Below are 71010 nucleotides of genomic sequence, written 5' to 3' on the forward strand. Positions count from 1 at the left end.
TGCATTACTCCTGGGTCTCATTTAATTAAAAAAAAGTTCAAGTTTTCATCAAAAAGTTCAAGTTTTCATTCATTGTAGAGAAATAACAAAATTTACTTTTAACTTTTCAGAAAGATTAATATGTGGCTGTGATTTTTATAATATTTAAAAGTACATTTCATATAGTACTCAAAATTAAAATGGTAAACCTTGTAGGATAATCATGGTAAGTATATGTTTACTCTCAAAATATTTGCCGAGTCTAGTCCAGTAAGAGAACACATTTTCCTCTGTTGACCTTATTTACATTAAGTCAACCTCTGGCTTCCCTAGCTGGTGTGACAGGTCAACAAGCATGGCCCTGCCCCAGCAGGAAGTTGGGATGAAGCAGGAAAGAGAAGGTTCCCGCCTTCAAGGAGCCCATAGCTTTGTCACAGAGATGAGACCATCAGAGTCTTATGTCCCTGGGAGCTTTCTAAAGCTCTCAAAGATACGATTGCACCTACAGTCCCAACAAAAGACTTAACGTCATCAAGGTGCAGAATGTCAGCGAGGTTCACATTTAGGTAAAGAAAGGCCAGCCAGGCACTCATTACCTGGCTCACCCATTACCACCCACTCCACAGTCCAGCCCCACACGTCCACTCTTCAAAATCCAGGTGATTAAAACCTGTATTTCAGGGCTTCCCTGGTGGCGCAGTGGTTAAGAATCTGCCTGCCAATGCGGGGGACACGGGTTCGAGCCCTGGTCTGGGAAGATCCCACATGCCACGGAGCGGCTGGGCCCGTGAGCCACAACTACTGAGCCTGCGCGTCTGGAGCCTGTGCTCCGCAACAAGAGAGGCCGCTACAGTGAGAGGCCCGCGCACCGCGATGAAGAGTGGCCCCCGCTCGCCGCAACTGGAGAAAGCCCTCGCACAGAAACGAATACCCAACACAGCCAAAAATAAATAAATTAATTAATTAATTAATTTTTTTAAAAAATTTATTTCAGGGGACTTCCCTGGCAATCTAGTGGTTAGGACTCCACACTTCCACTGCAGGGGGCCCAGGTTCAATCTCTGGTCTGGGAACTAAGATCCCGCCTGCTGCATGGCATGGTCAAAAACCGAAACAAAACAAAACAAAACAACCCAACTTGTATTTCAGAAAAATTTTACATGCCTATGTATCAGACTTCCTTTTAATAACAGAACCAGGAATCTTTCCATCAACAAATGCCAGGAGACTAATAAACGCATGGCACGATTAAAACATAAGATGGTGTGTACATTTCAAATTTCAGTGAACAAAAATCAGGAGACAGAAGGGACCAAGTTACTAAAGGCTGGTGGTACAGAGTTGGGCCGTCTGCTGGTGAGAACAGCTAGGGAAGGTTTCCTGGTAGTGATGGAGGTGGACTGGAGCCAGGAGGATGGGCAGAGTCGGAGAAAGAAGAGAAGGACCACCGGGGCTGGAGAGACACATGGGCAAACAAAGGAGCTTTAATTATTTTGCAGCATTTGAAGGACCCTTTACCTGATCTAACTTTTAAAATAATACGATCTTTACTGCCCACTGATCCACGTGCAAAATAATCAGGTTGCATCCAATAATCTCCCAGGACCCTACTAGGTCTACGCCTCCATAAGCTGATTATCTTCATGCCGATCACACTGTTATGTACTGAACTGTGTCCCCCGAAATTCATATACTGAAGTCCTGACGCCTCCTTCCCCAGAGGGACAACGGCCCTACTGTCACCGTGATCTTGGATTTCTAGCCTCCAGAACTAAGAAACAAGTTTCCCTTTAAGCCACTCAGTCTGTGGTACATAGTAACAAACTACTTGTTAGCAAACTACTAACACACATCAACCAAAATTTACCACCTTCATCTCAATATTTGGTATGTATAAACATACACGGTGAAATCCAACAGAAGTATTCAGATGGAGTCAGCCATTAGAATTACAGATCAGGGGGTAAAAAACTGTTTCCTGCAGAGGCTGGCTAAATTCAAAGAGTCTGGGTGAAGCCTCTTTTGCTGCCTTAAAAATCAAGCATGGCTGCTGGTGGCAGCCAGTGAAATAGCCAAGGGGCCGATGAGGCCACCCTGTGAGCTCCACACCACGTGGAGGGCCGCTCACACCTCTGCTCTGCCCATCATCGGCTTGTTTGGAACATCAGGGTATTCACACTTCTCTCCTTGAGAAGTTCTTCTTGCTCTTGGTCAGCAGGGCATCCACTGGCATAGGGACCACTTCGTGCAGCAGAGCTGGGCTTTCAGCTCCGATGCCAACCTGAAAGATGGCCCAGGATGCCGCGACCCTGTCTCTGACCCTCACACCCTCTGCCCGGTGGCAGTACCATGCCGATTCTGAAAACACTGGCCATGATTCTTTGTGTCTTGGGTGACTTATTAATAGACATCCCTATTTCCAAAAAGGACTTGAGGTAACTTAAAAAAAACACCTGGCCAACATGTACATTATAAACTGTTACACTTTTTATAAGGTCTGCTCTTATGGGGTTGTAAGGTCTTCTCAGATACCTCCTGGAAATGTCTGTCTGTGCTCCTAGATCAACACGTGTTTCAAACTCTGAAATAAGTTTTATCGGCCAGGACATCATCCTCTACACATAGCAGATAATCACAGGTAAACCAATCAGTGTCCATGGCAGAGAAAGGGGGGAGAAGTTCTCACTCATTCTTATGATCTGCTAATCATGTTGCCCTATAACAGGCTCCATAACACAATATAATTCCTTATATTGCAGGAAAACTTACTTCGTGGAAAAAAATTTTTTTTTACGTTTCTAACTTATTCTTGTGTATGCTCAATGGTGATCAAACTTTTTAAAAAAACTAAAGATAGAAAAAACTATAGTAAGAGCCAAATATATAACAGGAAAACAAGGAGTGCAAAAAAAAAAATAGGAAAAATGGAAATGAATGGAGTGAGTCCATTTTTCTAGAGAAATAACCATTCAAGCACTACAATTCCTGACAAGTTTTTTGTACAGAGAAAGGCAATTCAAGAAAAGAGGCAGGAGTGGGGAATAACTTAGAAAAGTTTACATTTTTAACAAATTCATTTTTAAGAAAATTTTCAAAGAAAAAAATCAGAATCCAAGAGTTTCAGCGTGAACACATAAATCATAGGCTTTTTCTGTAGGAGATCTTTTGAATTATCCTAAAGGATCTCAAAACAAGCAAAACCCAGAACCATCTCTTCAAAAGCTGTATCTCTGGCACTTGCACTGGAGTCACAGTCCCATAACCACCACGTACAGACGACCCCACGGCAGTACCGCGTGCTCTACTCCGAAAGCTTCATTCAGTGCATACTCACAAAAAGGAAGCTTCTCTGCCCCCTCCCAGCAGCACCTGCACTCAGCTGACACGAACGCTGCCGCCCCCCCTTAGACGGTCTCCCCATGGCCCTGCTGTCAGCTGATGGCTCCCCTGGGAGACAGGAGTCTGGGAAAGACAAATGTTTTCTGGAAACATACTGTCTTAGTCAGCCCAGGCTGCTGTAACAAAACTCCCCAGGCTGGGGGCTTAAACAGCAGATGTTATTATCGCAGTTTGGAGGCAGGGAGTCCGCAGCCAGGGCCGGCTTCCCGGGAAGCCCCCCTCCGCCTGCGTGGCTGCCTCAGCCGTGTCCCCACGTGGGGGGAGGTCCTCTCCGGCTCTGCGCACAGGGGCACTAGCCCAGCAGGAGGGCTCTCCCTTCACCACCCGATTACCTCCCCGCCATCCTAAGTCCATCCCACTGGGGGTTGGGCTTCCACTTGGGACCTCTGGGCGGACAGGACTCCGTCCACAGCACAGAGAAGGATGGACCCAGCCCGCCCGCCTTTGCGGTCCTGCCCACGGACATCACTCCTTGGCGCACAGTTGGTACAAGCCCAGCAGGACTCACCCGCAGTGGGCTTGGGGTCTGCCCCCTCCCAGGTGCTGGGATGCGGGGACGTCCACGCATAGGGCCCTGCAGGGCACACACTCGCGCACAATGTCACGGCACGTCGGGGAAGCACCAGGTGCCCTGGTAAATGCAGGGCAGCTCAGATGGCAGGAGTGCCCGGGTGGGGGAGAGACGCCCCTCGGCAGGATGGCCAGGGGCCGCCGGCGGGACGCAGAGCCTCTGGCTTCTGAGGAGCTCAGCACGCGGACGTCCAGCCGCTCGGCCACCGAGGGACGCCAGGCCGCCGGGAAGGGGTCGTTGCTGGGAATGTGAAACTTAATTACTATTAAATTATTAAATTAAATATAATTACTATTAATAAAAATTAAATGTTATTAATAAAAATTAAATGTAATTAATAAAAATGAGAAGACACCAAACTCACGGCGCTTATGGAATCCACACGCTCCACACGCAGTTCCTACTCGGCTGCCTGTACCTGGCGCCCTCTGTGGCACTGTCAGTACGCATCTCGCTGGAAGATAAGCCGTTGTGGGCCCTGGTACTTAAGCCGAAACTTAAGCAGCATCCCTGGCACTTAAACCATCAGGTCGTTTGAGAGTAAATCTCGCACTGGCTTTGATCACCCAGGTTCCTGAGCAGGTTACAAACAGGACCCTGATGGCACTTAGATGAGCAAGGTCATCGTTAAAGGAAAGGCCGAGAAACACACAGGGCACTAGTACCAGTGGAGCAGAAATACTGCACCTCCGGTCCAAAGACAGTACTGATGATGAACTTCAGATATAAAATCAGCTTCCAGCTGCCCACCCGATCTTCCCGGTTTTCTAATATCGGTGACAAGTCACACCCATCCGCTCTTGCCTCATATGCAACCTCCCGTGGCCATCTTAAAACCACAACGAAGTGAGGTTAAATGCCAAACATAAGTGACACCCTGGCTTTACTGTCACGCTGATGTGTGCTGTGACCTGAGAGCAGTAACCAACCCAACAGGCCTGTCTTGAATAGTTCAAGCTGGATCAAAACAGCGGCCGTGCACAGCCCAGCTCCAGAAGGGCTGCCTCTCACATAACATAACTCAGTCAAAGAACTGCCACGACTTCCAGGCTCCTTCACATCCCAGAAACCCTACTTTCAGCACAAAAGGCAATGTGGTCTCTGACCCCGCATCCGACCCTTCCCTACGTGGGATGCAGAAAATGCAACTCCTTACGTTTAATCCTCAGAGTGAAATGTACTAAAGAATAAAGGTCTACTATTAGGTCTACTATTAAGACCATGGATCAGACTGCCCGGACATTCGTACAGAGACGCTCCTCTCATTCTCCCATTGGAGAGAGATTATATACTCAAACGGGAAGGTTAAGCTTTATGGTCAAGGCAAGGGCTTTTCTAGAGTAATTTTTACTACATACTAATCTCAGAGATTAGCCATACATGAAAAGCCACCTCCCCAAATACCAACCTGCTTCTGATCAAATCATCATTCAGGTTTTTTAGGTAAACAACTATTCAAAAGGAAGTCACTGCCTTTCTTTCATGTATGTTTCCTCATAAAGACTAGCTCACTTAAAACCATTGTATTTAAAATGGATAACAAATAAGGACCTACTGTATAGCACAGGGAACTCCACTCAACACTGTGTCATGACCTATATATATGGGAAAAGAATCTAAAAAAGAGTGGATATATGTGTATGTCCACTCACCTTGACTCACTTTGCTGCCCACCTGAAACTAACACATCATCGTAAAACAGCTATACTCCAAAAAAAATTAATTAAAAAAAAACCCAAAAACTGTTTAAGTCACTCTTAAGTTCAGGTTTTACCCAGCAGACGCTGAGCCAGTACCAACCATGTGTAGGATAACACCCTGGATGCAGAGGCTGCAACGGACGGGAGACGTGGCCTCCGTCCTCAAGGAGTTTCAACTAGTTTGGGGGGATGGGCAATGTGTGTTCAATGCCGTTTGCGTGATAAAACAATTTTAATGTTGTGCCAGATAAAAATAAGATTCCTTAATTTGCTGTGTAGTAAAATTCTTTAGCCTGATTAAAAATGTGGCATTCGTTATTATTTGTTCTTGCTGTAACCCTGTCACAGCAAATGCATTCATCATGCTTAATGTTATTAATCTTCCTACATAAATAACTTATGGGACAAGAATCACTCTCCAATTTGTTTTATGGCTTAAAAAAAAAGGCACCCTAGTTCTTTTGTAAATGAACTGTCACTATAAGTTATGCAATGTTCCTAAATTGTTAGACAAATCTGGCATATTAATTTCATAATAAATTAAAATGTATGTATGAGACTCAATTTTCCCACTTATGTGCAGTATTAGTCTCACTGGCCCAAAATATTGCACCTAATGCATTCTGAAAGTCACAGATTCTATGGCTAATTTCTTGTGCCGACGTTAAGAGCAAATCGTTGTGATGATTGTACAACACTGCCCCTTTAACACTTCACGTGGGTACCATCACCTTAATGTTTAGGAGGACGCAGCTTGACTGTTAATGCAGCAACTGAAAAATATTCTCACTCTAAAACGATCAGTATGTGTTTATAGATATTAAAGATACTGATTCCATGAAGACATTGCACTCACCTGACAAGAGGATGAAGTGCGGACATACATCCCGTCTTAAGCTCCTGTTTCCTGTCTCTCCATGGTCCACCTCAAGGAACCCACGGCTCTCACTAAGACTCGGGGTTGAGCTGCAGCTCAAAGAGGCTGCTGGCTTTGAGGGGCTCGAGGAAAGCCCAGGGGGACCCACAGGACGCTGGGAATCCTCAGCAGGGCTGGGTCAGGGTACCAGAGTCTAGCCCCAGAAACCAGCAGGTCATCAGCCTGTGCTCGGGGGGAGCAGAGGTGACAGGAGGGCAGCGGGAGGGTCATCCAGCCCCAGTGCCAGGCCTCAACCTCGTGCCGCCACGAGGGGGGGGAGACTGGGGGTGGTTGAAGGCAAAGGACCCGCACCCTCCTCCATCACCCCCGACCCTGAGGACAGGGACGGGAGAGGAAGCGGAACAGGGTAACCGTGAGTCCCCGGAGGGTCCCATCACCCTGCGCTTTCAGCCTTCAGCCTCCTGGCCCCCCAGGCCCTGCCCGCAGAGAGGCCCTGCCCGCAGAGAGGCCCACTCAGACCACGGCCTTCTCCCACAGGAAGTGAGGCCCCGGAGGACCCAGCGACAGGGGGCACTTTCGGAGAAGCTGGGGCGGCCATCCTGCTCTCTTAACTGGTTCCTGACAATCAAATGCAGTAGATCTCACAAACACCAGAAAGGTGTATTTCATGTGAGTCTAAAAGCTAGCGATGCTAGAATGATGTAATTCTATGCTCCTAACTTGCCTATCAGATCATATTTTGAATACCTTAAGTTAATAACAACTACCATTTAAAGGAAACCTGAGCCAGAATCTCGTAAGAAATAAATCAATTCAACCCTCTCCACGTGTGGTCTTGGGAGCCGTCCTGGACGCGAGGTCAGCGGGACCAGCCTGGCTTGACGCCGGCGGTCTCAGCACTGACTTGGTTCCTCCTTTCCCTGGTAGTTTTCTCATGACTCTCCCCATGACACTACGAAAGGAAAGGAAATAACGCTCTCAAGAAGAAGTCGTGTGAGAGTCAAAACGAGCGAAAATAAGGGAGAGACAGAAAACCAGATTCAGCCTTCAGAACCAAAGCCCCCAGGTAGTGGAAGGCGGTCGTGGGAACCTGACAATGCAAACTCCAGGCCGCAGCGGGAACGTGTTCTCCCCGCAGGACTAGCTTGGTGCTCAGCTAGCACTGACACCTTCAGAGCTGTCCCCGGCTCTCCTGCTTCTCTGGTGCCCTCAGGACTCGGGGCCCAGCACCAGGTGAATTATAGGTTGGTGAGTGCCTAACAGATGATGAGGTACGACCTGCTGTGTCTCTTACGGGGCATAAGCAATGGCGGACTCTTAATGTAATTAAATGTAGTATTCATGTACCAGCCAGAGATTCCTGAAGCTGCGCTGGTTAGCTCAGTCCGTTTGCAGTCCTTAGTACTACAGGCCAAAGCACAGACACGCAATTATAAATCACTGAAATCAGCCACGTGGAGACAGCCGGGCAAAGCCCTCTCCTACTCCACTCTGATTGCTGCCGACATCGCCAGCCAATGTCACTGGGCATCTCAGCAATTCCTAGCTGCACTTCTCACCTGACCCTACACCCCACACTGTGGGCAGCAAATCGCAATTTCCATTCAACTTAAGCAAACTGGCTCGTTTAGTTCATACATACGATTACAACATTCCTCAAGTTTTAGGGATGGTTGATTCCAAGACACTTTTAGATTTCCTATTAAAGCAAAAGGAGGGCTTCCCTGGTGGCGCAGTGGTTGAGAATCTGCCTGCCAATGCAGGGGACACGGGTTCGAGCCCTGGTCTGGGAAGATCCCACATGCCGCGGAGCAACTAGGCCCGTGAGCCACAATTACTGAGCCTGCGCGTCTGGAGCCTCTGCTCCGCAACAAGAGAGGCCGCGACAGTGAGAGGCCCGCGCACCGCAATGAAGAGTGGCCCCCGCTTGCCACAACTAGAGAAAGCCCTCGCACAGAAACGAAGACCCACCCAACACAGCCATAAATAAATAAATAAGTACTTTTAAAAAATAAATAAAAATTAAAAAAAAAAAAGCAAAAGGAAAGGCTCATTGAAATTAATAGCAGAAATGCTGACCTATTACAGTAGAGAGCCACTGAACCACGATGCTAAAAAAAACAGCCACTTAGTAACCTTCTCCTGCAAACATTTTCATGAACTCAGCCATACACTCATCCAGGATGTATTTGCAGCTCTGCTTTTTTGCCAGCTGACCCAAATCAGGGAGAAACAGCCTGGTAACCAACCTGAAACACTTCATCAGAAAGAAAAGCCAAATCAAGATGACACAGGCCGAGGCCAGAGTCTGGATGGCGTTTCCCACTAACCAGCTGAATGACAGATTTTGTATTTTTACACGCCTGCCTCCGAGATACTCCGACCTGTAGTTCTAACACCAATTTCAACACGTGATTCAACAAAATCGATGGATATCAATGATGTGCCAGAACCTACACGAGATGAGATTGAAAAGATTACTAAAGAGAAGCTGCAGAGTTTGTGTCCGCCTGACACACAGGCGTGGTCCAGGAGGAGAGCCCCGTGCCCTCAGCCGCACAGTTCGGCTGTACCAACCCCCGCGCGGGCCAGAAGCAAAGAAAAACTATTCACGAGCACACTCGCCACGATGGAGAACACACCACACAGCCGTTCCTGTAGTGACAGGTGGAAACTGTACTTATTATCAGGCAGACGGGGGCAGGGATCTGAGTGAAGGCCGGCACGCTTGGGCTGTGTCTCTGGTGCCGGGAGGGAAGTTCCAGTCTGTTAGGAAACTTCATCCCCAGGCGGGGCTCAAGCCGCAGTTGTAACAGCATCAAAAGTAAGTTTCAGGGCTTCCCTGGTGGCGCAGTGGTTGAGAATCTGCCTGCCAATGCAGGGGACACGGGTTCGAGCCCTGGTCTGGGAAGATCCCACATGCCGCGGAGCAACTGGGCCCGTGAGCCACAATTACTGAGCCTCTGCGTCTGGAGCCTGTGCTCCGCAACAAGAGAGGCCGCGATAGTGAGAGGCCCACGCACCGCGATGAAGAGTGGCCCCCACTCACCGCAACTGGAGAACGCCCTCCACAGAAACGAAGACCCAACACAGCCAAAAATAAAAATAATAAATAAATAATAAATAAAAAATTTAAAATAGAAAAAAAAGTAAGTTTCAGGCCCCGTGTCAGCCCTGGCCCGTGGTGACACATCACGTGTGGATGTCCAGTGCCTCCACGCTGCCCGCTGCGGAGCCCCCTCCCCGGGCAGGTCCTGGGCTTGGGCCGCCGGCTCCCTGGACCTAACCTCGGCCGGCAGACGGGAGGGCTCCAGAGGAAGACGGTACCCACGTAAAAGCAAGGCCTCCCACCTCCCAGTCCTTCAAATCTCCTATGAAAACCAGCTCTTCCCACCTTCTGTGGGGCGAGCATCTCACTCTCCCCATTCCTGCCTCGGGAGGGCCCCTTCCCCCGGCCCCTCCCACCCACCACGTGGCCTCGTACCCCGGTGTCAGCCGCCTTGGCCTCTGCCCGCCCAGCTCGGCTCAGCTCAGCCGCCCCTCGGGGCTCCCCGCCCCCCGCCTTCATCCCGGCTGGAGCCCCTGTGTCCACTTTTTATCACGTGTATCCACGGACGGAATTTCCTTTCCTTCCCTCTTAATTCTAGCAAATGACTGCTGAGAAAAGAGCGAGGCGTGGAATCGCCAGCACAGAAATCACACCTCGACTCTCCGAGCTCACCTTGGAGTCTTCATTGTGCAGGGGTCCCGGTCACTCCTACGCAGGTCAGAGAGGCTGCCGACACTCCCCTGGGCGGAGCCCCGGGCTTCGAGCCGCACCTGACCTGGGCGCGGGGCCTCCCGAGCTGCTGTGCTCCTGGAGAACATCTCGGCATCCCTGGGTGTCTCTCTCCCGTGTGCTGACCAGCGGTGTGTTTGTTCATTTCATTCCACGGGTCACCCAACTTTGACCCGTGCTGGGAAGGTGGATGTTTGGCCTTCCCTCCTTCCCGAGGAAACTATAAACTCAAAGACCAGGACACCAAGCTACGCGCAAGACCTAACTTGCTCAGAATCCGAGGGAAACCGCTGTGAAGTCCGTTTTCACAACGCCCCTGCCCCTGGACCCGCCCCACCTCCGAGGCAGCCTCTCCCGGCTCTTAACGGAGAGGTTCCCGCCTCTGACCTTCCCACCGCCTCTCAGGAAGGCCCTGCACACGGAGGGGACCCCCGGATCCATCCCTTCTCCTGCCAATAACCCGTGTCCCTAGATCCAAGTCACCGTCGGGAGTGAAACCCAAAGGGGGCAGCAGGCTCAGCTGGAAGGTGACCAGGGCCTTGCTGTGGCCTCAGAAAACGATCAGGGAGGGCGGGACCCCCAGCTGGGTCACCGGCCCGACTCGGGCTGCAGGCAGCCCTTTGCTCTGCGGTTCCTGGCTAACTGGTTAGACAGCACACGTGCACACACCTCTCAAAGGACCAACATCAGGGCTCCGTCTACACCCAGACGAGGAAGGGAGCATTTCCCTAACCCTGACTCAGACTTTTCAAGAAGCTTCGCCCTCCTCAGCCAGCAAGTCACAGGGCTGTGGAGAGAAAGGCTTGCTTCCTTCCATTCCTCCCCCGCCCCCTCCTTACTGGCCTGGTCAGGCTCCCAGGAACAAGGACGCTGCCTAATGAGAGTCCCACAGCTCTCCTGGCCTCTTCCAGGAAGGGGTCAGGTCAGAGCCTCCACGGCCCGCTCACCCCCGCCAAGGGGGCTGCCCTGAGGACACAGGTGCTGGGGAATCACACGTGGCCTAAGAGGCCACCAAGTAAGGCCCGAGCGGCTCAACACACCGATAAACAAGCAGCTGCCTTACCTCGTGCTGCTCTAGATCCCCAGCCTCCCCAACACAAGCCCCCGCTGGTTAACACGCACAAACACGGGCAATGCTTCTGAAACGGGCCAACTCTCTTCCCACCCACGTGCATCTCTCCACCAGAGAAAACCAGTACACGGGCTACTTATTTGAAGTTCTGGACTAATACTTTGTTTTTTTCCTTTTATCCACATGACTTACAACTGTGTTTCTCAAATGTATCCAGAATCACCTGGAGGGCTTGTTAAACTCGTCGGCCCCCCCGGTCCACTCTGCTCAGGAGGTCTGGGTGGGTTAAGCCTCCCCAGTGAATCTGAAGCAGGTGGCCAGTCACCCCACAATCAGCTGGAAGTGCTCTTGGAAGGCAATACAAGCTGGCGGAACTGCAAGAAGCGTGTTCCTTCCTAAATGGTTAATCTGCCCTCTCTGTGTGCCACACTCTCATCAGAAAAAAAATCAAGCACAATCTATTCTAAGGAGTAACCTGTAATTAGAAGCTTATGACTACACTGTAGAAGGAAACAAGGAGAGAGAACAATGCAGTCTGTAGATTAATAAGCAATACAACACGGAACTCTGTGCAGCCACAGACTGATAAACAAGGACCTCAGACATGCCCTGATCTCTGAAGCTGAAGAAAATCCACTGGGTTGAAAGTCAAATCTGAGGTCTCACATCACTCAAAGGAGTAGAACCATTTGGCAAACAACATAAGATGTGACTTTGTTCTAGTATTTTTTTCTGTGCACTCCACTTACAATTCTTGGGAAGAATTTTTTAAATTAATGAACTTTAAACATTAGATGGGTACATATACCTATCATTCATTTATTAAGTAAAAATCTTACTGAGGATTGACAGCGAAGACACAGAGAGGGCTGACAGGAGCCCTTGTGGTCACACTGCCTCAGTGCAGCGGAGATGAAGGAAAATAAATCAAGGTCAGGTGTGTCAGATGGAGACAAAGCACCCGGCACAGGCGAGGTACCCAGGAGAAACCCCTGGGGAGGTCAGAGGAGATCCAGCCTGAACTGGGTGTTGAAGATGTAACCGTTTGCCAAGGGGTGAGCAAGGCAAAAGGAGGGACAAGAGAACTACAGGAACACAGAGGTGTGACTTTTGGGGTCAGCTAGGATGGGGGACACGCGGGGACACTGGCTGGAGGCCAATCAGGAGAGGGAGACAGGGGCCAGTTTATGCTTAAAAACTTGGACTTTCTCCCGAAGGCAGTAGGAACCCGTGTGAGGATTTTTTGCAGATATACTGAAATATAATTTGCTGAGAAAGAAAAGTGTGTGGAGGCACAGAGGATGGATCGGAAGCACAGAGGGAGGATCCTTCTGGAAGGTCGTTGCTCTGTGGTTGATGGGGAAGCTGACACGGTCCGAAAAGGGTGGTGCAGGTGGAGGGTCCGCATCCAGCGAGGTCTAAGGGCAGCGTGGACAGGCCAGTGACCAGCTGGATGACGGGGGAAAACAAATGAGCGAATCTGGGATAACAAACATCCAGATGTGTGCTGCACATAGCTAAGAAGAAGGGGGTACCGGTCACCAAACTAGGACATGCAAGGGAGGAGCAACTACAGCTCGTGACTTCTGCTGGCGACACACCGGGTTCAAATTCTCACCCATCCTCTCCCAGGCTAGACGCTTCACGGTGTGGACCTCCAAGGGGCCTGGACAAGCTCAAGGGCAGGGCTCAGGAGGCACGGGCAATGATGGCGCCTCACAGTTCGCGAGAGGGAGGCGGGGGGCCTCAGCACAAGGTAGGGCTCTGGGGAGCACGAGAGTAAGCCCCCCAGGAAACTGTTCCCCAGAGGGGCCTTCACGACAGGTGGTGTCCCCAAACACGCCGGCGCTGAACTGGGGCTGGACTAGGGGAGAGGGAAGCCGCCCTCGGAGGGAATCCCAGTGAAACTGTGTAACTCAGATTGGCACTTGAACCCATGGTGTTTTAACTGAGATCACACACCTGGTCTCAGGACTTAATGAAGCTCAGGTTCTTGACGTCTCAACACAGAAAGAATTCAGTGAGAGAAAAAGTGATAGATAAGAAGTGGATTTATTTAGAGAAGCACTCCACAGACAAGAGTGTGGGCCATCTCAGAAGGCAAGACCGGGACCAGGGTATGGGGGTTGTCAGTTTTTATAGGGGTGGGTAATTTCACAGGCTAATGAGTGGGAGAAGTAGTCCAGCTATTTGGGGGGAGGGTGGGGATTTCCAGGAATTGGGCCACCGCCTACTTTTTGACCTTTAGGGTCAGCCTTGGAACTGTCATGGCACCTGTGGGTGTATCATTTAGCTGATGTGTTACAATGAGCCTATACTGAGGCTCAAGGTCTAGTGGATGCTGGCTAGTCCGCCATCTTGGACCTAGCTGGTTGTAACAAGTTTATGTCATGTCCTCGGGATATGTCTTCTTTTAAAGGTTGTGCCCTGCCCCCTTCCCTCATATTCCACCAACATGGCACCAAGCTTGGTGCGGCAGCGTCCCCCCTCCCCGGACAGGAAACCCGCAAGACCCCACTCACCTGAAAGCATCTGTCTGGGTTCCTGAGTTTACTCCTCTCCTGCCTGTAGCCTCCCTTCCCTGGAAGCTCTGCATTCCCGTCTTCTCCTCCGAAACCGAAGGCTAGCAGCAAGTTCCCACGCCCACCCAAGTGCATCCAAGGCGGCGCGAGCGCGCTCTGCAGGGTCCTGGAGAACGTGGAGTCTCAGAGGAAGGAAGAACTGAAGAAAAAATGGACTCTGACACCGCGCAATGATCTGAGAGTGAGGACAAGGCCTTCATCTTCGAAAAAGCAGGTGAAAACTTCGTGTCCTCATGCAATTGTCAAGGATGCCTATTAAATACGAAAAGAGAATGAAAGATTTGGGTTGCCTGAAAAACAAACCAGCTGAAAGTTCTTGAGGTAATGAAACTAATGTTGAAATAGAATTTCTAATTCAACTCACTTGTGACCCAGACCCACCCCCACCCCCACCCCCCCCAGCAACCCCCCCCCCACTCCGGCCCGCGGCCCGGCCGGGTACCACGCACCTGCTCCCGGACCGCGCACCTGCGCCGCCCCCGCGCGGCCCGACCGGAGGCCCGGCTGGGTCCACCTGGGCGCCCGACGCGGCCGCGAGCCGGTGAGCATGCTCAGTCGGATCCTGACCCATTTTTGCGGCCAGGCCCGCGGCGGGGGTCGCAGCGCTTCCCCGCGAGGCTCGCCGGGGACGGGGAAAGAGGGGGAGAGCGGAGCTGCGTCACCCCACCCCCGGCAGCGCTCCCGCCCGGCGACTACCGGCGACTACCGGCTCCCGGGCGCCGTGGGAAATCTGCCGCTCCGGGTTTACGCCGCAGCCGAGGGGGCGGGGCTCTGGGCGGGGAGGGGCGGGGCCGACAGGGGCGGGGGCAGCCCGAGGAGGAGCCGGGGGCCGGCCTGGCACCAAGTAGTCCCGCCGCATGGAAAAGGGCAGCTTGCACTGCGGGGACGGGCCGCTCAACTTCTGCAGGCGCCTTAGAAAACCCGTCTTTCCTCACTGACAAAACACCACAGTGGTCACTAGAGAAAACTTAGAAACTCCAGATAGTCACAAAGGAGGAGACTAGAATCCCAAGCCCGCCGCTCAGAAGCCGCCGGTGGACGTCCCGCTCCTGCGGCTCCGCGCGCGGCGGGGGCGCTGCCGGGGCGGGCACCGCGGCCGCACGGGGACCCTGCTCGGGGTAGGTCCGGGGTCACGGGCCCAGGGCGGGTCCCGAGCCCCGCGTGCGGGAACCCGGGACCCACGCCGAGACGGCCGAGGCTGCAGCACAGCCGCACGGGGCGGGCGCCGGCCGGAGACAGCTGGGCGCGGGGTCTCATCGCGGGGCCTCGGGGACCGAGGGGCCGCCCCCCGGTCCTGGCCCCTCCCCCGCGGGCCGGCCCGCTGCCCCGCCCCGCCCCGCCGCGCTGCCGCGAAGACCCGGCGGCGCCGCTCGCACTGGGCATGCTCCGACCGGCCGCTCGGCCCCGCTGCGCTCCGGGAGGCTCCGCGCTCCCGCAGACCGCATCCTGCGCCGCCGCCAGCGCGGGGGCAGAGGCGGCTGCCGGGAGGCTGCGGGCGTCGGCGCGGCTCCCGGGCTGGCCATGGCTAGGGGCGCGCGGCGGCCGCTGGGGTGGCGAGGCGGCGTCAGGTTATCCAGGTTAGCCGGGCGCTGGCGGGCGGGGGCGCGGGGCGCGGGCGGCGGGGAGCCCGCACCGCGTGGTGGCCGAGTCGCCGCCGCCGGCAACGCGGCCGCGCAACTTTGGGGCTTTCGGGCTGGAGGGGCCCGCGGCCGGGGCTGCGCGCCGGGAGGCGCCCGGGTCCCCGCGGCGGGCTCCTGGGTCTCAGGATGCTGCGGGATCCGGGAGCGGCGGGTCGGGGACACGGCGTCCCAGGCTCGTGCCATAGCCCTCCCACGGCTATAGGAGCGTGGTGTCCACAGCGCGCTGCCCAGGAGCCTCCCGGCCTCTGGGGAAAGGGGGCGCCAAGCCGCGGCGGGGCCTTCGCCGACTCCAGGTCGCCCGGGTCACCGGGCCTCAGTATCCCCGGGACGGGGGGTGGCGGTGGTGCACTGTCCCGGGCCCGGCAGGCCCTGAGCGCGGGCTGCGCGTCCTGGTGCCGCAGGGGTGCGGGGATCTGTGGGCTCCGCCAGCCGCCGCCTCCACTGGAGCTCTCGGAGTTTGTCGCATTTGACTCCATAGCAAGTTGACATCGAATTGCTTTATGGCGTGGAATGGGTAAACGTGTTTCATCGGCTTAAAGAACGAAGTAATTGCAGAGCCGATTTATTTTAAGCTCGACCATTAACCGGCCTTCCCCTCCAAAAAACTTGAGCTTGCAAGTTGCAAGATTTTTAAAGCAAGCTAGCCAAAAAGAAAAAAATGTTTGCGGGCCCATTACCCGCTCACACTGTAGAAAATAATGTATTGTGGTTGAATGGTCAATGTTTTTAAGCATACTTGTTGCAGAAAAGTTGGGTTACTGTAGCCATCTATATTGTGCGTTATTTTGGCTTTATGTTAAGAACTTGGAAGCGGAGCGTCGCAGAAGCGCAATTTTTTTTTTTTTTTGTAAAGTTTTCTCACTTGTTTCTAAAGGAAACATTTTTTTCTCAGTTGCTACTATGCTGAACATAGTAAAATTGTTCAAGATGAAATGCAAGATGCAAGAAAATTATTTTCGGAAGAGATTAAGTTAGAACAATGTAATTCTACTGGGCGTTTTACTTTTATGGAAAACGAAATGTGTAGGTCCCACCACCGTTTCTGTTGGTTCTTAAAACATTTAGTACCATTATCACCCTTAGAATGACTGGATTTTAGGAGCAAGGCAAACAATCCTTTTCCTAGTGGGAACTAGTTCCACCTCTAACTAAAGCTCTAACTCTGAATCCAGTTTCCGTAAGTACCACTTAGTGGGTTCAGTTGTTTTATATATTAAGGTTATTACAAAACATCTGGTTTGCGTTCTTCATAGACCTAGACTTTTGAGGTGCATTTGCTTTTCACTGGGTTGTGAATAGCTTTTAATGTTTGTTCTTTCTTGAGATGGCTCCAGCTCTCATTCCAGATGCTCCAGACCATTTCCCCAAGTGGGGGCTGTGTCGTGCCTGTAGGTGACCGAGATGTAATAACAGGAGTGAAGTGTCCAGACAGTCAGAGCGGCAACATGATGACACTTTCTTAGGCCTGCAGTCCTCCATTTTAGCCAAAGAGTTTGGTTGGTGGTGTTCATTGCCCTAGATGTTTTTCTTAATATATTTATAGAAGAATTTAGAAGTTTGAAAAAAGCCCAACACAAATACTGAGAAGTTGTGCTTCCCTTTTCTATAAAAATGCATCCAGTTCACAATCTGCCGTGTGTACTACAGGTATGTACAGCTTATCTGTTACGGCAGGGCCCGTGTTCTCAGGCTCCATTCCTCAGTGGGTGTTCGGACCATCTCCCCTCACCCTTGGCTTTTTGCTGACCTGGAGGAAGCAGCTAGGCCTGAGTTTCTGCTTTGTGAATGTGAGGTTTGATACAGATACATAGGCCCCCCCCTTGTGGATCTGAAAATCCTACCTATTTTATCAGTGTTTTATCAGATACATAGGCCCCCCCTTGTGGATCTGAAAATCCTACCTATTTTATCAGTGTTAGGAAAGACAATGAAATTTAACAGAAGGCACATTTAAACACCACTCTTGGCTTTGGGAACTCCACATTCTGCTAACCTGAAACTAACAAAACCAACAGGAGTTAGGTTGAAGAGAGGTTTTATTACTGCTAATGAAGAAAAAATAGCAGAGTAGACTTTGTATTCAAATTCGGAAACAGGTGATAATCTCTCCTCTTTTGTACCTAACTGTTGGGTTCTTGCAGCTCAACTGCTGGGCACATAGATTTTACTTTCAATTCCATGTCTTTAGGTTTCTATAGTGCATAGTCCTATTAGTCACATTGGATATTCCTGGCAAACTATTGCCTTTAAAAGTACAGCTTTGCCCATTCACGAGACCGAAATTTATTCAATTCCTTGTTTGCCTTGCAATTTAAAGATTTGAGGCCATTTAAACTTTGCTTAATTTGAACTTTTTGTTCGATGCAAGAACTTCCAGATACTGAAATATCAAACAAATATTGTGGCAAAGTTGCTTTTAACCCCCAACAAAGTGCAGTCAGATTTGTTAGACGAGAATCATTTTCTTGGAATTCAGAAATAGTGCAAATAAGGTCACTTCCCTAATTCAGCATCTAACCAAACATTTGGGATGTGGCTCGCCCTTTTCTAGCCAAGCCCAGGAGGACACTTGACAACACTGTGATCTATGGCAAATCACTTTAAAGTCAGAAACAGCCTTAGAAGCAAGTGGTTGATTTTAAGTTTGCAGGAAGACCTCCCTGGAATCGTTAAAGGGTTAAGGGGCTTGGTTGATTATGTGATAAGAACCAGTTAAGAGCTGTCAGAACTAGTTTCTAAGTTATACTCAGAAGTCTTGTGTGTTTACTGGTCTTGCCTCTGGCTGAGGCCTTTACTCATTAAAATATTCATTTTTCTTCCCCACAGTCTTTTATAGTTAGGCCCCTAAGGCTGCAAAAATGAGTAAGACACAGTGATTCACCATCTAGTCAGAGAGACAGGCTTGAGCACAAATAAACTGGAGTACAAAGTCAGTGCTGCCAGAGACGTGTCTTGGGTTGGAAGGGGAGGGGCCTCGTGAAAATATTGACATTTCCGTAGGATCTTAAGGAAGCCTAAGGAATTGGATAGGAGTCTTCTACCAGGGACGTCCAGGCAGACACACCACCATGATTGTAGTTAGGGTAATGCCCCCCCAACCCAAGATGTCCACTTCGGGACTGTGCAGATGTGGTTAAATGGAGGATCTGGAGGTGGAGAGATTATTCTGGATTATCCAGTGGGCCCCATGTAATCGCACGAGGGAAGCAGAGGTCAGTGTCAGATGCATGTGAGGAAGACTGGCTGGCCATTGCTAGCCTTGAAGATGAAGGGGCCAAGGAACGGGGGCAGCCTCTGGAAGCTGGTAAAGGCCAGGACACAGATTGCCGCCCCCTGAGCTTCCAGAAGGAGCACAGGCCTGCCACCTCCTTGATTAGCCCATCCTGACCCATGTGGAACTTTTCACCCGCAGAACTGAAAGATAACAAATGTGTGTATAAGTCAATAAACGACTTGGTGCCTTAGAAAGGGGCCATAGAAAGGTCATCCAACCATATACAAAGAAAGATTTGGTGTGATGGAATCAGGGGCCGGGGCAAAGGAGTTTGGATTTCATCCTATTATAGATAAATGATGGGAAATCAACTGAGGATTTTTAAACAGGAGCATGTGATGGACAAACCGCTGCCAGTTTTATCTTCCTGAAAAAGCAGTATACAGCTAAACCCCAGGTTTCACAGGGCAGTTCGACAAAGGGTGTGTAACTAGAGGTGGTCAGTGGCAGATGGGAATCTGGAACCAGCGTGTCATATAATTCAGTTCTCTCCATTGATCTGAAATGACATTAGTATGCATGTGTGGAATTAAGAGCTTAAGAAGACTTGTGTTCACAACTAGTAATGCAGGAAGGACGTAGGAAGTAAGGCAGAAGGGCGAGTCACATTTGGACTACTTTGTTTCTGTTCATTGCCCTCTTAACAGAGGGCAGCTGCTCCGCTGAATACACACCCGTGCAGACCAGATGTGGGCAGGGACCTGCGGGAAAGCCAGGTTTAACATAGTTACCTTGAGAACGATGCCACGCCACCTGGGCCAACTCTGACCAGTTGGTAGGAGCTGCTTGCCATGTCGTGGGCTTGTACAGGCTTGGCTGGGAAATTCCGACAACCCATCAGCAGTGTTTGCTGTGGGCTCCATATTTGCCAGGGGATGGGCAACAGCTACACTACCAGATGCCCTAACCTATGGGTTTAAATATAAGAATTTCAGTCATTCTCTCCAAATATATTATTCAGTCTCTTTTACGTACAAGGGCTTAATAGCGTATAAAAACGTATGGTCTGGTTGAATTGACATCTCTATGTGTCTGGAAAACCTCATCTGAAGAAATCTTCTACCTTAGTGTTACAGGAGTGGCTCCAAGTTGAAACCAAACTATATGTAGAAAAATTAGTAAGAGAGAACAGATTTTTCAGACAACATGGTGCAGGAAGCCCTGTGTTGGCAAAATCCGATCCTGGGAACAATAGTAAGACTTGATGAAAACTTATCTTAATGAAAATGAAACTGTGGATCTATATTGTTTAGCTTCCGTCTGCATAACTTTGTAAGATTTTTACCGATACTTCCTTATATAGTGATGCAGTAATTATTGTTTTCCACTGTACAGGACAAGCTCAGTGTAAACCGTTCTATCTATCTTGAATCTCCTCTCCCTTGGGCTCTGGGATACGGGCCCCTCGTTCTCTGAGGGTCTGTCCTCCCTGGGTTCTAACCTTAGTCCTCTCATTATGTGGCCCACTGTGTTCCTTCTGGGTGATTTATTTTTCCTCATGACTGCATCAGTCACCCACACGCCGATGTCCCCAAATCTGTACCTTCAGATAAGCCTCTCTCATTCATTCTGTGATTCATTCAGCAAATGTTGATAACCTGAGAGCTTATAACCTAGCGGAGGGATGGATGTGCACAAAGACGATTACAGTGAAAATATGAAGTTCTGGGTGAAGGTTGGTGAGAAAAGGAGTGTCTGGGGCTACCTGGGCAGTCCTGGTTGGCTTTGAACTTGAAGGCTGAGTAGGGGTTTGCCAGATGTGTGAGGATGTGGAAGGAAGCACGGTGCAGAGGTGCCAAGGGAGCTCCAGGGATGAGGTTACAGAGGCAGGCGGGAGTCAGAGCATGAAGGATCACGTGTGTCCTGCCATGGACTTCAGTTGTACGCTGGTGGCGGGATGAGGACCTGGAATGCGTCTGAATCAGATCTCTCAGAGTCAGCCCACTTCAGCAGCCACATGGTGTGTGGATTGCAGGCAGGCGGGACTCGAGGCAGGTCAGCCAGGATGGGGTCCATCAGAGTGATGTTAGTCAGAGGGGATGAGGAGCACTTAAACCAGGGACAGACCTGGACGTGGCAGCCATGTGGGCAGGGAGGGAAAGCAGGCATCGTAACGCCCATGTAGTTGGAGCATCTCTCAGGTGTGTGACGACACCTTCTGGAGGGACTGCGGACAGAGAGACTGACTCTACCTCAGGTGCTTAACCAGGGGGACCAGAGGCTGGAGGAGCAGGAAAGCCCGCTCGCGCGGGCCTGGTACGCGGGGCTGTAGACGGAACTGCATTGCCGCAGGGCACAGACTTTGTGAGACAGGCTTGGGAGAAAGAAAGAAGGGATTAATTCCCCGGTGGTTGTCCAGCTTCTGGACAGAAGCCTCTGGGGCTTGCCAATGAGACTGAGAGGAAGTCGGTGTGGGTGGACTTCCTAGTTCTGGATTTAGAAGGTAACTCTTTTAGAAGCTGGGCTGAAGTTGACTTTGTCATCAGTGGGAAAGAAGAAGCTCGCTGAGCAGATATTTAGATATCATCCCAACCCTTTCCTTCCATTGAGGATTTGAGTTGGCTGAGGGCTCGAGGAAGAGTGTAAGGGAAGAGATTGCTCCTTAAAAAAAAAAAATCAGTGAATCAGAGTAGTTACCCATTGACAGGGCTGGAGGTGGCAGGCTGGATTCATTAAGGCAGTAGGTCTCCTAGACAAGACGGAATGTGCCTGTTCCCACGTCTGTACCTTTCTGTACCCTCTTGAAACTAGCGAGAGCTCTGGGATACTGGTGGCAGTGGGGACCATCCCAAGTTGGCCAGCTAACCCCTTTCTCCCCTGCAAAGGGGTAGGTAGGTGTACAGCCACTGTGCTTTCTTAAAGGTGCAGAGCCCACTTTCTCTGGTCCTCGGCAGGAGAAGGTATTGGAGTGAAGACTGACTGCGTTAATGTTTGGCTCCCACCCAGTTCTTCCTCCTGGGTCTTCACGCCCCGGGATGGCCATGGGGTGGCTTAAACTTCCAGCGGCCGTGGAGCCTGCTTGCTTCTCAGATGCTGTTGTTAGTTTCATTTTGTAGATTTCTGCTGCGATGCTGAAGCCGTGGCTGGGCTGAGCTGCCCTGTTACTGGATGTGCTGGAGGGAAGGGTTTTGTCCTTCAGGGTTTGGACAGCCCTAGATGACTTGGTCTCTGGGCGAGTCTAGGTCTTGTTGGACTCCCCAAAGGTAACGTGGCTTTCTCCATTTTAAAACACTTCTGAGGAACTTGAAATTAATTTCCAGAAAATATCTGAGTATTACCAGTCCTTTACCTTACTGGGGGCTGGGCATTTCTCCCTGTACATCTGACCCCAGGACCTATAGTGGACTTGATTCCCTCCTGCCTTTGTAGGGCATCCATCCCTTCCTCCAGATTTTGGCTGTCTCCCTTTCTTCTTTCTTTGGCTCTCTGTCCTAAAGTCCTCTTTATCATGGCTCCTAAGAAGCCCTGGAGGCCCTCTTATTAAGTAGAACTTCTAGAGGAATGCCCTGATGTGCCAGCATGCTTGAGATGAGCGCACACAGCAGATCCACTGCATGGGTCCTGCTGAAACATGCTGTAATGAAGATTTTCGTTTTTAATTGGGAGACCTTGCTTATTTCCACCCCTACTTGCTAAACTAAGCCGTTAACTCCTGCTGGGGAAACTGTGCTGTCTCCTTTACTCACCCTTCAAGGCTTGGCCAATCCCAGTGAACATTCTTTGACCTTTCCAGCTGGCCCTCCTCTGAATTTCTGTGGTATGTACCCAGTAGTGCTTAATTATGTATCATTTTGTATACAGGTATCACCAAGATTGTAAGCACCTTTAGGGTAAAGACCTGGTCTTAAAAGTTTTTTTAAGCCCCACAGCAATTGGAACCTAAGTGATAATAGTGGTCTCTTAAATACTTGGAGTTCCGCTTAATTGGGATGATTGAGTCCTGATTGTTTTTATTACTCAGCTGAATCTGCCCCACTGAGAAATTCTTGAGAATACCCAGAGTGTGCTCAGCCTAGCAAGGCCTTCTCCCGTCAGAGCTGAGAGAAAAGCAAAGCTTTCTTCAGAGATTCTGCATGGAAACCACTGAATCCACATTTTCAACTTTCTTCTGGTGTTTCTGTTAAGATAATTTTCCATAGTGCCACAGTGAAACCCACTTAACTTTGGGGGAGGATTGACCTTAGGATATATGCATTGAACTCAGCTAGAAGATTATTCCGGTCCAACTGAATTTTGAAGAGTATTGCTCTATGCACAAAATTTTAAAATAATAATAATTCTTTAAATAATACATAATCACAATATTTTTAAATTATCATTTTAAAATAACAGTTATGACAGTTTGGATGTTAGTGGCATTTAGCCAGTTTGCCGGGGCTGTGGTGTCCACTCCCAGGTCACCGTGGGCAGGCGACAGGAGCCCTGGGGTGATGTGATCCTGGAGGGGCTTCCATGCCCAGGTTGGCGGCTTGGCCTCTGCCTCTTCGGCTGTCATTGTAGACAGATCTACGTGGTCCTTCCCCACGTCATAGGCTCGTGGCAAGGCGAGGCTGGGTAACGTCCTCGGGTGTGTCTTGTAAACCATAAATGCTAGGTGAGTATAAGGGATGTTGTCTTCTTGCTGTTAATAAGAATGAAATCAAGCAGAGTGTGAATTCAGGATCTCTTCTGATCTGTTTTTCCTGACATCCAGTTCTCAGAGAGAGTCTAGTGAGAACACTCGTGTGATTTGGAAACACGTTGGTCGTACAATCACACTTTGTGAAAATGGGCTGGTAAAGGAGGGAGAAAGAAAAGAATTTTAACTACTCTCTGCAGTTACTGAGCATATTTTCTCAAATAGATGAGATTTTATCCTGATGAAAGAAGAAACCCTGGGTGATCCAGTTCCTCTGCGGTGACTCTGAATGGCCTTAATAGACACCGGCAAGACAAGGAATGAGGGATGGTTTTGACGCTGTGAAATATAAATTCCAGTTCAGCAGTCATAGGAATGTACATTTCAGGTGTAGAAGAGAGTCCCGTAAACGTCACTCACCTCGCAGGCCCGAGTCCTCCGACGGCGGATCCCGGGGCCCCCATGGTCCCCGCCCAGGTCCTGGGCCTCTGCTCCCAGGTCCACGTGGGAGCACCTACCTCTCCTGCAAGGAAAGGATGTGCTGTGAAGACTGAGCTCTGGGGAAACCTTGGTTTATGTTTTAAAGTTAGATTTGTGGTAAAGAACGGACACAGTTACCTAGAATTCCTAAGAAATGGGTGGAATTTGGAGGAAAGCAGGGCCAGTGTGGATGCCCAGTGAGTTAGTCAGCTGTTTAAAGGAAAGGGCCCGGAGCGGTTTAAGCTCACCCGGTGGGTAGCCAGGTGCTTGCCCTGAGGGGGGCGGCGAGCCACGTGACCACGAACCGCCCTCGGCAGGGACAGAAGCCCAGCCCCCGGGGAGAGGGAGGGGGGAGCACACGAGTCCCATCACGCAGCGGGGAGGGTGCTGACGAGGTGACATCTGAGAGTCCGAACGGGGCTGTGCAGGAGCCTTGCCGGCGTCCCAGGGGCTCGGACCAGAGGACGGAACGGCGCGGGCGGCTTCCCGCGAGCCTGGCGTCTCCCGGGGTTAGCGGAGCCCGAGTGGCTGGCGGGGAGCGAGAGGGGCAAAAAAGGTCAGAAATTGAGTCTGGGAGGCAGCCAGTGAGCAGATATTGTAGTGGCCATGGGAAGGCCCTCTGGCTTTGTTTTTTTCTTTTTATAAATTTATTTGTTTATTTTTGGCTGCGTTGGGTCTTTGTTGCTGCGTGCGGGCTTTCTCTAGTTGCGGCGAGCGGGGGCTACTCTTCATCGTGGTGCGCGGGCTTCTCATTGCGGTGGCTTCTCTTGTGGAGCCCGGGCTCTAGGCGCGCGGGCTTCAGTAGTTGTGATGCACGGGCTCAGTAGTTGTGGCTGGCGGGCTCTAGAGCACAGGCTCAGTAGTTGTGGCGCACGGGCTTAGTTGCTCCATGGCATGTGGGATCTTCCCGGACCAGGGCTCCAACCCGTGTCCCCTGCATTGGCAGGCGGATTCTTAACCACTGCGCCACCCGGGAAGTCCCGGCCCTCCGGCTTTTACCCTTCAGTGAGGAGCCCTGGGAAGTGTGCATTGTGCTAACTAAAGAGTGTTCCTGCTGTGTTTTCCTTGAGGCCTCCCCATGCACAGGCTGCTACCAGACATTTACGAAAGTACGTAATGAACGCCTGGTGCCCAGTATGGCAGCAGGTATCTGAGCACCAACCACACCTTTCTGTAGTTCACATAGAATTTATAGAGAGTTTGTCCGGTCACAGCGTCGCCAGGATAACAGTGATACCTCCAGGTCGCAAGAGCAGTTGCAGGGCCTCTCTGTCGGGTATTAGCAAGCGAAGTGGAGCTGTCAGGGCCCGGGCAGCGGCACAGCAGGGGCCAACTCCGTGGTGGGCCTTGGTCTGAAGAGGGGGCGGTCGGTGGTGCGGCCACGGCACCCGGGTCCTCACCGCCATCCACGCGAGCAGCGAGGCTCTGTGGTGGCGCTGAGCTCGCCGGGGGTGGGGCCGAGGGAGAGCCCTGCCCCTGCCGCGCGGGAGGAGGGTCCCTCCCCGCAGCCCCCAGCCACCCCATCCCGCCTGCGCGTACAGGCGCCGCTAGGGACCCGAGCTGCTTCCTCTCTATGTTGAGGTGAGGCATCTGGAGGGTGTGGATGGAGGTCTAAAGGCTTCGGGAGCTCGCGCCCTGTTGTACAGGATGGAGGGGACACTCAGGAAGGTGCATCCCTGGCAAAGGACAAGTCCCCACGTGCTGTGTGGTACCCAGGCCACTTCCTGGCCATCCACCGAGTCCCGGACAGCTGGCAACCTGGCGCTCTGCCCTGACTGTTCCCTGCAGGGGGACCTTGGTCTGGACACAGACACCTCCCTGTTCCCTCCCTCCACAGCTCAGCTACACCCCTGCTCGTTGTGGTCACAGGATGGTGGATTCGGAGGAGAAATAATCAGTCATCCCTTAGGGATGGCTTCTCTGGAAAAGGGCCCCCCTCAGTCCACACAATGCCTCACCCTTGGCAGTTGGGAGGTGGTCTGTGTACAGGCAGATGGGGTTGAGAAAGGGGCTTTCACTGCCACGGCCTTAAGTGTTTATGGCGTGTGCCAGAATCCGCGAGGAAATCTAAACTCGCCATCGCTTCGGGCGTAAACATCATATTTAGGAAGCAGGTTAAGAATATTGGTCTCTGATTTTGGCAGTCGGCCGGGAGGGCGGATTACCCCTCTGTCCGGGCAGAACGCTGGCCTTGCGGGCAGGCAGCCGGGGGTCAGCGTGTCCATCAAACATCGCCCCAAGACGTCGAATCCTCTGGCCACTTTTCCAGGCTGGCCTGTTGATGCGTCCAGGCTCCCATATGCCCACCAGCTCCTGTCTGGCTTCACTCTGAGCAGAGGAGCTTATGCATGAACTACATCAAGAGCGTCTCGGGAAACGGGCTTGCAATGAAATTAAAACAAGGAGAATTGAAGGTTGGCTGAAGTTGTGCTGTAGGTCAGCCAGTAAGAGAAATTAACTGCACTAGGATGAAAATATGTATCTCCCTATAGGTACGTTCCAAAGAGTAGGGAGGATGTTTGGGAAGGACCCGGTTTTTTTAAGTGGTGGTGGGAGATGCTGGACAAAATATCTAGTGGTAGAGACAGGCAGAGAAAGACAAGCAGCTCCAGGTGCTTCTGGACCAGCGTTAGGTCCCGTATAGGATCTGATCATCAGAGTTGCAAAGGGAAGAGAAGAGAAAATGCCAACACAGCATCCTCACCTTTTTTTTTTGTTTTTTTAACATCTTTATTGGAGTATAATTGCTTTACAATAGTGTGTTAGTTTCTGCTTTATCACAAAGTGAATCCGTTATACACATACATATGTTCCCATATCTCTTCCCTCTTGCGTCTCCCTCCCACCCTCCCTATCCCACCCCTCTAGGTGGTCACAGAGCACCGAGCTGATCTCCCTGTGCTATGCGGCTGCTTCCCAGTAGCTACCTATTTTATGTTTGGTAGTGTATATATGTCCATGCCACTCTCTCACACTGTCACATCTTACCCTTCCCCCTCCCCATATCCTCAAGTCCATTCTCTAGTAGGTCTGTGTCTTTATTCCTGTCTTACCACTAGGTTCTTCATGACCTTTTTTTTTTTCCCTTAGATTCCATATATATGTGTTAGCATACTGTATTTGTTTTTCTCTTTCTGACTTACTTCACTCTGTATGACAGACTCTAACTCCATCCACCTCACTACAAATAACTCAATTTCGTTTCTTTTTATGGCTGAGTAATATTCCATTGTATATATGTGCCACATCTTCTTTATCCATTCATCCGATGATGGACACTTAGGTTGCTTCCATGTCCTGGCTATTGTAAATAGAGCTGCAATGAACATTTTGGTACATGACTCTTTTCGAATTATGGTTTTCTCAGGGTATACGCCCAGTAATGGTGTGGAGAAAAGGAAACCCTCTTGCACTGTTGGTGGGAATGTAAATTGATACAGCCACTATGGAGAACAGTACGGAGGTTCCTTAAAAAACTAAAAATAGAACTACCATACGACCCAGCCATCCCACTACTGGGCATCCTCACCTTTTATCTGCATCGTGATGTGTTTCAGGAACAGGTTTGGTAGCACAAAGGCACCATCCACCAGTGTATGTGTCCCATCTGTATTCAGTTCCCAGGTTTGGCTTATTCCCTGGACCGTCAGATTCCTGAGGAAGTATCTCTCCGATCAATTAAGAATTTGCATTAATTGGGCCCAGAAGTGTTTTAGCCTATTCATTTAGAATGACAATTAGAAGACGCTAAATACACCCTAAAGCATCAATGAGCCCTTCTAAAAGATACGCTTGTGATTAGAATAGCCCTCTGTGCCTGTCTCAACTGCTAGAACAATGAAAAATCGCCTTTATGGAGCCGAGAGGTTTTCGTGTGATATCAGGCCTGACATGGGCGTGACGTTTTATCCTGGTTTGAAGCCAATAAATTGTGTGACCCTAGGCAGTTGCTTACCTGCTGTGGTCTCCCTTTCTCATCTTGTGTAAAAAAAAAAACGCCTCTGAGAAGAGACACCCAGGTGCTTCCAGATCTACTGCTCTTGTTCTGTGAACAAACCCATGCGTTGGGACCATTTGTATCTCACCTGACGATAGTCATTGTCTGCAGAGGGAAGCCTTTAATACTCTTCTTTTTCTCTTTCTCCTTTTCTAACCATCATATGTATGAGAGCTCTATTTTATATGATTCTTACTTTTAACCAGAAAAACGTACCCTGTGGAAACAATGTGATGAAGATCCGAGAAGGGTTTCTTCATACGATGCACCCATAACAAATAGCGTATTACACAGATGGCGTCTCTGGGCCTGTCATTCATTGTTAGGCTTGAAAAACAGTGATTTAACACAGATCCGTTTTTGAAAAGTAGGTGCCTTTTGTGTATCAGAAAAATAGAGGCCTGAACATCAGTGTAGTTGATAAAGTAGGAATGAGGCCTTTTGTTCTAGCTCCTTCTGAATTGTTCAGTGAGCTTGCCGGCCTTGTCTGGGGGTCACTCCCCCCGTTACCTGTGGGCGCGCCCCATCCTTGGTGTTACAGGGCCCCCCCCCTTGTTATCCGGGCACTCTGCCTTTCCAGCCCCCCGTCTTGTGCACGTCACCAGTGATGCCTAATGCATACCTCTCCCCGAGCGTGTTGGGTCCTCTCTAATCACCGTTTCCTCTTATAGGGTCAGCTTCTGGCCCCTGGCCCCCTTGGTGAACCCCTTTGTAATTAAACCGCAGGGTCACTTCTTGTAAGCAAGTCCTTCCTGGACCCTCTACCACTTGGGTCTCCTGTCCTGTACCATGTGGATCCTTGACCCCTCTCTGATGGGGCAGTTGCCACACTGCCCTGTAATTATTGATTTACTTTGTCCTCCTCCTCGACTCTTGGGTGACAGGGGTAAGGACCGTGTCTTCCCTGTGTGCTCCACACCCCGGCACTGTGCCTCGCACGGAGAATCTTCTCAGTTAAAGTGTAGTGATTTGGAGTGATGCTGGGTGCTTCTGAAAGTCACCTAAACAGGATGCTCTTCATCCTTTCATGCAACGATCACCATCTGAGTCAGGAGTTACCTTTGTGTGGTTAGAGACATCAGGATTCCCTGCACAGACGGATTCTAGGACACATGTCGGGAAGAAAGAAGGACCACATGAACCTCTTTCTGTAGCGTGACTTTGGACATTGAGATAGAACTTAGCTGATTTAGAGCTTAAATGATGTGATGCTGGGCTACACTCGCCGTGGCAGGAACGTGCTTGTTCCACAGAGCTCTTCATCTTTGACTTTGGATTCCTGTAGCCCATGTTCAGACATCACCTTAACTACCTAAAAACTCAAGTTAGGGGAGAAAGAATGGGCTGGTAGAATTTTGTCATTTTTCTTTAAAATTGCAAAAGAAAATCTTTTTTAATTTTATTTATTTATTTATTGCTGTGTTGGGTCTTCGTTTCTGTGCGAGGGCTTTCTCTAGTTGCGGCAAGCGGGTGCCACTCTTCACCGCGGTGCACGGGCCACTCACTATCGCGGCCTCTCGTTGCGGAGCACAGGCTCCAGACGCGCAGGCTCAGTAGTTGTGGCTCACGGGCCCAGCTGCTCCACGGCATGTGGGATCTTCCCAGACCAGGGCTCGAACCCGTGTCCCCTGCATTGGCAGGCAGATTCTCAACCACTGCGCCACCAGGGAAGCCCAGAAAATCTTTTTTAAACCATGTTTGTAAAACAGGTTAGCATAGGTATTTTTCATTGATTATGACACATGGGAAAGGAAGTTGCAGAAAGATATCTGTAACTAGGGTGGCCGCAGCTGGCTACCGGTTTTGAACATTAGCACCTACGATGTAGTGAGCACGTCAGGCCTTGTCCATTCCACCGGAAGTTGAGATTTCCCACCTCGCCTGATGAGTAGGGACCTATCAACATTGTGTCCTATCTAAAAGGTGGCCTCTGTGCCCGTCACGTCGTTTATGCACAAATGAAAAATGGTGATAACTCTTCGTATATTTTTGTGACAAAACCCCGTTCTGTGAAGTATAAAATTATTCATCACAGTTGATGGGGAAATGCCAGCATGAACACTGCCAAGAAAAAACAATCCTGTACATTCATGTAGTTCAAAACACCCTGAAACAAGAGGCCCTTTTCCTTCCAACTCCAGAAATTCATGGTCAATAGTCATGTTTTATTATAGGTGCAGAGATAGCAAATAAGCCTCCACAAAGCATTTTATTAAAATGCTTTTAGATAAGATGCAATTGTTGGAAAGTAAGAAAGGGGTCAAGTTAAAGAAAGGACATTGGATATTTGCTAAGCGTTTTCTCTTTTGTTTCATTCATTAAAAAAAAAAAAAAGTCAAGTATTCTGTGAGCGTTTTCCCAAAGGCCCTGAGCAAACATGTGAACCTTAACAATTTGTCCATTGTGTCTGTCTCTAAGCCCCGGTTTGGGAATCTGTGGCCTTCGTTGTTGTATTTTGAAGGACTGCGTTTTAAACTGCCGGATTACAGTCCTCGTGGTTAATTCTACAGTGGCTGAAATGTCTTTCCCAGCGTGACAGTGTTATCAACTGAACTTGTCACGATGCTGTCTGCAGAATCCGACAAGCTGAACAAAGTACGTTTGTGGAACGTTTCCCCAGCATCCAGAGGGATGCGATGTCTTTGTGTTCTTCTGGCACCTCCCTCCTCTTGAGCAGGTGCCGGTGGATCCCACCCCGGTGTGGCCACAGGGCAGGTGTGGAGGGAAGCAGGACCATGGGCGGCCGAGGTGGAGGGAACTCTGCAGAACTGCACCGAGTTCCTGCCCTCCACGCATTCTCCTTGTTACTCAGAACTGAGAAAAGGCAAGGGCCTGGGTGGGAGGGGTGTCAGGAGGCTGGCACAAGCTGCATCTGCCCTGGGATGATTAGGACTGGGATGGGTGAGCAGTGGGACTCCTGGAGGTGGGGAGGGGAGCTGGGGTGGCCCTGGATGCTGCAGGGGAGGCCAGCGGCAAACAGCCACTCCCAGTGTCACCCGCCAGCCACCCCCAGTCTCCCAGCACCTGCACAGCACATTGAATTTACCTGTCTCCCTCCACAGGGGATTGTAAGCGGACACGGCCTGTGGCTTGTTGAGTTCGTAGCGCACCCAACGCCCCCTGCCGCCCCCAAGCCCCTGGCGGTGTGCCCAACACATGATAAATACTTTTTTGAAAATCTGAACTGAAAGGGCATGGCATGAGAGATGGTGAATTCTTACCGAAACCTGTTAATTCGTTAGTGTGCATTAAATGCTTTCTTTTCAAAAATGAGTGTTCACAGAGAGTTGTAGAGTACAAACGCTTGGCTTCCCAACAGCGCATAGGTGACGCACTCTGTTTTCGAAGCGCCTCAGTGACTTTTCAGACGGGAAGGGAGGGGAGGGATGAGTCAGCTCACCAGCGTGCCTGCAGCAGAGGGGAGCCTCTCCCCCTACCTGGTCAGGCCTCCTAGCGAGCTCGAGCCCTTGCAGAGCGGTCGCCGTGTGCCCGGCCCAGAGCACCCACTGACGTGATTAAAAGAGGACAGAACAGCCGTCTCCCCTTCCCTTTGTCCTGGCTGGCGCAGTGTGTTGGGAAGTACAAACCATGTGGCCAGCCTTTGTTTGAAAGCAGCTCTGATTTACGCACCTTAAAACCCATTGTGATCTCCCATTTGCTGCATTGTCCCTAGTTGTGGGGGTAAAGGTCACAGTGTGTTTACTGCACATATTTATGAGAACCTGTCTCCCTCGCCGACTTGTTTCTGATCCTCCCTGAGGTCCTTGGTCTGCGTCTGCCCTGGCCTCGTGCCAGGCAGGGAGTGTCCCCAGGCGCTCGCTGCCCGTGGCACTCATGCTTCTCAGACCTGAGTCCCACCAAAGGACCCAGCGCCGGAAACCATTTGTCATGACTTCTGGTGGTGGGATGGTAGTCATAATGTATTCAACAAAACCAAAAACAAGGTGTGATAACAACCTGAAAGAAGAATGAACTCGAGAAGCGTAATTTCAGTAAAGGATGCTTTATATGCTGCATTAGTAACTTTTATTTTCAAGCTGAGCAATGCATGCTTGATGTATATTTGATCATGAATCCTTGTAACAGTCCTTACTCGGTAAGGCCTGGGCCGGAAACACCCAGGCCGTCAGGGTGGTTGGATCCAGGTGGGACCCCAGTCGCTCTCAAACCTGAGGCCATGCTCTTAAGCGTTCTGTATGGAGCAGGTCAGCTTTCCTGCTAAAAGGAAATCACAAGATGAGCCCAAGTATAGAAAACCATTGACAGAGTCACGGCAGGGTGTCTGTCACGCTCTTCGGCCCTACGATTCCTACTGGGAAGTCGCGTGTGGGCCGCCCTGGGCAGGAAGGCACCCGGCCCCGTGGGGTGTATGTGTGGAAGGCTGTAGCTCTAAGAAAACGCGTGTCTTTCCGACTGAAGAAGTCTGTGGTCCGAGGCTGCTTTATCACGCCTAGTACCTCTTCAGTGTTACCGTCCACACGATTGGAGTGATAATTTCTGCTTTCTGCTTTTGCAGACAGATTCATTCGTTCAGCAATCTGTTGGGCATGTAAAGTGTCAGGGACAATTTCAGACTCTGTAGATACCAAGAAAGATGAGGCAGACAGTACGGTCAGGCTGACATGGGCCTCGGGGCAGGCATTGGCGCTAGTGGAACAGAAGGAAGAGTTTAGAAATAGACTCATTGTGTTTGAGACACAATCCACTGAGAAAGGATGGTCTTTTCTACAGGTGGTGCAGAAAGGGCTGGATGTCCGTGTGGGGAAGAAATGAACCTCGGTCCCTCCCTCACGCCGTACACAAAAGCAACTGGAATGGGTCCATGGCAAAACTAAAACTGGGAAGGGACACAAGGGAACTTTTGGTCGTGATGGAAACATTCTATGTATTGTTTATTGTGGTGGTTTTGTGAGTGTATAAATCTGTCAAAGCCTATTAAAATGAATACGTAAAATGGGCACTTTTTTAATTTGTAAATTACGCCACAGTAAAGTTGATCTTCAAAAAGACAAATCATATCCTGTCCCTCCCCTGCTTAACATTTTTCAGTGAATGTCAGCTAAAATCCAGATTCCTTACTCTGTCCTCCAAAGCCCTAGGTGATCTGGGCCCATCTCATAGCGCCCTGTTTCCTTTGGTTGTTGGCTCTTCTGGGAATGCTCTTCTCTGGGGTCTAGGTATGGTTGATTCCCAAAGAGCCCTCAGCTCCGGGGCCACCTCCTCAGTGAAGTTCTCCTGGATTGCCAGCTGTCACAGAGGGCCTGGCTGGGGCTGGCGACTGTCCCCTTATTTTTGCGGTCACGTCATGGGTGTAGGATGCCCTCCCAGTCCTGCTCCGGCCTCCGGGGAGTAGGAGCTGGAACGACAAGCGATGGGTGGATCGCGGCTGGGCGCTGGCAGAGGGATTGTGGCGGGAGGGTGAGGGCTGAGGGTGTGGGGGGCGCAGTCCATGTGCCCAGGTGCAGGTGGGGGCAGAAAGGAAGCGAGCCAGCTGGGTGGGAGGGAGGACCTGAGGAGAGTAGGACGGCCAGGAAACCCAGTGAGGGGACTGAGAAGGTGGGGTGCAGGGAAAGACGGGTATTGAGAACTTCAGAATGACCTGGAACTCCAGAATTCAGAATTTGGAGAGAAGAAGGGTCCAGGGTGTGGCTGTGTGATTAGTGGATGAAATGGAGAGTAGAGGTGTAGGTGAAGGTTAGATCCTTGGGTGAAGAAGTGCAGCCACCTGTCATGTCACCCCCTGCATCCAGGGAGGCAGGTGAAGATGGAAAGCAAGGCATTCATTGAGTGATGAGGGCGGGTGGTGAGGGTCCCCCGGAAGCTCCAGGAGCCGGGGCAGTTGCCTGAAAGGGGAAGGGGGTGTCCTGGTGGGGGTAAGGGGGACACCGCACTGGTTCGGGGGGGCCCTTCCGATGTGGCAGAGCCCAGGTGCACACTGCAGGAGCTGGAATTCATTTCGGCCAACAGAGAGAGGTTAGGAGGGCCCAGGTGCACCACCGGGGTCCACGACGGGGACAGGTGAGGGATGGGAGGAGGCCTCGAGGTGCGGGATGAAAGAAGCAGGGGTCAGCTTTTGAGCCCCATGAAGTCGTGTGGTACAAAGTTAACGTGTTCTTGCTAAGAGTCATATGTTTCAGTAGCAAAAATAACAGACGTGTATCATCACGATTTCCATGAATATTTGGAACATCTTCTGAATTTGTGTGCTATTTAAAAATTACACAGATGTGTACTTTAGCAGGGTTTCTAACATTTTATAAATAATCCTTTTAAAGTATGGGCGCTAACATTTACATGTTTTTTTTTGTTCGTTTTTTTTCTTTACAGAGGTTCTTAATCCACAGCCAACTCCATGGACCCAGGCCGGGTTTGGCCCTTGGCCTGCTGTGAGCAGGGTGTTTTCTTCTAGAAGACTCCCCTGGCCGACCGGCTCTGTTGCCTTACAGAGCAAGCGAAGAAGATGGACGGAGTGGCGCGCCCTCTGCCTGGGTGCTTTCTGCCTTCTGTGCCCTTGTTAATCCTAGTGTCCACTCTGGCGACGGCTAAGAGTGTGGCCAACAGCACTTTAAATGGCACTGACATGGTCGTGGGCTCAGTGCCTGTGGTCATTGCCAGAACCGACCATATCATCGTCAAGGAAGGGAACAGTGCCTTGATCAACTGTAGTGTTTATGGCCTCCCTGAGCCCCAGCTCAAGTGGTATAACTCCGTGGGCAAGCTGCTGCATGAGGACACCGAGAACCGAGGGGCAGGTAGGCTGTCCAGTTGTGTCCCGTGTCAGAAAATACGGGGAGGGCCTTGGGGGCCGGCACCCTCAATGTCCGTTGTTCTTATGCAGATCATTTCAGCATCTCCTTTTGTCTTGTTTTTCTAAGGCAAGAGAGAGATATCCAAGAAGTGGATATCCTTAAGGATTCAAAGCAGTAATGAATTCATTCTTTCACTCTTGACTCAGAAGACAAAACTCAAACAGCTTCTCCCCTCTAATGAAAGTATTACAGTAACGAAAATATTGTATGTATGTTTGAGTCTTTTAAAAGGCCTCTTGGAATGTTGCAATATAATGCGTACAGAATATTGTAGGGGTGGATGTAAAGTGGATTTTCCTTAAGCATATGTTCTGTTTATATGGGAGTTTTAATTTGTTTCAAGGAACATAGCAGTTGTCTATCATTAAAGGTCAGTTTAATTCGTGGACTGTGGGTTTAAAGGCCACGTCTTTTGAGAGCGGTCTCTGTGCAGCTTCTCACCAGCAGCCAGAGGTCATGTGTGCTCCCGGGGACCTGGCTGAAGTTTCTAGACTGTTGGCCAGAGGGGGAGAAATAACCCGTGGCATAGGGGGAGTGCTTGGCTTCTCATGAATGAGTTTCTGGCCAAAAGGTGCAAATCCCCTTCCCACGTACCAGCTCACGTCAGGAAGGACTGAGGCCGGAGGGGGCACCGTTGGTCCTCAGGAGTCTACATGCTTCCTATCTCAGGTGTGAGAACCAAGCCTGACTGATTGACCTGAAGGCCCGGGAGGTACTTTCTGAGCATCTCTGGTGATGACCTGGCGGGTGGGGGTGAGAGTGAAATGACCACGGATCTGACTTAGCAGCTGCTCCGTTTCTGCCGCCCTTTCCCTCGTGTACCTCCCAGCCCACAGCCCTCTAACCCCCAGAAGAGTCTCTGCCCCAGGAAGGCCTGCATTGCTAATCTATTTTCCTCATTTTATCTTAATCGCTCTGAAAAAGAACAGAGGCTGGGACTTCCCTGGCGGTCCAGTGATTAAGACTTCACCTTCCAATGCAGGGGGTGAGGGTTCGATCCCTGGTCGGGGAGCTAAGATCCCACATCCTGTGCGGCCAAAAAGTAAAAACACAGAGCAGAAGCAACATTGTAACAAGTTCAATAAAGACTTTAAAAATGGTCCACATCAAAAAAATCTTAAAAAAAAAAAAAAAGACCAGAGGCTAACACTCTGTCTCCTTAGGTGCCAGGTGATGGGGTGTCTGACAAGTCCAGGCTTCTCCCAGTCGTGCCCCGACATTCACTGCCTGTGCTGCCCTTTACACGGCCGTTCAAGGCCAGGCAGCGTCCTGCAGCTTCTCCCCTCTAGTGAAAGTATCATGGTCACGAAAACACCATGTGTGTGTTTGCATGCTTCACCTGGTAGAGGGGAACTCCCTCCCCACCAAGTAAAACGATGGGACCGCAGAACTTTCCCATTGGAAGGGACCCTGGAGACAGTGCAGTCCGAACCCCTCTTTTACGGGACTTTTCCCTGGTCCTGTGGTCATTAAGTGGCTGTGACCGGACCTTCCGTGCTGACAGTGGGCAGATGGGACGGCGCGGCCCCTTCCTCCTGCTGCAGGTCAGGAGGAAGTGACGTCACCTGCACAAGGGCGGTAACCATGGCAACGTGTGCACACACAGGTCCCTGGACCCCACGGGGTCTTTCTGCTGGGCTGGGCCTCGGGGAGGATTCTCGGGGGACCAGGGACTGCAGACCAAGCCTGCGGCTCCCGTGGGCCCGGAGCAGAGGTGGTCCCGGGTATAAAGAGCCAGGGTGGGGCTCTGAGCCCTGTATCCAGGAGAGGAGGGAAGCGTGGGAACAGAGTGGGGCTGGGGCCTGGACCTCAGCCGTGGCTTTGTGAGGGCTGCCTTGGAGTCGTAGCGGCCCCGCCAGGGAGATTGTGCGAAGTCTTGACGGTGTGGGTCCAGTCTTGGCAAGTGGCCCCTGTATGTCGTTTCTCTCATTGGGAGGTTGGTGGAGCCGGGGTCCCCTGAGCTCACTTCTCTTCTGTCCACGGGCGCTGGGAGAGGAAGGAGCGGCCACCAGTGCCTCGGAGACAGAGCCTGGGCGCAAGGTGGGGCATCAAAACCCTCTGGTCGTGTTTGTAGCCAGTGGCCGTGCCGAGAAATCAGTTGGCTGTTCTAAAACCTCGGAAGGAAGACACACTGTGGAGTTTTTAAAAGAACTCGTGATCCTGGCACTTGATGTTCCAGCTCAACTTTGGTAGTTACCGTGCATAGTAACAGTCATTTCAGGACACAAGTAACACGGGGCAACATTCAGAACAACCAGGCAAGGCAGAGGAAACGGCAGAACATTTATCCTCATTGTAAAATACGCGCATGGTGGTGCCACTTGAGGACCCATGGTCTCTAAGTCTCCATTTCTGACAGAAGGTGCCCTGTGCTAACCAGGATGTAGATTTCAGTTTCTGGGCTGATTGGCTAGGAGTTTAAATGCAGCAGTGTTAATAACTCAACAAGGAGGTAATGGATACAGCATGGAAAATGGTGCTCCTGGAATGTTACCCTGGAATGTTACCTATGTACACGGTAGACCACTGCTGAAACCAAACAAAATGAGTCTAATTCCCATGAGCAACCACTTGCGTTGACTAAGCCCTTGTACCACGTTGCACACCTTGTTTCTGATCCTTCCAGTGAGTGTGAGGGTTTGGTGGCCTTGGTGCTCACCGATCCAGATGAGAAGCAGGTGCGTGGTGCCCACCGTGCCCACCAGCACCTCCTCATCCTCCAGGTGTTGGCAGGCGAGGGGTGGTGAAAGCCTCTGACCAGACGGAGTGGATGAGAGGCTGGATGGTCCCTGCACCAGCCCCGTCACCGTCACAAAGAAGCAGGGTTAGGACCCCACCATGACCTGCGTACGAGGCGTCCACACACCCAGGTGTGTTCAGAGCCGTCTGGCGAGTTGCCCACCACGTGTGCTTTGCGGTTCCAGGAGGAGTTCCGTTTCTTGTGGGTGCTGAGAAAGTGAGACGGCTGTTCCTGGCGCCAGCCCCGCGCGTCCTAGAAGGGACGGGCTATTTCCTGTCGCTGGCAGGAGCGGCGGCTGCTACGCTTTGTGTCCCTCGTGTTGTCACTTCATTCCCACAGGTCAGGAGAGGCCAATGTGTGAGCTATTTCTGGAGGAAGACTTTTTTTGGAGTTCACCAAAGGACACGTTCAGGGTGGGCCACCAACCATGTTACAGAAATAACCCACAAGTCCAATAACACGAGGAACCACAAATGGCCACAAAATGTCCTGTTTTTAATTTTCCTTTTGCAAGAGGTAACTAGGAGTATATAGGTGCCAGAAAGTGGTTCCCTGTTATTTCAGGTACCAATTATCCGGTGTATTTTTGCTGTGGCTTCATACTCTGACTTTAAACCATTGAAATGCACATTGGCACCTTTATCAGATGAATAAATAAGAAGCATTTCAAGAAAGTCAGCTTTACAGAAATAGGGACCCAGATGTAGAGGGCAAACTTATGGTTACCAAGGGGAGAGGGGAGGGTAGGATGAATTGGGAGATTGGAATGGACATATACACACTACTATGTATAAAATAGATAACTAATGAAAATCTACTGTTTAGCACAGGGAACTCTACTCAGTGCTCTGTGGTGACCTAAATGGGAAGGAAATCTAAAAAAGGGGATGTATGTATGTATACGTATAGCTGATTCACTTTCCTGTACAGCAGAAACTAACACAACATTGTAAAGCAACTAGACTCCAATAAAAATTAAAAAAAAAAAAAAAAAGTCAGCTTTGGAAAAGGCATAGGCCTTTGTAAACATGCCTGGTTCGTTAGCGATTAACTTGGAAATTCTTCCTTCAGGTGAGGTTTTAGACTTTCCTGTGGATTTGTTTTCCATTCCCCTGTAGTATTCTGCCACCAAAAATAACTAAGAATTATCTCTGAAAATAAACATGCACAGCGTAAGTAAGCTGAGCTGAACTGTACAAAGTTCACAGTTGTCTCACAGCTACTTGACCTTTGTGGAATTCATTGTTATAAATTTTGCTTTAGTTTACACGGCTCTTGTGTTTTTATCCTCTGCTTTGCAAATGTTTTTAGTAGCCCGTGAGATGCTTTCAACTCCTTCTGCCAGGGGGCCTCAACAAACTGTGCCAGCCACGTCTTGAGGCCAGAGCGTATCACCCCCTGCAACATATCCAGGAGGGGGTCAGCGCCCACAGCACTAAATTTACATCATCCTTTGCCTCTCAGTTGAAGCGTGGAGTAGTGCATTAACCTATGGAAGTGTTATACTGAATTTCTCTTAAATATGTTACACATTTGAGATTTAAAAAATCAACTCCTCAAAAGGCGTTAGACAAAATTTATGTAACTATAAATATATTACTGCAAATTCAGCAGAACAGCACAATGGCATCTCTTTGAGCAAGTTCCTCAACTTTTCGGAACCAGTTTTCCTATCTGTAAAGCAGAGATAATCCTATTTTACCGCCAGGCAGGGCTGTGCAATTTGTGTCATGTATGAAATGTCAGTCCAGTACGTGGAACTTGGTGTCAAGCCATCAGTAAACGGCAGCTGCCACCGTCATTGGTCACATCACCGGTGTCCTGTGCTGTCACAGTCAGGATCCCAAGTGCGTCTGTCTCTGCTTCGTAGTACGGTGTGTTTTGTAAAGAAAGGAAATAGTTTTCTGGGGAATTTCTTATTCGCTCTCTCAAGTTCTCAACCTTTTAAAAAAACATTCAGTAAAGACCAAAAACATTTATATCCCTTAAGTGTTGTTTAGAAGCTGGAGTTAACGCTGTGACGGATGTGATGGCGAGAGTGGCTCTCCCCCCTCCACCAGCAACATCCCCTCCCTGACACATCCCCTCCGCATGCAAGGGGCCCGCTGCCCTCCAATGCGCCCAAGCCTCAGAGCAATGAGTGTGGATGTTACGGAGTATATTACGCACAGGATGAACTTTCCCTTTGCCTAACCCACTGGTTCTCTCACCCAGAGGACACCGGCCAAGTCTGGAGGTGTTTTTGGTTGTCATAGCCGGGCAGGAGGGGAAGGACCGGGGAGATGTGCTGCTGGCATCTAGAGGGTGGAAGCCAGGGATGCTCTCAATATCCTGCAATGCACAGACAGCCCCCTACAAAGAATTATCTGATGCAAAATGCCGGCCCAAGAGAAGAAACCCTGGTTTCAACTGAAGAAGCGTCCTCAGCCAGCTAAAGAATCATTCCAAATTCGGTTAAGTCACTTGCGTGAACCCATAATGTATTTTTCCATAAAAGTGGTACTTCGGTTCATTTTCCAAATTGAGTCACGTCGAGGGCCAGCCTGGTAATGAACCACCATTTATAGTGGTTTTTTTAAATGAGTTTTGCTGCCCCTTTGGGGTGTGAGCCCAGACTGCTTTAGTCTTAGCACTGGGAAGACCCTTCCCCATCCCTCTCAGATGAGGATGTGAGGGCTGAGATGCTATTTCCATCCACCCAGGGCAGCGTGCTCTTAGAAGACCACCTGTGCCCACTCTCAGAAGAGACTCTTGCCAGCCTGCATAGAGTGACGTGCTTGGCACTTTTTTAAAAATGGAGATTATCAGGCCGAATGAGCCGGAGGGTCATATGTTTCCTTTGCCAGGAAATGAAAAGACGGGTTCTCTTCAGATATTATTTATGCCTTGAAGCAAAGCACAACTGCAGGCTGTGAACAGCCCGCCCTCCCCCCAACCTTCCTGAGCTGAGAGCTGAACTAATCCCTGATGATCCCAGGCCACCTCTGTCCCACATGATGTAGGAAGCAGCTTGGTAGAGCTGCCCCAGGACCATCCGAAGAGCCCGCTTGGGAGGCTGGGGGTGGTGTTGCAGGAGCCCTTGCGGCTTGCAGTGTTTCTAACCTGGGTCTCTGCGGTGGCTTCGGGGAGCTATCGTCTCCTGCAGAAGCCCCGTCACAGGTGCAGCCATGTGGGGCTCCATTTGTTCTCAATTTTGTTTTGTAAAAAGGCTTGGGTCCTTTCCTCTCAATAGCTTCTATTTCACGTGTTGGAAAATAGACCCCGTGCTCATAGACACATGTGCATGTTTGGTTCTTATTTGAAGAGTGTGTATTCAGTGCGGTGTCATTCAAGTGAGTGTTGCACTTCCTTTCTGTTTGCATAAACGTTATTGGAACTCTCACCACCTGAAAAGTTTTAAGCTGGTTTCAGGAAAACAACCTCCTTGTTTTAGCAGACTGAACTCTCCTCCTTGAAAAGTTTAAGAGCCTCCGTGTCTAAACGGCATTGTGAACAGAGGCTTAATGTTCTCATACCACCTATCGGGAATGTAGACGAACCACACATCAGCTTGTTGACACTTTCACGGAAAGACATCTCCAAGGAAAAAGAGAAATCCTTTTCTTCTAATAAATAATTTGAGGGAAATTCTAAGAGCTTTTCATTGGGGCGTGGTGTTAATTTTTAATGCTGAGCGATCCTCAGGACTGCTGGAAAGATTGGGGATTTCGGCAGAGATGGGTTTGGAGGGAAGTTGTAGTTACAGCATCTTTGTGGGTGTGCTGTCACCTTTCTCGTGATGCTTTGGTTCCGGGAGGAAGGAGATGGTGCTGCTGTTTCTGTCCAGCGGTCATTTGGTCGGAAGGTGTTGGCACCAGCGTTCGTCCTGATCTGTCATGTAAGTCACAGTAACCCGTGTGCCGTGGCCTTTTTTGGTGGCACGGGTTTTAACTGTCGCCACGCAACGCTGCTGACCTGCTTCTCTAGTTGCTGGATGGTCCCCTGACCCAGTTCTGTCGACATGACCTCGTGCCGCCCTCAGTGACTCCCCCTCCACGTGCCTGGGCCCCGCAGTGACACAGTAATATGAGGTCAGCCACCTTCCTGGCCTGCGACCCCAGTGATGGCTTCGCCCAGAAGATGTAGGCCATGAGGAAGGCTCTAGAACTGTGTCCCTGGGGAGAAAGATGCTGACAAGGAGATTTTTTTCACTACCTTGATTTTCTTACACTCATTAATATTTTCCCAGTCAATCTAGGCCTGCCTGATTTGAAGCGTTTCAAGAGTTCTAGAAGTGGGTCACAGGCTCCATTCATCTTGCACTTCGGTCGATGCCAAAACCCAGCCTTGCAATCTGCCTTCCCATCCTCCCAGCAACACACTATATAATCAGGGCCCCCCTTCCTCTGGCGCTCTGCAAGGTGGAAAAGTCATCTGTTTTTAAAAATTACTTCAATCTCTTTAAATTTAATTATGATTTAACCACGAGTGATTTTGTGCACTTAGACACTACCTGCATTGCTTTTTTCTGTGACTTCTCCGTCCGTCTCCTTTCCCATTTTTTTTTTCCTTTCGGGATCTTTGTCTTGATTTATAGGAGTTCTTTATGTTTCGTAGTTATTAAGCCTTTGTCTGTCAAATATTCCAGAATTTTCTCCCACTCTTCCATTTGCTCTCAACTTTAGTGTAACAGATGTTACAGTGTAAAACTTTTAATTTGGGAGAAATCCGATCCGTCAGGGTTCTCTGTTAGAGTTTCTGGGATTCTTTTTTTTTTAATTTTTATTTATTTATTTATTATTTATGGCTGTGTTGGGTCTTCGTTTCTGTGTGAGGGCTTTCTCCAGTTGCGGCAAGCGGAGACCACTCTTCATCGTGGTGCGCAGGCCTCTCTATCGCGGCCTCTCTTGTTGCGGAGCACAGGCTCCAGACACGCAGGCTCAGTAGTGGCTCACGGGCCTAGTTGCTCTGCGGCATGTGGGATCTTCCCAGACCAGGGCTCGAACCCGTGTCCCCTGCATTGGCAGGCGGATTCTCAACCACTGCGCCACCAGGGAAGCCCCTGGGATTCTTGAAATGTTGAAAAAAGCTTTCCGGTCCCAAGGTTAGAAAAATGTTTTCATATCTTTTATTAACTTTATACTTTTCATTTTATGTTTAGAGTACTTGGAATTTATTTTTAGGTATCACATAAACTAGGAATTTAACTTCATTTTCTTTCAAATGAGTAGTCAGTTATCCCAGTATTCTTCCCCCCGATTGGAAATGACCTTTTCCTTCATTTAAAATTCCCACGCTTGCCGGCGTCTTCGTCTGGACTTGGAGGTTTCCTCTGCTGGCTGAACCAGGGGTGAGAGCAGGGGGTGTGCAGGTGGCGCATCCCCTCTTGGTGTGCGCGACGTCTGTGAGCTGCAGCAGTGCACACGGGCGCCCCTCTTCTGCTCACCGGCCCTGCTGCCCCCTGTGGCCTTGGGAGTGCTTCCTCTTCCTCTGCTGCTCTGCCTGCGCCCGCATCCCGCTCGGGGCCGCACCCCCGCTGAGCAGCACCCTTGCCGTCCCCGCCACCCGCACAGGGCACGCGCCACAGGCCCCGGCTTGGCTGGGGGTCTGCAGCCCTCTCGGGGCCCGCTGGTTTCTGCAGCCGGGGGTCATGTCTTACTCATCTTTGTAGCTGCATCTTCTGGCAGGGAGTCTGGTGACAGTGTATTCAGTAATGTTTGTTGACCGAATGCATGAACAAGATAAAAAATACCGCTGTCCTTCTGAAGACGTCAGCTTCGTCACACAGCGCAGCACTCAGCGTGGTTCAGCTACAAGCGAACCTCTGTTAACGTTTGTCTTTGCAAAGGCGATGCCCCAGTTCACATGGGGGAGATTTCCACATGGGCCTCTCATGCCTGGAGTATCCGGGGAGACCGTGAAGGATGCCCGAGAGCCGCACGGCCCGTCTCCTGGGGTGTCAGCCTCCAGCCGTGCATCAGGACAGAGCGGGAGGATGGGATGGGGAAGGCCACCCCGAGGGGCAGGGGGGAGCTCCCATCCGAGCACAGGACGGGAACCGGGGACTGCCCTCCCGAGTGTCAAGGAGGCGGTTTGTTGTTGTTGTTTTTAATTTTCTTTTTTATACAGCAGGTTCTTACTAGTTATCTATTTTAAACATATTAGTGTATATATATTTCAATCCCAATCTCCCAATTCATCCCACCACCACCACCCTCCCCCCACTTTCCCCCCTTGGTGTCCATACGTTTGTTCTCTACTTCTGTGTCTCTATTTCTGCCCTGCAAACCAGTTCATCTGTACCGTTTTTCTAGGTTCCACATATATGCGTTAATATACGATATTTGTTTTTCTCTTTCTGACTTACTTCACTCTGTATGACAGTCTCTAGGTCCATCCACGGCTCTACAAATGACCCAATTTCGTTCCTTTCTATGGCTGAGTAATATTCCATTGTATGTATGTACCACATCTTTATCCGTTTGTCTGTCAGTGGGCAATTAGGTTGCTTCCATGTCCTGGCTATTGTAACTAGTGCTGCACTGAACATTGGGGTGCATGTGTCTTTTTGAATTATGGTTTTCTCTGGGTATATGCCCAGTAGTGAGATTGCTGGGTCATATGGTAATTCTATTTTTAGTTTTTTAAGTAACCTCCATACTGTTCTCCATACTGGCTGTACCAATTTACATTCCCACCAACAGTGCAAGAGGGTTCCCTTTTCTCCACACCCTCTCCAGCATTTGTTGTTTGTAGATTTTTCAGCTGATGCCCATTCTAACCAGTGTGAGGTGATAACTCATTGTAGTTTTGATCTGCATTTCTCTAATAATTAGTGACGTTGAGCAGCTTTTCGTGTGCCTCTTGGCAATCTGTATATCTTCTTTGGAGAAATATCTATTTAGGTCTTCTGCCCATCTTGTGATTGGGTTGTTTGTTCTTTTAATATTGAGCTGCATGAGCTATTTATATATTTTGGAGATTAATCCTTTGTATGTTGATTTGTTTGCAAATATTTTCTCCCATTCTCAGGGTTGTTTTTTCATCTTGTTTATGGTTTCCTTTGCTGTGCAAAAGCTTTTAAGTCTCATTAGGTCCCATTTGTTTACTTTTGTTTTTATTTCCATGACTCTAGGAGGTGGATCAAAAAAGATCTTGCTGTGATTTATGTCAAAGAGTGTTCTTCCTATGTTTTCCTCTAAGAGTTTTATAGTGTCCGGTCTTACATTTAGGTCTTTAATCCATTTTGAGTTTATTTTTGTGTATGGTGTTAGGGAGTGTTCTAATTTCATTCTTTTACATGTAGCTGTCCAGTTTTCCCAGCACCACTTATTGAAGAGGCTGTCTTTTCTCCATTGTATAGTCTTGCCTCCTTTATCAAAGATAAGGTGACCAGAGGTGCGTGGGTTTATCTCTGGGCTTTCTGTCCTGTTCCATTGATCTATATTTCTGTTTTTGTGCCAGTACCATATTGTCTTGATTACTGTAGCTTTGTAGTATAGTCTGAAGTCAGGGAGTCTGATTCCTCCAGCTCTGTTTTTCTTTCTCAAGATTGCTTTGGCTCTTCGGGGTCTTTTGTGTCTCCATACAAATTTTAAGATATTTTGTTCTACTTCTGTAAAAAATGCCATTGGTAATTTGATAGGGATTGCATTGAATCTGTAGATTGCTTTGGGTAGTAGAGTCATTTTCACAATATTGATTCTTCCAATCCAAGACCATGGTATATCTCTCCATCTGTTTGTGTCATCTTTGATTTGTTTCTTCAATGTCTTATAGTTTTCTGAGTACAGGTCTTTTACCTCCTTAGGTAGGTTTATTCGTAGGTGTTTTATTCTTTTTGTTGCAGTGGTGAAAGGGATTGTTTCCTTAATTTCTCTTTCGGACCTTTCGTTGTTAGTGTATAGGAATGCAAAAGATTTCTGTGCATTAATTTTATATCCTGCACCTTTACCAAATTCATTGATTAGTTCTAGGAGTTTTCTGGTGGCATCTTTAGGATTCTCTGTGTATAGTATCGTGTCATCTGCAAACAGTGACAGTTTTACTTCTTTTTTTCCAATTTGTATTCCTTCTATTTCTTCTCTGATTGCCGTGGCTAGGATTTCTAAACTATGTTGAATAATAGTGACGAGAGTGGACATCCTTGTCTTGTTCTTGATCATAGAGGAAATGCTTGCAGTTTTTCACTATTGAGAATGATGTTGGCTGTGGGTTTGTCCTATATGGCCTTTATTATGTTGAGGTAGGTTCCCTCTATGCCCACTTTCTGGAGAGTTTTTATCATAAATGGATGTTGAATTTTGTCAAAAGCTTTTTCTGCATCTATTGAGATGATCATAGGGTTTTTCTTCTTCAATGTGTTAATATGGTGTGTCACATTGATTGATTTACTCATATTGAAGAATCCTTGCATCCCTGGGATAAATCCCACTTGATCATGGTGTATGATCCTTTTAATTTGTTGTTGGATTCTGTTTGCTAGTATTTTGTTGAGGATTTTTGCATCTGTATTCATCAGTGATACTGGTCTGTAGTTTTCTTTTTTTGTAGTATCTTTGTCTGGTTTTGGTATCAGGGTGATGGTGGCCTCATAGAATGAGTTTGGGAGTGTTCCTTCCTCCACAATTTTTTGGAAGAGTTTGAGAAGGATGGGTGTTAGCTGTTCTCTAAATGTTTGATAGAATTCACCTGTGAAGCCGTCTGGTCCTGGACTTTTGTTTGTTGGAAGATTTTTAATCACAGTTTCAATTTCATTACTTGTGATTGGTCTGTTCATATTTTCTATTTCTTCCTGGTTCAGTCTTGGAACATTATACCTTTCTAAGAATTTTTCCATTTTTTCCAGGTTGTCCATTTTATTGGCATAGAGTTGCTTGTAGTAGTCTCTTAGGATGCTTTGTATTTCTGTGGTGTCTGTTGTAACTTCTCCTTTTTCATTTCTAATTTTATTGATTTGAGTCCTCTCCTTCTTTTTCTTGATGAGTCTGGCTAATGGTTTATCAATTTTGTTTATCTTCTCAAAGAACCAGCTTTTAGTTTTATTGATCTTTGCTATTGTTTTCTTTGTTTCTGTTTCATTTACTTCTGCTCTGATCTTTATGATTTCTTTCCTTCTACTAACTTTGGGTTTTGTTTGTTCTTCTTTCTCTAGTTCCTTTAGGTGTAAGTTAGGTTGTTTATTTGAGATGTTTGTTGTTTGTTGAGGTAGGCTTGTATTGCTATAAACTTCCCTCTTAGAACTGCTTTTGCTGCATCCCATACATTTTGGATCATCCTGTTTTCATTGTCGTTTGTCTCTTGGTATTTTTTGATTTCCTCTTTGATTTCTTCAGTGATCTCTTGGTTATTTAGTAACGTATTGTTTAGCCTCCATGTGTTTGTGTTTTTTACTTTTTTTTTCCCTGTAACTGATATCTAGTCTCATGGCGTTGTGGTCAGAAAAGATGCTTGATATGGTTTCAGTTTTCTCAAATTTACTGATGCTTGATTTGTGACCCAAGATGTGATCTATCCTGGAGAATGTTCCATGCACACTTGAGAAGAAAGTGTAATCTGCTGTTTTTGGATGGAATATCCTATAAATATCAATTAAATCTATCGGGTCTATTGTGTCATCTAAAGCCTGTGTTTCTGTATTAATTTTCTGTCTGGATGATCTGTCCTTTCCTGTAAATGAGGTGTTAAAGTCCCCCACTATTATTGTGTTACTGTCGATTTCCTCTTTTATAGCTGTTAACAGTTGCTTTATGTATTAAGGTGCTCCTATGTTGGGTGCATATATGTTTATAATTGTTATATCTTCTTTTTGGATTCATCCCTTGATCATTATGTAGTATCCTTCCTTGTCTCTTGTAACATTCTTTATTTTAAAGTCTATTTTATCTGATATCAGTATTGCTACTCCAGCTTTCTTTTGATTCCCACTTGCATGGAATATCTTTTTCTATCCCCTCACTTTCAGTCTGTATGTGTCCCTAGGTCTGAAGTGGGTCTCTTGTAGGCAGCATATATATGGGTCTTGTTTTTGTATCCATTCAGCAAGCCTGTGTCTTTTGGTTGGAGCATTTAATCCATCCACATTTAAGGTAATTATCAACATGTATGTTCCTATTACCATTCTCTTAATTGTTTTGGGTTTGTTTTTGTAGTTCCTTTTCTTCTCTTGTGTTTCCCAATTAGAGAAGTTCCTTTAACATTTGTTGTCGAGCTGGTTTGGTGGTGCTGAATTCTCTTAGCTTTTGTTTGTCTGTAAAGCTTTAGATTTCTCTGTTGAATCTGAATGAGACGCTTGCTGGGTAGAGTAATCTTGGTTGTAGTTTCTTCCCTTTCATCACTTTAAATATATCGTGCCACTCCCTTCTGGCTTATAGAGTTTCAGCTGAGAAATCAGCTGTTACCCTTATGGTAGTTCCCTTGTATATTATTTGTCGTTTTTCCTCTGTTGCTTTTAATAATTTTGCTTTGTCTTTAATTTTTGCCAATTTGATCACTATGTGTGTCAGCGTGTTTCTCCTTGGGTTTACCCTGTGTGGGACTTTATGCACTTCCTGGACTTGGATGGCTATTTCCTTTCCCATGTTAGGGAAGTTTTCAACTATAATCTCTTCAGATACTTTCTCGGGTCCTTTCTCTCTTCTCCTTCTGGGACCCCTATAATGCAAATGTTGGTGCATTTAATGTTGTCCCAGAGGTCTCTTAGCTTGTCTTCATTTCTTTTCATTCTTTTGTCTTTATTATGTTCCACGGCAGTGAATGCCACCATTCTGTCTTCCAGGTCACTTATCTGTTCTTCTGCCTCAGTTATTCTGCTATTGATTCCTTCTAGTGTGTTTTTCATTTCAGTTATTGTATTGTTCATCTCTATTTGTTTGTTCTTTAATTCTTCTAGGTCTTTGTTAAACATTTCTTGCATCTTCTCGATCTTTGCCTCCGTTCTTTTTCTGAGGTCCTGGATCATCTTCACTATCATTATTCTGAATTCTTTTTCTGGAAGGTTGCCTATCTCCACTTCATTTAGTTGTTTTTCTGGGGTTTTATCTTGTTCCTTCATCTGGTACGTAGCTCTCTGCCTTTTCATCTCGTCTATCTTCCTGTGAATGAGTTTTTAGTTCCACAGGCTGTAGGATTGTAGTTCTTCTTGCTTCTGCTGTCTTCCCTCTGGTGGATGAGGCTATCTAAGAGGCTTGTGCAAGTTTCCTGATGGGAGGGACTAGTGGTGGGTAGAGCTGGGTGTTGCTCTGGTGGGCAGAGCTCAGTAAAACTTTAATCTGCTTGTCTGCTGATGAGTGGGCTGGGTTCCCTCCCTGTTGGTTGTTTGCCCTGAGGCGACCCAACACTGGAGCCTACCCGGGCTCTTTGGTGGGGCTAATGGCGGACTCTGGGAGGCCTCACGCCAAGGAGTACTTCCCAGGACTTCTGCTGCCAGTGTCCTTGTCGTCATGGTGAGCCAGAGCCACCCCCTGCCTCTGCAGGAAACCCTCCGACACTAGCAGGTAGGTCTGGTTCAGTCTCCTATGGGGTAACTGCTCCTTCCCCTGTGTCCCCATGCGCACACTACTTTGTGTGTGCCCTCCAGGAGTGGAGTCTCTGTTTCCCCCAGTCCTGTCGAAGTCCTGCAATCAAATCCCACTAGGTTTCAAAGTCTGATTCTCTAGGAATTCCTCCTCCCGTTGCCGGACCCCCACATTGGGAAGCCTGACCCCCAGGTTGGGAAGCCTGACGTGGGGCTCAGAACCTTCAATCCAGTGGGTGGACCTCTGTGGTATAAGTGTTCTCCAGTCTGTGAGTCACCCACCCAACAGTTATGGGATTTGATTTTACTGTGATTGCGCCCCTCCTACCATCTCATTGCGACTTCTTCTTTGTCTTTGGATGTGAGGTATCTTTTCTGGTGAGTTCCAGTGTCCTGTCGATGATTGTTCAACAGTTAGTTGTGATTCCAGTGCTCTCGCAAGAGGGAGTGAGCACACGTCCTTCTAGTTGGCCATCTTGAACCAATCTGTCAGGGAAACGTTTGACACAGAATCTTTGGTATTAGAATCAGAAAGTGATGGCTCAACATCTGCCTTTAAAAAAAAAAAATTTTTTTTTATTCACTTATTTGGCTGCGCCAGGTCTTAGTTGTAGCATGTGGGATCTTCGTTGGGACATGCAGGATCTCTTAGTTGCAGCGTGCAGGATCTTTTAGTTGTGCATTTCCTCCAAAACCATTGCCTGTTGAAGTGACTCAGCATCAGCGGCTCACATTTTAGGTGTTTACTTGTGCTGAAGTGATGCAGCTTAGTGAGAATTCAGCACGTGGTTGTGACATCCCTGCTCAACTCCAGTTTAAAATCATCTCTGGAGCAGCAGCACCGAGCGTCCCCGCCCCAGGTGGCTGGTTCTGCGGGTCCGTGTGACAGTCACTGTGGCCCTTTTTATTCCCTCGACCTCCTGACGGCTGAAGTCAGACCTTCCAGGTGGTCTCAGGACAAGGTATTTACAGACTAAGGAGAAAGGCAACATGTGGCCCAGGAATGTTCTCGAGACGATCCTAGTGGGTCGGCTGCCAGTGATTCTCCATGAGCCTGGGCCCCTGCTGATGTGGGAGGACCCCCAGGGTGGGGTTCATAGTGTTCAGGGCTGCATACAGCAGGAGAACATGCAGGAATCTTTATTTCTCACTAATCGAAGGTCATGCTGAGGCTGAGAGGAAGTATTTAGAGTCTTAGTTCCTAGGAAGGAAGGAATGTATCAGCCTTTAAACAGGACGTGACACAGACATACATCACCTTTGAGGTCAGAATCTTCTGTCATCAGAATGAGTGTGTGTGTGTGTGTGTGTGTGTGTGTGTGTGTGTGTGTGTGTGTGTGTGTGTGTTGGCTTCCCAAGACTCGCTTTGAGGTCTGGCAAAAGAATGTTTAGTCTAGGTCACACATTCACTTTACCTCGTTGTACCTGAGAAGCCTAAGCAGCATTAATATTACCTTAATCCATAAAGTAACTGTGATATGTGTTTTGTTTCAAGAGAAATATAGTGAAGGACTGAACCCTGAAGAGAGGGATGTCTTGATGTCCTTGTCGTGGACCCGAAACAGGGACTTGCTGGCAGAGAGATGGGTCTCAGTTATTTAACTACAGTGTCACAGCTCCTATTAGGGGTAATACCTGCCTGTTTCAGGATAATCATATGTGATTCATTGTTGTGGTTTATCGTTAGGCAAATATAGTCACTTCGCAGATTCATGGCTGGGCTTCGGGCTTCCGGAACAAACGAGGTTAATTATTGGATAAGGTATATGGTAGATGTTTGTCCAAGGACCCAGTGCCCTGGGCTAAGAAGCAGAATACGTGCCAAACTAATAATTTATGCACTCTACGTCTCACCGGTTTCCCCAGAACAAACAACAAGTGTCACCTAATTGTGTTTGATTCCGGCCTGTGCCTGTTTTGACCGTGCGACAGGGAACTTCTGGAGTGTCTGAGTCGGTATCTGCTTTGAATCGCTTGGGTCCAGGATAGATAAATACACATCAATAGACGATTAAAAACATGCCTAAAGATAACTATAAAATCCAAGTTCAGAAACCCTTTGAATAGTCGGTAGAGGAAACTGTTGGTATCTTGTAACTGGTGTGCATTTCTGCACTTCACTTTTCTATCACAATTAGGTGCAGTTGTCCCTGAGTGCCTTGCCTAGGTGTGGGGAGAGAGCTTGTTTATGTTACCGTCAGGTGCCAGCCTTTTGAGTTCAGCACTCTTTTCTGCTCTTCCTCCACACCCTGGGTCCCCCTACCCTGTCCTTGAATTTGTAGATAATAATTCCTCCACAGAGGGAGCGAGGGTGGGAGGTTAGGAGGTGGACACATTGGTCCTAACTGTCCCTCATACAAATAACCTCACCTTCTCACCTTCTCCCTTCCTATTTCCTGTTGTTTTCCAACAATCAGTATGAGAAACTCCTATAGGTAGAGTCTGTAATTCTCTGGAACCCAGTACCTTCCACATCTATAATAAGCTTTCAAGCAACCAGAGTTGTTATTTTTTTCTATGCCTGCTGTAGTGTGGTTTGATGAAACATGCACATTTTAAGAAAACAAGTTGATCATTTCCCTTGCTCAAATTATTCTCTATTTGGATAAATCTGCCACTGAAGTATCAAGTCTCATGTTCGGGAACGAACGGACAGGGTGGGAGGCTTGCCTCTGCCCATCTGGACGAGAGAAGATTTTACAGGCCGGGCGCTAGGTTGGTCTGTTCATACACGTTCACGAGAGACGGAAATTCGCTAGATTTCCCAAACCAGTGTTTCCTACTCTCGGGAAAGTACACTGGCTGAATTATTAGACGCCGGGTACTTGGGGACACCAGGAACCACTCTTCACAGATGTCCCTTCAGAAAGCAGAGGAATGTGACAGCATCTACAAGAGGCTTCCTGCCAGGCTCCCCAGGCCAGCGGGAGGAGGGGCTGCATGTCCCCGACGGCCCCCACGGCTCCGGCCAGCCTCCCGAAGGATGGTCCTTGGAGCAGAGGACCTGGAATAACGGGGGCGTCTGCTGTCTCATCCCACAGTCCCTGGAGACCCTGGTCACGTTGGTGCTCACAAATTTCTTCTTTTTTTAAAAAACCATTGCTTGTTGCTTTGGGGAAATATCAGACTTTAATTAGAATTAAGTTACTGCCAGAAGGGGATGAAACAAGCAAAAATACAAAGCGATAATACACCCTTAAAAGGAAACTACACGCTAAGTTGCCGCATCTCTCAGGAGAGGCCTCTGGCTTGCTTGGGGACGCGAGTGCTTTTACGCAGAAAGATCTTCCTGCTCCTCAGAACTCCCCCGAGGCCGGACCGGGACCCTTCTCTCTCTGCAGGACAGTCTAGGGAGGTGGAGGGTTTTCAGAAAGGCTCAGACCCAAGACCTGGAAGGCAAAGGTAGGATCACGTTTCCCGGGGTCCTCTGACCTGCGGGTACGCAGGCAGACTAAGGATTAATCCCTAGCAAAGATTAATTCAGATTAAGAACCTCATTCCCAGTGGAACGATCCTTTCCAGGCCAGAGAGCGGTAGAATTCTCATCTATTACAATGCTTTTCAACGTGCATTCTCCATTATGTGAGGCCTGGTTTTAACCTAATGGGTCTATGATTTATTTGCAAAGCGAAACCAAATTGTTGCTTATTCACACCCAGCCTCTGAATCTCCACAGTGTTAGCTTGTAACTGTGAGTGACATAGTTCATTGTAGCTTCTCAAAATTAATTATTTATGTTTCCATCAACCGAGGTCATACCAGGACTACTTCAATCTCAAATATGAGAAACCCAGGTGAACCATTACAATTAAATTGATTTACTCCAGTTTTTATGTTGATCCTAAAGTACTTTATCTTCTGAAAAGTATTAAAACTCTCCAATGAACATATATATTCTGTAGAGCCATGCTCACAGGCAGGCTAGAAAATCAGATGCTACATTAAGGAATTCTCTAGTAAGAGCAAGTATTTTCCATACTGTTTATTTTTCTAATTTTTCTCTAGGATGTGGAATCACACAGTATGATTTGGTGTTAAGAGGACAGCCTCTTGGGCTCGAGTTCACGTCTAGCTCAACTGCTTCCAAACTGGCGCCCTGGGGAGGTGGCTTAGTGGACCTGTGCCTCAGTTTCCCCATACTGTAAAATGGGCTGGTGCTGGTAGCTCCTCCCCAGGTTGTGCGGATTAGGCGAGCTAACACTGTCACCATCTGGCGATGTCGGCGTTCGCCGTGGGCGCCGTCGGCAGTGGCAGACACGGTGGTGGGAGATGCACTCAGCGATGTGCGGGGCAGTGGCTGCAGGGAGCGGAGGGCCCGGCTGACTCTGTCCTCTTCCTCCTGCAGGAAAGTGGCAGATGCACGACGGCCTCCTGAACATCACCAAGGTGTCCTTCACGGACCGAGGTCGGTATACATGTGTGGCCGCCAACATCCACGGCACCGTGAACAACACGGTGACGCTGAGGGTGGTCTTCACGTCGGGGGACATGGGCGTGTACTACATGGTGGTGTGCCTGGTGGCCTTCGCCGTGGTGCTGGTCCTCAACATCACCCGCCTCTGCATGATGAGCAGCCACCTGAAGAAGACCGAGAAGGCCATCAACGAGTTCTTCCGCACGGAGGGCGCCGAGAAGCTGCAGAAGGCCTTCGAGATCGCCAAGCGCATCCCCATCATCACCTCGGCCAAGACGCTGGAGCTGGCCAAGGTCACACAGTTCAAGACCATGGAGTTCGCCCGCTACATCGAGGAGCTGGCCCGCAGCGTGCCGCTGCCCCCGCTCATCATGAACTGCAGGACCATCGTGGAGGAGCTCATGGAGGTGGTGGGGCTGGAGGAGCAGGGCCAGAACTTCGTGCGCCCGGCGCCTGAGGGCCAGGAGGCCGCCACCGGGGACGAGGTCTACACCATCCCCGCCGCCCTGCAGCGGAGCGAGTCCCCCGCCGCTGACTCGGACGCCTCGTCGCTGCACGAGCAGCCCCAGCAGATCGCCATCGAGGTGTCCGTGCACCCCCAGGCCCAGAGGGAGCCCACGGATGACCGGGACGGGGGGCCCCTCGAGGCCAGAGACGAGGACACCGAGCCGTCGGCCGAGCGCTCCCCCGAGTCCGCGGCGCCGTCCACCGAGGTCACGTCCGCGGCGCTGACCTCCGAGGAGCCCACGCCCGTCGAGGTGCCGGACCGTGTCCTGCCCCCAGGTCTCCTGGAAGCCGCAGAGCCGGCCGGGGCACGCGACAGGAATGCCCACGTCGTCTGTGAAAGCCATGTCTAGCAGCCCCACCTCCGAGAAGCTATGCACACCCCGAGAATCAGGGCCGCCCCCCCCCAGGGCCAGACGCGGTCCACCCTCGCCGCTAAGCCTTACCGGCGACGCCTGTCCCGTAGGTAGGAGCCAGGCCCCTTCAGAAGGGAGCGCCTGTGTGCATGCTGTGTGCCCGGACCGCGCCCCGCGACAGAGGATGCCAGCAGCGGCAGGGTGCAGAGCCGGCGACCTTGGGCAGGTGTCTGTGCGCGCGGCACGAATCTCAGAGGCTCTTCTCTGCCAGATACCTTAATCGCTGATGCCCTTTTGGTGTGAGAAACTCTGAGGTCAAGAGCCCTGTCCAATGCACACTGCAGCGCTTTTCCTTTAAAAAATTACAGGTCTGCTACGAGAGCAACTGCACGTCCGTGGGTCTGTTGCACTTTCTTCTCAGTTTTAACCCCCTTCCCTGTTCCCCTATAACCGAGTCGTTGTGATACGAATGCTAATCGTTCCTTCTGGTTTCGTCCCCTTTGCCACTTTGTCCTTATTTCTCTCCACCCCCCGCCAAACTTTTACCTCGGAGGCTTTGGTGTCAGGGCTGATACCCACAAGTCATCTGTAATGTTCCAAAGCAGTTACCAGCCTCGTGATTTTTGTCATTTCCCAGGCCTGTCTCCATCCATCGCTTTTTTTTGTTTGTTTCCAATGAAGCTGCTGTTGTGAAACTGAGAAAAAAAAAAAAACCTTGCCCAGGATAGCACTTTAATAGCCAAATAAAAATGTGTTGCCTGTCCGATTCTGAGAGCCTTTGGGTGAGCTCAGCTGAGGTTGCAGGGAGACTGTAAACTTGAATTTGCCCAAACTGTCCATGAAAAGTGCTGTTTTTACGTTTAAGTAACGTCATCCTCCAAACACGGCTGCTGCTTGATCTGGAACGCATGTTGCTTCCAGAGACAGAGGCATCTGAGGAATCCGTGTAGGTGTAGAATGTGGGCCTCCCTCGAGGGCCGCCAGGGGCCGTCCGGTGACCCAGACGCTTGGTTTGGGGCAGCGAGTGTGAGGGTCCGTGGGGTCGCCTAGCCAGGCCCACTTCTCTGAACTGCAGGGCTAGCTCATCCGTTCTTGAAGGGGAGAGTGAAAGGTTAGGGTGATGGCATCAGATTTCACACCAGAATTCTTGAATTAATTTTGTCCCACAAGAAAGCAGTTGTATGTGCGGCAGAATGATGTTATAGAAACGACAAAATTAGTCACCCAAAGGCTAGCGTCTCGTCTGACGGTGCCAGTAACCACCGCAGGCTTTGGGCAGGTGGGGCCTCCGTTCCTTCCCTGGCAGAGGGACAGACCGGACGGGCTCGAGCTCCATCTAGATGGTCCCCTCTCCCGCAGAATCACATGGCCCTCCTCCACAGTTACTCGAAAGCTTTTTCACTTTCCTCTCTGGTTCCTCTCATCTTCTCTATGCTGAAAGCTAGTACTGATGCAAATCAAGAGGATCAGTTTCAAAAACTCAAAACCCAAAATCATTAGGGCAGCGTCTGCAGTTTAGATGTCATCGTGGGAAGAATGAGAGGCATTGGTTCATTTCCATGTATGAGCAGGGGAGCCATAACCTTGAAGTCGTCTTGAGGGTCACGGCCACATCATGGTTTCCATGGAGGTTCCCTGGGCCACACGGATCGTGAGAGCAGACCTGATGTTTAGTCCTCACTCTCTCGCTATCTGGATAAGTGACCTTCGACACCCCCCTGGGTTTAATCTTTCTCATCTGACAAACACGGAGGTGGTACTTGATGGGTCCCCAGATCCCATGCGGCTCAGACATTTAGAGTTTTATGGAAAGTGTGTGATGGCCCCCCTTGCAAGAGACAAGCAGTCTTGGGAGCAGAAATGGGCACTTGAGGTTAGATGCTCTTGCTGCCAACCTTCACAGCAAAAGCGTCTGAATCCGTAGCTGAGGGCAGAGGGTTTGGCTTCAGGGGTTTCTCTATGTATAGATAACCGGTGTGACAGGTGGTCTGACAAGACTCAGAGTTGGATCAGAGTCCTCTTGGCCTCGAGTGACCCATTGCCATCAGTTAGGAGTGTCTTGGGTGGTCACATAAAAAGTGAGTAGTGAACAATCGAGAGGAACCTTGACCTCCCACTTGCACTCTCTGGACGAGGGTTTTCTGTATTTGGTTGCAGAAGAGTTTTATCTCCACCTCTTAGAATTTTCCACTTGTCATGGGGGTCAGCGGATTCTTACCATGGATCTGTACACCCAAAGCGACAACAGGGGCCGACACTCATTTTGTGACACTGCATGAACCTTTTCCCATTCTGTCCAGTTCTCCCTCCACCGAAACCCATGTGCACATTTCCACGTGGAAATTACAGGAAAAGGCATCTCTCCCATCTAGACACCGATTAGGGATAGAAAGTTAAAAACGGGCAGATTTTTTATGAAGCAGGAGCAGAAATGTGTGACCAAAGAATGTTTTCAGGTTGGTTTTAGCTTCTTTAGACTGGCGAGATTATATAGATTTTTCAAAACCTTTCCCCTCTTTAAGGCATCAGAAAGCTCTTGATAGAATGACAGCCAACCAAAGAGGAGGCTGGCTTACAACGAAGATTTCTCTGTCCAGAAAGGCCACACTCTTCCTGTTCATCCTGTAGCTTCTTTACAGAACAGAAAAGCTCTCCTGCTAGAATATGGAACAGAGATGATCTCGTGACTTTTGGCTGATTTTTCAAAGATAAACTGTTGAGCTTCATAGAAATTCATAAAAGTATGGCTGCATGTGAGCATGTGTGTGTGTGTGTGTGTGTGTGTGTGTGTGTATGCACACATGCATACGTCAGACTCATTTGGGCAGTTTTAACAGCTTAGCACTAAATCCCAAGCCATGTCCTTTGGGTCTTAGGTCATTATTCTCAAAAGCAAGCAGTTTCTGGTTTCTGAGTCATCTGGTCATATCTCTAGCGATTTCTTTTCTTGAAGTTCTGAAAATGATTCAGATATGTGTGCATATTTAATTCACATAGATGATCTGTAAACTTGGATGGTATTTATTCTAAATGGGAAAAAATTTTATACTGCAAATCTATGTAATTTATAATGGTTTTGTTTTATATATTATATTTTCATATTTTTAGGGCACATCTATTCTCATCTTTTTGTATATCATACTTGACAAAAAGAAATAGTAATACTTGACTAAATCTCTAGGAACCAAATGTGACATCTATAATGTATAGAAATCGCTCTGAAAATAACTGAATGTCCTTACCCATCCTGAGCATTATTGTGCTGTGTCATTACACCCAGAATGATTGCTGGTGAGCGTTTCTTTTTCCAAAACCAAGCCAAAAGGCCTGGCCTCCCACACAGTGGAGTCTGGAATCCTTCCCTTCTTTATCTTTTTCATTGTGTGTTTCATTTTTAATTGTAGACATCCCGTGTTGTTCAGACTTCTTTGAAGGGCAAATGTGAGATAAGAAAGCAACTTGATGGAAAGACTTGGCTTGAAGGATGGCTGTGTAACTTATTCTCTGGGCTGGTAACATTTCTCATCTAATGTTTGGATTGTTCTCTATTGGTGGTCTCAGAGCTGTTCAGCTGTTTAGCTCGTGAAGAAAATGTTAGGCAGAAAGAATGTTTGCAAGATTTGGACAGACAGCCTCTAAATGTAGTGCAGCCAACACAAACTAACTCAACCACAGAAACCCCAATCCCAGCCAGCAGATGAGCCGTTTCAAAAGGCAGATCAGACTCCTGTGTGTGCAGGTTGAATTTCAGTGTTGTACCAGTGCTAAAACTCTTGAAGGGCAGCCCCTGTGGTTCTGTGAACAGGGGTTTCCTCCCAGTGTTTCATTGGGTAAGAAAATGGAGCATTTACCTTATCTTTCAGATCCTCTACTTTATACCCAGCGCAGTTCAGCGACTTCCCTGTACCTGTCTTCACGTACCCTTTTGGCAGTCCCTTTAGATCATAATCCTGGTTTCTGTTCTTGCTTTTTAAACTAATTCGTTGGTACTCTTTAAATAGCCAGCAAATCTCGTTGTATATTCACACACGTGTTTTGAGCACCTGTTACCTTCACGGTATTAGTCATTTTTACATTCACCTATTCATTTAAAAATCCTTCAGTAGATAACAAAGTTCATTTTCCTAATGACTCTTAGGGTTAAACCAGTGATTAACAAGGTTTGAATTAAACAAATCAGTGGTGGGGAAAAAAATCGAAAAAAACAATTGCTTATTCTGCTTTCTGAAGGACTGAGTGTCTGTTATACAAGAAAATGTTGTATGAGGGTGATAATGATTTTTAACTGAGATTTTTTAGAGATGTCATTTTTAAGGGGACTAATGCTTAGAATATCACAGTCGAAACTGAAGCTCATAGAGAATGTAAAAACAGAAAGCAAATAGTTCTAAGAATATTCTGGCATAAATTATTTTTATTTAACGAGGAATTAAAACCTTCAGTGTATCTCTCAGACACCCCAGCAATGCTCACGGAAGATGCTGGCACTTAACGTTTGATGTGCTATTCCTCTGGTTCTGGAATTTCTTTGTTAAAGCCAGGAAATAAGATGGAAAAATGTATCTGGGCGGAAATGTCAAACTGTTGATTTGTGAGCTATAAATGTTCACCTTTTAAGAATAATTTAAAGGTATAAACAAATGACTAATATTTAAATTGATATAGCAGCAAAAAAGCAAAAAAAAACATGTGAGCCATCCTGTATTTTGGTTGTTGCTTTAATAAAGGATTTGCACAGGTGTGCCGAGCGTGTCGTGTCCCAGCTCAGGGCTGTGTGAGTGTGGCCTGATTTACTCTTTCCAGTGGTAAGAAATCCGTAGTCAGTCCTCGTCCCTACCTTTTGCCTCTGTGGCATATCTTGGGGAAAAGGGAAAAATGAAGTAATTGTTATGTGAATCTACAAACTTTATCCAAATTCAAAAATCCTAACTCTGTCCTGACAAACTTGATATCCATTTATTTTTTTTTTTTTTTTAATTTATTCATTTATTTATTTATTTATGGCTGTGTTGGGTCTTCGTTTCTGTGTGAGGGCTTTCTCTAGTTGCGGCAAGCGGGGGCCACTCTTCATCGCGGTGCGCGGGCCTCTCACTATCGTGGCCTCTCTTGTTGCGGAGCACAGGCTCCAGACGCGCAGGCTCAGCAATTGTGGCTCACGGGCCTAGTCGCTCCGCGGCATGTGGGATCTTCCCAGACCAGGGCTCGAACCCGTGTCCCCTGCATTGGCAGGCAGATTCTCAACCACTGCGCCACCAGGGAAGCCCCCCATTTATTTTTTATAAATGGCTATCTATATGAAGAAATCATTTTTAACATGTAACATCAAGCTTATTGTAGAAAATCCATGAAGACCAGGAAACTCACCTACCCAGAACATTCCACGGGAGAATACATTAGTCATAGATCCAACACAAAACACCTAGACAGAACCCAGTCCAGACCAAATCAAAGAATATGCTAGGGAGGTGCCCCTTGAAAGCTTTGAAAGCTGGATTCCTCTCAGATAGGATGAGGTCATGTAAACAAAACAAGAAAGGATAACACCAAATGGGAAAGAAAGTCAGTGTTTTGCTATAGATCTGGAGAGGCCAACAAAATTATTGAATGGGTTACCGGATAAACTGTGCATATAACTAAGATCCAGAGGTTCTGTCAAAAAAAGGTTCAAGAGAACTATGGTAGCATTCATGGAAAAATTAACAATTGTGCCACCAGGGAAGAGAAAATAGGAAAGTTTTGTCCTAACTGCGTAATTTTGCCTGGTACATATTTTCAGACCCAGAACAAACAGCTGCTAATTTTTTTTTTTTTTACAGGTTTTGGAATAGTGCATTCTTCATGGGCCTTAATCAGAGGAGCCTAGGTAAGGCTTAATATTAATCTGAGTGATTTTCCAAGCGTGTAGTCACAGAGCTGGAAAATAAGTGTCAGGTTTTCTGATTTCCCTGTCTTTTCGGCAGAGTCCCTGACACACAGGGGTTCAGCTCTGCTTGAACATCTCTGGTGTAGCAGAGCCCGTGACCACGTTTAGGACATGCTCCGGTGTTGGTAGGTTTTAAGCGCTGAGTCAGAAATCTTAAAAATGGTCCCACACTAGTCCTTGTTGAGCATCTGGAGCTGAAAGCGTGAGTTTGTCCTGCCACAATAAAATTTTCCTTTACTGTCAACCCAAAATGAAAGTTATAAGTGTATTCATGTCAAAGAGAGGATTACCAAAAAATGTGAGTGCTCCTGGCACCACTACGTGAATTACACGCCATGTGGCACAGACCCTTTTGAGTTCAAGTGGTTTCTGCCAATGGTGTTGGAGGCAGAAGTAGGCGAATCAGGTGCTCCCCCAACCCCGGAGATGCCCTGACGCTACAACTCATTAAGTAAAGGATGGTTCAACTGCCAGAAAAATGAAAGAACCAGCAGATTAAGTGCCTCAGTAGATCAGTGTGTTTTGAAAGGACCATTAGAGATGACACACTGAAAGAAGTGTATGTATGTGTTAAGTGGCTTATTGAGGTATTTTTAAATAATAAGTGAATCAGGGCCAGCACCAATTGCATTTAACTGTTAGGTAAAATGAAGGCACCAAGAGTAAAATAAGAATTTTCCTAAGATATTAACTCATATTAACTAAGCTAAAAAATATGAATGAAGGTTGTTGCATAGCAACATGAATTTTTCAAGAAGCAAATTTCTCACTACCAATGGAGTAGGTTTTCTTATAATGGATTCATGTTTTAAAGCTCATTATGGAATGGGAATTCACATGAATCATGCAAAAAAAATCACCTGCGCATAGAACTCTAGCTAGATTGAGGGTCTTTCTGTTGTTCAGTTTTCATGCTGTACAGCATCTGTTTCCTGAAAGTTTTCAGGATTCGTATGAAACTCACATGCATTGGAGACCCTGACGTGATCGGCGTCTCTGATTTTTAGGTCTGATGGATTATTACTTCTACTGTGGCATACTTATTCCACCCAGCCATTTGATGAGGTGAATAAAGTTGTCCCAAAGCTTTAAAAATATTCCTAGTTCTAAACCTCAAGGTTTTTACATGAAGTGGGAAAGAAATGACAAGTTTGTCTGGAGAAAAGAGGTAAACTTCTTTCATACCAGCTGTGCAGATAGCCCTCACTGTCAGATGATGTCTCCTGTCTTTCCTGCTAGCATTACCTCACCTGTTGGGCCAGTGGACCAAGCTATTACGCACGAAGTAAGATGCTTGATTACAGTTAGAGACTGAGAAAATTCATCCACCATGTAGCAGACACTTGAACATACAAGAGGTAAATTTTAATATTGGCTCCACTTGAGATTATTTTAAAGCTGAAACATTACAAAAATTAAGACCTGGCACCATATTTGTAGAAATGTCTTCATCTAATGAAGAAATTTTGAAAGTGTTAAGACCTCAGAAATTATAGAAAATTTAAATACATTTGTAGGAAAAAAAAGAAAGATGACAGCTTATATTGGAAGTCTGGGATCAGTTTTTTTGTGTGTTCAGAATACAACTTTCCTAACTTTTTGTCATTATAGTAGTTATTGAGATACATTAGTGATATTTCTGAAACCCTGCCAGATCCTGAAAAAAAAAAAAATTAACCCAAGTTTTTAAAAAATACATGCAGATAAATAGTTAGATATCATCTAACTATTTTATGTTACCTTCTCTCATCCCATAATGGATTTGAGGTGATTGAGTTAAATATATTTTACTCTCTGTGCGTCCTTTGACATTAGTAATTGCTGTGTTTCATACAAGTTCACTAACTCAATAACCAGACTATTAATCAGACATTTTATTCCCAATCATTTTGAATCCATGAGAGATTTTCAGTATGACTATACAAGCAGAACAGCTGGATGATCTAGAAATGCTTTTCTTTATCTGTAGCTAAAAATGGAAGGTTTTCTGCTGTAACACAAGAATAAGATGATTATGCCATACTCACAAACAGACTGAATGTTTGTGTCCCCTCAAAAACCGTATGTTGAAATCCTAAACCCCAATGTGATGGTATTTGGTGGTGGGGCCTCTGGAAGGTGATGAGGTCATGAGGGTGGAGCCCTTATGAATGGGATTAGTGTCCTTATAAAAGAGCCCCAGAGTGCTCTGAAGACACAGCAAGAAGATAGCCATCTCTGAACCAGGAAGCCAGCCTCACCAGGCATTGAATCTTCCAGAGCCTTGGTTATGGACTTCCCAGCCTCCAGAACTGTGAGAAGTAAATGCTTTTTTTAAGATGCCAGTCTATGGTAATTAGACTTTTTATTTTGAGAGTTCTAGATTCCCACGTGGTTGTAAGAAATAGTACAGAGATCCCACGTACACTTGACCAGTTCCCCCAGTGGACATCTCTCACAAAAGCATTGCACACCATCGCAATCAGGGCATCAATACTGGTACAGTTCTCCAGTCTTAACCAGGTCACCCCAGTTTTCCACACACTCATTTGTGTGTGAGCTTTTAGTTCTGTGAAATTTTACCGCACATATAGGTCTGTGCATCCACCACCACCAGCGAGATGCAGAACATTCCATGAGTACAAGGACCCCTGAGTTGCCCTTTCACAACCACACCTCCCTCCCTCCCACCCCAGAACACATTTTTTTTTTTTACATCAGTAAACTTAACTAAATAACTGAAGCTTTTCTGGAACCAACTGTAATAAGTATGTTTTACCAATAGAAATATATGGACATTTATCAGTTTCTTGATGTCTGAATTCCTGTTGCTTTAAAAGGACTTGTACAATGAAGACAGACAGGTGTGGTTTCTGAAACACAAAGGAAAGACAGCCAGACACTTGAAATCCTAGAAAACCCTTGAGAAGGAGGAACGTGAGGCAGGTGTCTTGGTGGAGGAGCTCTGGCATGCCCACTTCATGCCTTGCACTCTAGAGCAGCCAGAAGATGCAGAGCACGGAACAAAGGTGTGGTTGCTACATGCCTTTAAAAGTCTCAAAGAGAAGGTACTCCCTCCCAAATGTACAATGTCTAGGTACACTCCAGACGTTCCCAAACTAAGGCGCAGAGTGGTAACAAGTCATGGATAAAGGCTCAGACAAGCTCTGTGATGCTGGAGATCTCAATAGCCTTGTTTTCCGCTCCCTTGGGTAAGACGGGATGGGCAGATAAGTGCCAGCCCCTAGGCCGTGATGAGGTACCTGTCACTTCTGATGTTATATTAAGAAAGCATCTCTAGGACTTCCCTGGTGGCGCAGTGGTTGAGAATCTGCCTGCCAATGCAGGGGACACGGGTTCGAGCCCTCGTCTGGGAGGATCCCACATGCCATGGAGCAACTAAGCCCGTGAGCCACAACTACTGAGCCTGTGCGTCTGGAGCCTGTGCTCCGCAACAGGAGAGACCGCGACAGTGAGAGGCCCGCACACTGCGATGAAGAGTGGCCCCCACTCGCTGCAACTGGAGAAAGCCCTCGCACAGAAACGAAGACCCAACACAGCCAAAAATAAATAAAATAAATTAAAAAAAAAAAAAAAGCATCTCAAGTGTTGAACTTAAGACAGCCGGCCACAGTGTTGAGGAAAAGATCCTCTGCCCAACTCAGGAAGGCACAGGAGGCAGATTCCAGAACAGGGGCATCTGAGGAGTCTGGAAGAGTCCTCATTCGAAGCCACTGGAAAGGCGCCATGAAAGAATCCTTCCAAGTAACGTTGTTCTCTTACTGTGCAAATGCCCTGGACTCGTAAGCACATTTGGCTTCCATCAGGCATTCCGGGTACAGAGTGTGGGTTGGTTTGCTCCTCTGACTCTATCTAACAACCAGCTGAAATCTGAGTGCCCAGGACCCAGGAGTGTTGAGGAGGGTACGAGACTTCCAGGCGGCCAGCCCTGGCCGGAGGTCCTGAGCAGCCTGAAGCTGGACGCTGACCTCTTGGAAGCAGGAGAGGAGCAGCCTAAGGAAAGCAGGAGAAAACTGAAAAACAACTCTCCTTCATACTGTTAGCCAGGGGCAGCTGTGCCCAGATAAAAGTGAATTTTTAAAGTATGGAAAATGGTAAATGCATTAGCTTGTGTGAATCAGTCGTAAAAATTAGAGAAAACTATACTCGTTACCTAATTTCCAGCCAAGAAACCCCTCCGGTTTGGGTCCTGGTTGTCTCCTCGGTGACATGAACCTCAACGACTGAAGCATTTTGTGCTAAGCTAATCAGTAGAGTCCTGTTACAAAACTCAAGTTATTAAACCATTACTAAGAAATGATTCCCAGTGATAGTGGAGGGCAGACTTTCCGTTAAGCAGCAACATTGAAGCCTCTTTCAAATATTTATTTTGAGTGTGCTACATTAGGATACTTTGTCTCCATCAAGTTCAAAAATGTTTTTTTCATAATTGCCACATCAGTAAAGTTGCTGTTCTGTATTTTCTGTATTTTCCACTCCAAATTCAGGACTAAGCACGAGATGTGCACACCATACACTGACCATGATCAGATTTATTCTGTACCACCTAAGTTTTGCTCTGTTTCCTCTGCATAGACAGTATTTCACAGCCTTACAAAATTGTTTATGCTCATTCATCAGCAGTGGGAGGTAAGATTTCCTGTCATTTTTCATATCGGAGTATTTAGGTAAAGCTGGGTAAACCCTTAAGTCTTTTTGTTGTTGTTGTTGAATTGTAATAGTTCTTTATTATATTCTAGATACAAGTCCCCTATCAGATATATGATTGCATAAACCCTTAAGTCTTTTCTTTGGTTTCCCCTTCATAACAAGACACACCCTTCTTCTTCCCTGTCTTACCGGCAGGGTAGCCTAACAGATGATCCCATGTTCTAAACAAAAAAGTCATTTTCCCAAGACCATAAGAGAATCTACAGCTACCAGACCGTGAGCTCTGTGCAGACAGCAATCATGTCTGTATCGCCACAGTGCTTCCTACAGAAGCGTAAAGATGACTAGCCTTTAGTAAACGTTAATTAAATGAAAACAAATCTGTCTTCTAGCTAATTAGGATTTATTGATATTGGATTAAATGTCTTCATTCATAGGGCCCAGTGAAGGGTAAAAAGTACACTTTGAAGACTCTCTTGGAACCTAAAACCATACTTGTGCAGACACTCCCCCCTTCACAGGATGGGGTAGGTTTCTTTTTCAAGGAGTAGAATATAACTCTTCTCTTTTTGTCGAACTTTAACCTAATATATTTTTTTAAAGAGCCATTTAAAAGTCTTCTGTCCACTCTGGTGGTGTCTTGGTGAGACAGCTTTCCACAATTAGAAACCTGCAGTGAATTCAAGAGAAAGGAATAGTGACACTGGAATCACCTCTATGTCATTTCATGTCGTATTCTCTGAGGGCACTTTTCAGACCCTGGAGGGTCGAGCAGAATAAAAACCGCATCCTTTCTGCAGCTCAGATGCTGGCGGGGACAGTCCATGCATCCCGGGGACAGGTCAGTGCGTAACCGCCCAGGCTGCCCTGGCCCCCTTCTAAGTTTCTTTTACCTCAAAAGAAACAACAAAATTCTAGTGGAGAATCCCCTTCCTCGAGCCCAAGCTGCCCTCTCCTTAAATCTTCACCAGGGCAGACCAGCCCCAGTGGAAAATGAACCCCCACACACAGCTGATGGGTTTAAGTGTTCCTAAACAACCAGGGGTGTGTACCCCCCTGAATTGCTTTCAGGGCACAGCAGGGCAGCGCTGCCCACGGGCCTCACTGTAGGAGCGGGAAAACCGGGCTCGTTAAGTGAGGGAATTATTTCAGGATCGAGGAGGGACAGCATGTGACATAACAGGCACGTCACCCCGACGCACACGTGTGCTGCCGCTGAGCTGCGTGCTGTGGCGTCGCCCACGAGGGCTTCTTGGTGCAGCCGGTGCCCGGGGTTTGTGAAGGGAGATGAAGGCCCCCTGCGGCTGCAGCCTCGTCTCAAGGGGTCCCCATCATTTCCTCCCCAGCTTCCCCTCCATCTTGGTCTTGTCGTGGGGCCTCAGCCCCCGGCGGGCAGGGAGCACCTGTGTTTGCCTCCTGTCTTGAAGGCGGGTGCTTCCTGGGGAGGGGCTGGGCTCAGGCTCACACAGGAGACCCCAGAATGCAGCCCAGGAGGTAGAGGCTTTCACCGGCTCTCGTGTTTCCATCTTGGTGACCTCTGGTCCCCTCCAGCCACTCTTGGTCACCATGTGCCGCTACTAAGGCACATAAACACGGCCAAACATCGACTGCTTTCGATGCTGTGAGTTAACGTCCCCCGCCCCGGTACTTACCAGGCTTGTTGAAAGCTAAGCCTGCCTACTTGCTCAATTCCACCTTTCCTTCCACTCTTCACAGGGGATCAGGCCAAGTTGACCTCCATTAGGGCTGATTCCTCCTCACTGTCCTAGCCCGGGCCACGCAAACCCGTCCTCGCCTTCCCCAGCCTCCCTCCGCTGACCAGCCCCGGCCCTGGCCCGGCCCTGGCACCACCATCAGAGCGTCACCGTCACTGGGCACCCTTGACCTCGGGAACTGTGCAGACCCTTCTGAGAGGCCTCGGGCTGCTGGGCCCTGAACTGCTTCCCTGTATAACAAACTGCTGAGGTGCCGTGAGCCCGACTTTCCCGTCACGCTGCACACGTGCTCCCACTGCACACGTGTACACACACACACACACACACACACACACACACACACACACACACACACACACACACCAGCAGCCCCTGCAACCAGAGGCAGGTGAGGAGGAAGAAGAGCTGCTTCCAGGGCTGTGATCCCTCCTGGTCCCTCTCAGAAACAGTAACTACAGAAGATCAAGGGGATGGTCTTACAATAGCAGAACCACATCAACACGTGGCACACACGCGGTCTTGCAATGGGGGGGACTGAGATCTGAACTGTAAGAACCCCTGTCACCCCCTCCGTGGCATCCACCTGGACAGAAATGCACCTGCCGCCAGGTCAGCCAGGTCTCTTGTCTTGGTCCTAACACCACCCTCTAATCCGAAAGTTGAGTAACCATCCAGAGGCAGTAACGAGGGAACATTCCCACTGGGGTCCACAGCGGCCACTCTGTCCCACTCCCCTGTGGAGCCTGGTTCCGTAATCGCTGCTGCCCAGACCGGAGAAGGGCCCAGATCCAGAGCTCTGTCCACTGCCCCGGCGTCCAGCAGGGTGACTGGGCACCTACTTGCTTATGTAACATCAGCCCTGCCCAACCTCACTGTAAATCCTCTTTCCTGGCATCTGCAGTCACAAGAGGCTAGACTCTAGGTATTAATTATAGGGTAGAAATCCTTTTGAACCCTTTGTGACTCACTTCTCTCTAGTTTGCTGTGTGTCTCTGAGCTGCCCTTGATTTCTTTATCCCCACCCGATAAAGGACCTGTTCCATCCTGATATGGATTAAAGGTGGGTCCAGTTGGTTTTAACTTTTGCACGAATATTGTGCAAATAAAATCTTAATTGCTCCTATTAAATACTCAGGAATTCAGTTTTACCAATTATCAAGTGTTTACTTCGTAACCTGTCCTTAAAGTGAGTCAGAACAAATCCTACTATGGTATCTAGTTACATTATCTTCTTACCCAATAAGCAGTAAGTTTATGGAAATGAACAGGGTTTATTTACTCTACAGTTTTCCTGATCTGATAACCTCTGGGTCTACTTCTGTTTTACACTGTGTATTAAATTTAATCTAAATAGTAGGGGAAGAAGTTAAGGGTAAGAAAATGTGGAGGGTAAGCCTAGATGTGTCTCAGAATTCCCCCAGCATGAGTCTGTGGTGCGTTTCTTTTCTGCAGATTAGCTGAGTAGAGGTTCCTGGGGTCCAACAGGAAGTCCTGGTGTTCACTGCTAACTAGGTGGCATGCATCTCATCATCTCATGATGCCTACACATGAACAGTAGGGCATCACCTTGATAGTAGAGATGTCTGCCCAGCAAAGAAATAGGCATTTGCTTGTTTAAAAGCATCCTTCATATTGATATTGGTACACGTAATCTTTTGACTCATGGAAAAGTGGTGTTTTTCAGTAAAGCAAAACAGTCATTTTCTGTAAAGTTCAAGTGATAATCTTCAGATGAAAGGCCAAAAGGTGCTTATAAATTTGGGGGAATAATCCTGAAGTATGTATGTTATTCAAACTCATTCAGATTAATAAGAATCTCTCTGAGATAGAAAATGAAGGTATCTATCCTGTTTTGCAGTTAATATGATTCTGAATTCATCAACCCTTAAAGAATTCTCCCTCATATAAGCGATTAGTGACCAGCTGAACCAAATAATGTCCCTTTATTTTTTTGCAAAATTTTATTTCATTTTAATTAACCAGATGACGATAAGGTTTGGACACACAAAGCAGGATTCAACAGAAAGCCAGTCCCTCTTTAGTAATTCAGCTTTCTTTTTGTTTACAAAGTGCCACTGCACACTCTCAAGTCCTGCCCTTTGAGCAAGTCCAAGGGCAAGCAGGCACTTCCTAACTGCAGAGGTACCGAGAGAAAGCAGTTCTGTCAAACTGTGTGTTTACAGACACGTATCTTTATTGGATGTTTGTAAGGGTCAAGGAAATACTAGGCTCCAAGAACATAAAAATGAACAAGACCTGGTTCCTGTCCTTAAAACTTCACCTTTTTAGAAAGTACTTAAGGCGTGTAGTAAATATCTACAATAGATGATTTTTCAAAAAGTAATAAATGTTGGAAAAAAGGTGGCACACCATCAGAGATTTTAGGGATTGAAAAGAGTAGCTCAAGATTGGATTGCAGCATCATTGTGAAGCACCTGCCTCAGATGTTTGTCTTCTGCTACTAGTAATCACGGAGTGTGAAACCTCCAGAGCAGCACGGATCTCATTACAAGGGGAAGAACCGCCAACACCCTGTTCTTGGTAAAAACCCTTACTTAATGTTAAAGAGATGCCAGAATGAAGACAGGTTTTTGCTCTGTGGATAAAACTGATTATGTGCTGTGATGCATACATCCATTTAATCCAGCTCTCAAGAAATGCCTAGAACTGTGGTCAGGCATCTAAGATACCATTCCTTCTGCCTATAAGGAAACACTATACACCTGTGGGGAAGCAAGAATTTTATTATATTTTATTTGATCAGAATATTATAACTTGCAGGGAAAAAAATCTAGTTGGTTCAGGTTTATGTTGTATTTTGAAAGTCTGTTCTTGTTCAAACAGACATAGCTCTATAGAAGCATCAGTTCTTGTATATAATGCTCAAATTTGCACCTGACTATCAAATCCACTAAAAGTGAATCCTGTAAAATACCAAAAAAAAGTAATAAATGCCCTCATGGATAGAGAACTGAAATCCTAGTAAAAGTCAAGGGAGGAATGCCATACTTTTGACTGGGAGAAATCAGGAGAACTCTGAAGAAAAAGGTAATTTCAGATAATCTGTGAAGGGTAGTTGGGATTTGGGCAAATGGAGACGGACTGGATGTGAGGTGAGGGGTGAAGGCAATAAAGGGCCCAGAGGGCCGGCTGTTGGGCTGGACTGGGGAACGCGGGGCGCAGGGGGGACGTGGGTTGAGGTCTCCTGAAGGCCAGTGTGCAGAGTGGACAGGACAGACCTCTGCTTTGGAAAGATGCGCGGGAGAGACTGAAGCCCCCCGTGGGGATTTCAGAGGCTCTTGATGAGGGTCTGGACCAGGTGAGTGGCAGGAACGGCAGGGCGATCTGCCTGGACCTGAGAGATGTTTCTGAGGGTCTCGTCGGGGGCTTGGCCACAGTAGTTTCTGGAGTAAGAGGGTGGGAGGAGTAGAAATAAATTGGAGGTTTTAATCCTGGATGACTGAGAGAATCACATTGCCATCCGAGAAGTGGGGAGGAGAACGTAAGGAAAATCGAACACTTGGAACAGTTACACCCATTACTGCTGTGACTTTTGCAAGTCCTTTCCGGCTCCTTGAGATTGACAGATACGTGTCCGTAAACACGTAGTTTGACCACTGCTTTCTCTCGGTACCTTTGCAGTTAGGAAGTGCCTGCTTGTTCTTGGACTTGCTCACAGAGCAGGACTTGAGAGTGTGCAAGGGCGCTTTGTAAACTGAAAATACGATACAAACAACACTGAAAAATAGAACCAGTAATTTGTCTTCTGTTGGAAGTAGAGACTCATCTATTTGATATATTGACGTATTAATTACTAGAAAATCCTACTGTTGTTCAAAAGTCCCCAAGCCAGGGGATTATAAAGACATGTTGAGCAAACAGCTGGAGTCACATGGCTTAGTTAGGGTGCTTTGGGCTGCCAGGAAGGTAGAAAATGCAACTCAAAGTGACTGAAGCAACATTAGGATTTTTTTTTTTTTTTTTTTTGTACTCTCACATGATAAGAGCTCTGGCGGTGGAGAGTTTCTCAGGGTGATTAAATCATCAGCGTAATTAAGTACTGAGGTTTTATCCAGCCTCCAACAGTTCCATTTCCCCTGGACCTTCACTGGCTTCCCTCGTGGTCTCCAGGTGGAAAAGCAGGTACAGGCATCACCCTTCACACTCGGCATTCAGAAACAGAAAATACAAAAGGGCCATTTCTTCTTCTTCTTGTTTGTTCTGTTTGTTTTAAGGAAGGGAACTCTTTCTCAGAAGTACACCCAGCTGAGCTGATCAGACATCTCTTTTTTTCCTGGACTGAGTGAAATGCCTGTCCCTAAATCAGTCCCTGGCTTACATCAAGCATGATGAACCCCCCGTGGACAGGGCCAGTCTCGCCTGAAATCTAACCACGTCAACTGTGAAGAGGGGTGAGGAGGGCTGAGCAAACCAGGGT

At 48.2% G+C, this 71010-nt stretch overlaps 1 protein-coding gene and 1 long non-coding RNA gene across 4 annotated transcripts; one reads left to right on the plus strand and one right to left on the minus strand.

The window, feature by feature from the left end:
- Window positions 1-958: 958 nt before the first annotated feature.
- LOC309664105 lies at window positions 959-14521 on the minus strand. Of its 2 annotated transcripts, none has more exons than XR_014265615.1 (3): window positions 14408-14521; window positions 13899-14210; window positions 959-1432 (listed from the first exon to the last, which is right to left on the minus strand). It is a non-coding gene; the product is annotated as an uncharacterized lncRNA (long non-coding RNA). The 2 variants fall into 2 exon arrangements; XR_014265616.1 differs by lacking the exon at window positions 959-1432 and adding an exon at window positions 12176-12825.
- Window positions 14522-14952: 431 nt separating this feature from the next.
- MFAP3L (microfibril associated protein 3 like) lies at window positions 14953-59025 on the plus strand. 2 transcript variants are annotated; one of them, XM_082468995.1, is made up of 3 exons: window positions 14953-15076; window positions 34295-34719; window positions 53356-59025. In XM_082468995.1, the coding sequence occupies exons 2-3, from the start codon at window positions 34428-34430 to the stop codon at window positions 54279-54281; spliced, it is 1218 nt and encodes a 405-aa protein (XP_082325121.1). In that variant the 5' UTR covers window positions 14953-15076; window positions 34295-34427; the 3' UTR covers window positions 54282-59025. The 2 variants fall into 2 exon arrangements, with proteins under 2 accessions (XP_082325121.1, XP_082325120.1); XM_082468994.1 differs by lacking the exon at window positions 14953-15076 and adding an exon at window positions 15314-15535.
- The last annotated feature ends 11985 nt before the right edge of the window (window positions 59026-71010 follow it).

The sequence above is a fragment of the Balaenoptera physalus genome (assembly GCF_965194825.1).
Source record: "Balaenoptera physalus genome assembly, chromosome: 7".
Taxonomy (NCBI): domain Eukaryota; kingdom Metazoa; phylum Chordata; class Mammalia; order Artiodactyla; family Balaenopteridae; genus Balaenoptera; species Balaenoptera physalus.

Excerpts from the sequence above, each read along its gene's own strand:
- MFAP3L (XM_082468995.1), top strand. The coding sequence starts at position 34,428 with ATGGACGGAGTGGCGCGCCCTCTGCCTGGGTGCTTTCTGCCTTCTGTG. Across the intron at positions 34,720-53,355 it reads CACCGAGAACCGAGGGGCAG|GAAAGTGGCAGATGCACGAC; the intron begins GTAGGCTGTCCA and ends TTCCTCCTGCAG.